General features: G+C 47.7%; 2 protein-coding genes across 3 annotated transcripts; one reads left to right on the forward strand and one right to left on the reverse strand.

Moving 5' to 3' along the window:
- The first annotated feature begins 5,236 nt into the window (after nt 1–5,236).
- On the forward strand, nt 5,237–25,842 carry SAV1 (salvador family WW domain containing protein 1). The gene is made up of 5 exons (XM_030451905.1): nt 5,237–5,533; nt 7,276–7,722; nt 16,070–16,340; nt 17,272–17,415; nt 24,531–25,842. The coding sequence occupies exons 1-5, from the start codon at nt 5,440–5,442 to the stop codon at nt 24,730–24,732; spliced, it is 1,158 nt and encodes a 385-aa protein (XP_030307765.1). The 5' UTR covers nt 5,237–5,439; the 3' UTR covers nt 24,733–25,842.
- ATL1 (atlastin GTPase 1) lies at nt 25,065–59,129 on the reverse strand. 2 transcript variants are annotated; one of them, XM_030451903.1, is made up of 14 exons: nt 58,937–59,129; nt 46,888–47,135; nt 46,407–46,541; nt 45,383–45,487; nt 44,598–44,648; nt 42,692–42,748; nt 37,463–37,555; nt 36,544–36,682; nt 34,549–34,676; nt 33,803–33,859; nt 32,845–32,916; nt 31,469–31,900; nt 28,931–28,945; nt 25,065–27,000 (listed from the first exon to the last, which is right to left on the reverse strand). In XM_030451903.1, the coding sequence occupies exons 1-14, from the start codon at nt 58,968–58,970 to the stop codon at nt 26,890–26,892; spliced, it is 1,677 nt and encodes a 558-aa protein (XP_030307763.1). In that variant the 5' UTR covers nt 58,971–59,129; the 3' UTR covers nt 25,065–26,889. The 2 variants fall into 2 exon arrangements, with proteins under 2 accessions (XP_030307763.1, XP_030307764.1); XM_030451904.1 differs by lacking the exon at nt 28,931–28,945 and having other exon boundaries at nt 26,061–27,000; nt 58,937–59,106.
- Nucleotides 59,130–67,930: the final 8,801 nt, after the last annotated feature.

Consider the following 67,930-nt stretch of genomic DNA (forward strand, 5'->3'; position numbering starts at 1 on the left):
AGTAACATATATAAAGGAAGAGTCACTAAACAGAAGTGTGTTTAGGTCATTTGGAGATTCAGTAAAGCAGTGGAGGTTGTTTAATAAACAACTGGCAGAGGAATGAAGAAGGGGGACTTGAGGAATTTCTTCAGTGAAATCCTGTCACACTTACTTGGAAACATGAACCTTTGCCATGAATGCAGTGTTCATCTTGACCTGAGGGGTAATTTTAGGAAGATCTGTCTTCTGGGGTAGGTCCTAGTAGAGAATATAAGTGTTTAATTAATTGGGAAGAAACATATTCAGTGGGAATATGAAGAACTCAGGGAATTCCAGCCTCAGTTAGCTTCCTTCCATGCTAAAAATGTGGATAATAATGTCAATAGGTGAAGATAAATGCAGGAAAAAGCAGAATAAACCAAATTGTATTGGGATGAGGGTTACCTGAGGGCTCCCAGACCAAGGTGTAGAAGTGTTGTGGTCACCAAGGTTTGTAAGGAGAGGCAACACCTCTCATTTTCTCAAGTGATGAGGCTGGGGAAATAATGTTTTTTGCAACACCTTCAAGACTGGGTTGGGTCTGAAGCAGCTGAGAAGGAGAGTACATGCTCAGATACCTGTGTAAAACTGATCACTGAGGATAGCCTAAACCCCTACAACTTCCTTAGCTCCATCTGAGCAGTAAAACACTTGTGAACTGTGTAAATAAAACTGGTGCAAGGGGGCACACTGGCAATACTTGAAACTGGACCTCTTGTCAGTATGCCCTGAGAATGCAGGGGAAGAGGGTGAGATGTTTTGTCTCTGAGACCACTAAGGAGGTGACAATTCTGACACCAGTTGTAATGAGCCAAAATTTGCCCAGAAACTGGGATAACACTGCCCACAATGAGCACTTGGCTGCAGGGAATCCTGTCCATATCCATGAGGTTACCTCCCAGGTGGAGGGTTGAGGGACTGACCAGGACACGCAGGGTATGTCCTCTCCTTCTCCTTCACCTTTCTCCTTCTCCTTTCTCCTTCTCCTTTCTCCTTCTCCTTTATCCTTCTCCTTTATCCTTCTCCTTTATCCTTCTCTCCTTCTCCTTCTCCTTCACCTTTCTCCTTCTCCTTTCTCCTTCTCCTTTATCCTTCTCTCCTTCTCCTTCTCCTTTCTCCTTCACCTTTCTCTTTCTCCTTTCTCCTTTCTCCTTTCTCTTTCTCTTTCTCCTTTCTCCTTCTCCTTTCTCCTTTCTCCTTTCTCCTTCTCCTTTCTCCTTCTCCTTCTTCTCCTCTGTGGCTTTATGCTGGCAATGTAGTGGAAACAAAAATCCAGTCATGGAAGAAAACCTCAGAATATCAACAAAGTCCTCAAAAATCCTGTGCCCCTCTGCTGGCTGTTTCTCTTAAGTCATCTCAAATGGAAGGGTTTGCATATCCTGTTTTTCCCAAGAGGCAAAAACTTCTTCACAGGTTTGAATGTTGTCCAATTGACAAAGTTTGGTAAATTGACCTAAACCTGCATTGACCTAAAATTGGAGCTTTCCTGTAAAAAAACTGAAGTAGGGAAATCTCCTGTCTTTCAGTGTTACTCAGTAAGTGGCATCAGTTATACCAAACCCAGGTGCCAGGGCTGCATGTTAGCAACATACCCTAAAACCTGTGCTAGAGAAATCAGCAAAATGCTTCCAGAAAATCATGTGTGTGAGGTTCAGAGCTGTAGTTTAGAAAAATATGAGTAGCTTGCAAGCTTTAACACTGCTTCATATCTTGGCCTAGGTTTAGTTTTAATGCTCACTCTGTGACCAAAGTCTGAACAGAGAACAGAGGGAATGAGCACTGAAACTATCATGGAATTAATGTTTTATTGTCCAGTTTTAGAGACTAAACTACTTAAGCAGTTCTTTTATTCTCCTGGTAGTCCCTAGGGTTTTATAAACCAAGCATTTCTAGGGCACAGTACTAAAAAGGGAGCTCAGATGTTGGAAAAGAAGGAAGAAAAGGGACTTGGCTTCTCCTTTTCTCACCCTATCCCACCTTTTCTATCACTGCACTTCAGAAACCTCAGCACAGGGGAGAGGAGGAGGAGAAGGAGGAAACTTTTCAGGCAAAACTTTGATTTCATCAGAATAATCGTATGAATTAATTCTCAGAAGTGCCTTTTATTAATTACATATTCTAGAGTGCACATTTTGTACTGTACTGTTCTCATTGCTACGGGACAATTCGGGATCAATCCCTTCCCAAAAAGGAGGGAACACAGAGAAGTGGTCACAAAACTGGCTCAGTGTTATAGCTCAGAAGACAAGCAGCTGGTTTTCCAAAGTCCAAGCTACTGAAAATAAGCATTAAAAGAGAGAAATGATGCAGCACGAGTGGCTGCTTGTGCATAAATGTTTCCTATGCAGTGCAGGCATTTTAAAGATACCAAAGTATTTAATGGCATTGCACCAGTCAAAAGCCACTGAATTTTTAGTCCTTGTTTGTACAACAGGGCTTGACAGGAAGATATTGACTACTTTATCACTAGAAGGTGGTGGAAATGGTTTAAACTTCTTAATGAACCACTGTGAAAATAAAGGCATATGGATACCTGGGGATGGGAGCTTTAGGAGAGACCCCGAGTAGAATTCATGTGTTCTAAAGTCACACTGTTGAAGTCCTACTTGTCAATACAGAATTATTTAAAAGGACATTTTGTCACACCAACTGCTACTTCAAGTCCAAGGAAAAATGAATTCTCTGCATTCTGATTAAAAAAAAAATTAAAGGATTGTAAGATAATTGATTTTAGCCAGATTATATGTAATGTAGAGCAGGGGACAGTCTGGATCAATCAAAAGTAAAATCTTTTGGTTTATTTTCAGCAAATGCCATTGCTGTCTCTCAGGTTTTCCTCAATTCACCTGTAAAAGTCTCCTGTTTGGTGTCAAATGCTGACATTTCATGACAAATTACTTCTGTATAAAGGAAAACAATTGTATATTTTTTTCTATCTAGTTTGTTTTGTTCTGGTGTAATATATATTGTCCTGACATCATGTAAAACTCAAAAAAGCTTACCTGTTATTTATAATGAATGTAAAAAAAGTTAAAAAAAATATTGTATGAGACATACTTGTAACTTTTTTTTTTTTAATTCAAGATTAATATATTTCAGCATCTTCCCATGGAAGTGTAGGCCCTTTAAGTAGTATCTGCAAAGTCATCAAATGCATACACAAAGCTATAGTAATAAAAAAGGATAGTTTGGCAGCAACTAAAAGTAGTTTTTTTCCATTATGCAAGTATAAAATTCATAAAAGTGTAAAAACCTGATGGGCAGTAACCACACCTCGTCTCTGAAGCACACGCTGTCCTCAGCTGAAGCTGCATAGAATCCTGGAATCATAGAATGGTTTGGGTTGGAAATGACCTTAAAGCTCCTTGCCACCCCCCTGCCATGCCCAGGGACACCTCCCACCAGCCCAGGTTGCTCCAAGCCCCATCCAACCTGGGCTGAGACACTGCCAGGGATGGGGCAGCCACAGCTTCTCTGGGAAACCTGGCACAGGGGCTCAGCACCCTCAAATTCAAGAATTTCCTCCTCATGTCCAACCTCAATCTCCCCTTTCCAAGTTTTAACCCATTTCCCTTGTCCTCTCCCCACCCCCATGTCCAAAGCCCTCCCCCAGCTTTCTTGTAGCCCCTTCAGGTATTGGAAGGTTGCTCTGAGCTCCCCTGGGAGCCTCCTCTTCTCCAGGCTGAACAACCCCAATCCCTCAGCCTGGCTTCCCAGGGATCTGCTCCAGCACTCCCAGCATTTCAGTGGCTCTGCTCTGGACACCTTCCAGGACCTCTGTGTCCTTCTGATGTTGGGGACTCCAGAACTGGACACAGAGCTCCAGGGGGGGTCTGACAGGAGCAGAGCAGAGGGGGAGAATCCCCTCCCTTGACCCACTGGTTCTGCTTCTGGTGATGCAGCCCAGGACACAGTTCTTCATATGTTGTTCAACATGGCTGAACAGGTTCTGCATACCTGTTCTTCACCTTTATATTGGAAATACTGAGTGCTTCTTGCACACCTTTCCTCTTTAATCTTCTAAAAGTAACTCTTGTGCTCTCTGGTGTGCAAGGCAGGGCAGTAGGTACCCACTGGCAGCCCCCACATCTGTCACCCACCGAGCTCCTGTGGGGTCTCAGCTTCCCTCCACCCTCTCCCCTCCCCAGAAATCAGAGGTGGGGTCCCCACTGCAGCTTTTCACAGAATCCCAGAATGTCAGGGGTTGGGAGGGAGCTGTGGAGCTGCTCCAGTGCCAGCCCTGCCCCAGCAGGATCCCCCAGGGCAGGACACACAGAACACATCCAGGGGGGGTTGGAAAGGCTCCAGAGAAGGAGACTCCACAACCTCTCTGGGCAGCCTGGGCCAGGGCTCCCTCAGCCTCCCAGCAGAGAAGTTTCTCCTCAGCTTCAGCTGGAACTTCCTCTCTTCTCCCTTCACCCCATTATTCCTTGTCCTACTCCTGGGCACCACTGAACAGAGATTGGCCCCTTCCTCTTGCCCCCCACCCCTCAGCTCTTGATGGACATTCAGAGATCCCCTCTCAGCCTTCTCTTCTCCAGGCTGAACACCCCCAGGGCTCTCAGTCTCTTTTCTCGGATACCTCTTAGGTTTGTTTGGGTTTTTTTGGTGTTTTTTTGTTTTTGTATTTTTGTTTGTTTGGTTGGTTGGTTGGTGTTTTTTTTGTTCTTTTTATTTTATTTTTATTTTCTGCCTGCCTGCGGAGGAAGAGGGAGAGAGGGAGGAAGAGGGAGAAGGGGAAGGGGAAGGAGAAGGAGAAAGGAGGAGAAGGAGAAAGAAGGAGAAAGAGGAGGGGAAGAGGAAGGAGAAGAAGGAAGGAAGAAGAAGGAAGGAGAAGGAAGGAGAAAGAAGGAGAAAGAAGGAGAAAGAAGAAGGAAGGAGAAGGAAGGAGAAGGAAGGAGAAAGAAGGAGAAAGAAGGAGAAAGGAGGAGAAAGGAGGAGAAAGGAGAAAGAAGGAGAAGGAAGGAGAAAGAAGGAGAAGGAAGCAGAAGGAAGCAGAAGGAAGGCTCGGTGTGTCCGTTCCTCAGAGCCGTTCCCGCCGTTCCCGCCGTTCCCGCCGTTCCCGCCGCTGCCCGCGCTCCCCCCCTCGCCCTCCCCTCCGCGCGGGGGCGCTGTCCCGGCGCACGCCCGCCCCCCCCCCCGCTCCCCTGCCCCGCGGCCCTTCCCTCAGGGCGGAGGCCGCTTTCCCAGAAGCCCCCGCGCGCCGGCCCCGCCGCCTCCTCTCAGCGCTCCCCCGCTCCCCTCACACCTCCCCTCACATCACGCACACCCCAACCCCCGCAACCCGCCCGCTGCGCGGCCATGCGGGAGCGGAGCAACCGCCGCGGAGCCTGAGGGGGTCGGGGCGGCCGGGGCCTGCCCTGCGGAGCGGGAAGGGGCGCCGGGTATGCGGGCGGTGGTAGCGGGCCGGGAGGTGGGATGCTGTCGCGGAAGAAGACGCGTACGGAGCTCTCCAAGCCGGGCGAGGTGCAGGGCAAGTATGTGAAGAAAGAGACCAGCCCTCTGCTTCGCAGTGAGTGTCGGGGAAAGGCTCGGGGGGCTGGGGAACGAGGGGGGGGGGAAGGTGGGCTCCGTCCTTTGTGTGCTGGGGCCGCGGTTCGGCGGGCCCTGAGGGCCTGCGCGGCTGAGGGGGTGAGGTCCCTCCTGAGGGGATGGGGGGGACCCCTCCTGAGGGCGGGATTCCTGAGGGGGGAGCTGAGGAGGGTTCCAAGTTAAACCTGGAAGGTTTAGATTTTAGGTAGATTTATACGTAACGTGAACGGAGCTCTAGAGAGAGTGTACCAGCAGAGGCTGACGGTAAGCAAAGTTGTGGTGTTTTATTTCATCTGCCTTGCTTGCTCCTTTTTTCAGTAGTTAGAGGTTAAGATATCTTTCAGATGAACGGCACGGGTCGTTTCTCTCCCATTCCAGAAAGCAGTGGTTATTTTACCCATCCTCGGCTGTGTGCGCTGAGCATGAGATAACTGCAGCCGAGAGCTGCCTAAAATCCCCCGAGTGCTTCTGTTCTGAACCCTAAATCGCCGTGAGGAGGTCACCGCTGTGCTCCTCGGATGCACTGATCTACATGTGATTAGCCTGAGGACACAGCCCCCGTCCTGGTTTTGCTGGGATTTTACAGTTCCCTGGCAAAATACTCATTGGAAGTGTGCTGGGGTTCCTTTTTTGTTAATCTTTGAAAACAACGTGAGAGTGAAATGCGTTGTGCTGTAATTCCAGGATTAGCTTGGCAATCACAACCAGAAACAACTGGTCTGCTGGCAGGAGCAGGCAAAGCTTTTCTGGTTTTTTTTGCTACATTAACAGCTGGCAAGATTATTTAGTAGTCTGATCACACTTTCTTAGTCCTTAAAAAGAGAAGAGAAGCAGCCAGAAACCCACTAAGATGCTATTTTTCTATATTAATCTGTAGGTGTGTCTGAGAGGTGTAAAATCTTGACACATTAATGCTGTTTGCCCTGATGTGGTGACCAGCTGCCTTGTAGTGCTGGTGGTAAATACACTGATTACACCTCGTGGCATGTTTACTCTGAGTTATAAGAGTGGATTAATAAAAACTGATTGATAATAGGCATAGCCACCAAAATGAAAGTCATAGTTTGCATTAGCTCACTGGAGGGGGACTAATTATTTTTATCACATAGTTATGGAGGGAGGGAGTGTAATTCTATGAATAGAATTACAGTCACCTCTTCAGGTAAAGGAGAAAGGGAAATAATCTGCATGAAAGAGAAGTTAAGGTGTGTAGAGTGACAGTGGAACTGTCTGAACGTTGTGATGAGAGGAGAAAGTATGAATTCTGACTCTGTCATGGATTCCTGTGGGCATTATCATCTGCAGTGATTCTGAGCTGGACAGGACAAGGGTCCTGGCAGTGTGGAAGCCAGGATACCTGGATTTTCTGGACCCTTCTCATAGGTCTGGAGCCTGGTTGATGTAGCCACAGTGCAGCGTGGATGGTTTTGGGGTTCTTTGTGTGTTTTTTGATGGGTTTGGGGGTTTTGTGTTTGTTGTACTGGCAAAACTGCCCTCTTTTGTCAGTGGTTTGTTACTGGTGGGACAGGATGATGGTTTCTGTTGCACCAGTTCAAACTGCAGCATTTCCAGTATAGTGGGATGTGCACTGGGGGTGCCTTAGAGGGGTTGTGGTGTTTGAGTTTCCTCTGTTCCTTGGTGGAAATCAGCGTTGTGGCTACCCAGGTGCTTGAGGCACGAGCACAGCCAAAGTTCTGACTTCTCTTTCATGCTGCACATCAGATCTGATGCCTTCATTTATCCGTCACGGTCCAACCATTCCAAGGAGAACTGATATCTGTCCTCCTGACTCAACTTCTTCTGCCTATGCTCCTGGTGGAGATGGAATTGTTTCCAGAAACCAGAGTTTCCTGCGAACTCCAGTGCAGAGGCCACCTCATGAGATAATGAGACGTGAAAGCAACAGACTCTCTGCTCCTTCCTATCTTGCCAGAAGTTTAGCTGATGTCCCCAGAGAATACGGCTCTTCCTCCCAGTCCTTTTTGACAGAAGCTAATTCTGGTTTGGAAAATGGAGATGCTGGAGCCCGTTGTTACTATTATGATCATTTCTATGATGCCCAGAGGAGACGTCAGCTGAACGATCGCCTGCATGAGGACTACAGGTATTATGAACACAACAGTGATATCTTCCAGAGGATGTCACAGAATCATGGGAGGCACACTTCAGGTAAGTATCAATCCTTGCTTCTCTGAACATACAGTTTTGGGAAGGGTTTAGGTGCAGGGGTGTCTCTGGATGGTTTGGGTTGTGGTTTTTTAGGAATTATGCTGTGTAGGAGAGAGCTTTTTTTTTTTTTTTTCTGTGATCTGAGTACACTGAGTATTCCCATTTCTTAGAATTGAGGATTTCATTGCATGTATCCAGAGAGGAAATATTTATACTGAAACCAGGGCTTATTTATTGAATAAGTGGGGTAAGGTCAAGCAAGTGTTTTTAATGCCAAGCATATATGCAGCTCCTCTGCACAAAGTTGACTCAATTTTTCCCTAGCAAGGAATTTCCTTCATTGGGGAACATCTACTGTTTGTAGGATATAGAGGGTAACCAGCAGTTCTAAATCATAACATTGCCATTGTGTTTTATTATTGCATTTTAACTCTCATTGTGTTATTATTTAACCTTACTCTGTTAATTTAACCTCAATAATTAAGATAATTTATTATAACTAGTTAAAGGAGGAATGACTGCATTGTGTAATTAGCAAACTGGCATATAGTTAGTGCTGCAATTGTTTTCCTAGTCCTTAACTCTTTTTTTTTTTTTTCTTTTAATTTGTAGTACTGTTTGTAAACATGCTTTCCTCCTCATTTTCACTGCAACTTTTCTGTTTTCTAATGTAAGAACAGCACAAGAAGGAAGAATCCATTAAGTATTGCTTTTTTTTTCACATATTTCATTCTCTGATGACACCAAAGGTTAATTCTTTTGGTGTAGTGTGCTGTTGTGAATCTCTTGGTGGAATAAAATCTCTGGGATTACAATATTGCCCACAGAAAATTTTGACCTCAAAAGTGTAGTAAATTTGACTGTATTCATGCACCATATACATTATAAAAACTGTGCAGGGAGCAGACTGGAACAAGCATTTCAAACCTGCAAATAATGTACCTTTAATACAAATTCTGCCTCTTCCTGCTGTCTGACAGTAAATGCTGAAATAATAATGTTTCAGACATGTTGCCTTAATCCTCTTTTATTCTGCTAAATGCTAATACACCTCAGCCACCCAGATATTGCATGAAATCCCTCATCTGTGTTGGCTGTCATGCAGCAGCAGTCACTAAACATTTACCTGGTCCAGGTAACCAGCACCTTGTGGTGTGTGCTGGGATGTGGTGGGGAGGAGGGGCTGGAGGTGGGAGGCTTTCCTAAAACAATCCATGAATTTAACATTCCAAGTGACTGTGGGAAGGAAAACTTTTAAAAATGGTGCTGTGTGGAGTTGAGATGATGTTAAGTGGAAATGGAGTTGGAAAGTTTAGTTTCCCTTAGTTTGAAAAGTGGAGCTTAATGTAGAAATACTTAAAACAAGCCAAGATTGGGTTAACAGCCATATTTTTCTCAATTGTAGCATCATGGATTTCTTTCTAAAAAGGCTTTTTTCCCCTCTTTTGTCTACATGCTCTCTTAGCCACTGGAAACCACAAAGGAGCTGCTGATATTTTGTTGGTCTTTGTCTTTCACTCTTGTTTTTATATGTAATAGTTTGAGCAAATTTTACATGTGCTTGGTAAAAAGTGAGTTTTCAACCTTACATGTTTATAGGAAGAGGCAAAAAAAAGGTGAACCTTTTGTCTGCCAAAGGGTTTCCCTTTTCTGCTGCTTTTTTTTTCCTTTTATCTCAGCATGGGATATGAACTCTTAAATTCCTCTTTTAAGTTTCACTGCAGTGAGAATATTAAGTGATGTCCTTAACTTCAGTACACATTTTCAGGAAGTTGCTGTTACTTTTTCTCAGTAGAAGTATGTGGTTCAAAATAAGAACACCTTAGGTTTTTCTTAGTTCTTTCATCTCACCATTAAGCTTCTTTTCATTTGAACCATCCTGTCTTCAAACCACCAGTGTTTTCCTTAAGCCACACTTAATCTTCCTGTAATTTCTAGTTCCTTTTTTTTCTGCATTTCCAGAATACCTTTTCCTTTCATTGTCTTGGTCTAAATTACTTTCTCCTTACACATCTCCATGGTGGTTTATAAGTGTTTCACCTAATCAAAACTCTTCATCAAGATAATTGATGACAAAATTGCTTAAAACAGTTTCAAGGCATAAGGTTAGAGTCTGTAAATGCTGCATTCTGTCCTTTTCCTCCTCCAACCCTCCCTCAGAAGATCCCTTCAGGCCATTCTGTTACCACTTTAGAGAAGTTGTCTGGATGTGAAGAGGTGCATGTGAATTTCAGCTTTCATTCCAAGTCAAGTTTCTCCTCTTTATAATTTGGAGGTAACTTGGAAACGTGTTCCCCTTGAGATCTTCATAATCACATTTCTCAGCAAAGTATTTAGGAAAGTCCCATGATTTTTCAGCAGTCTGTGTTGACAGCACTGATATGTTCTTTCACAGGCATTTCTCCTTGAGGTCGTTTTCTCTCAGTACAACTTAATTGTCCATGCCCTCCTCTCCTTATTCTCATTAGCTGGTTTTAATTAGCAATCTAGTGCTGCTGGTTTTCCTGAGAAAATGTCTTCAGTTGAGATGTTTCCTAGGTTTGTATGTTTAGCTACATCTGTGACATTCCTTGCTTTGTTTCTTCTCTTTTTGTGTGTGTGTCCATTTCAGACTTGATTCTAAGAGACTTTACCTGTCTTTCCTCGACATCTCTTTCCTCTCTTCTAGGTTAAAGGTTTGGGGAGGTCTGTGGTTGAAGTTATATCTACAGTATAGATTGGAACTAACTTGTAACCAAGACCTCAGAGTTATTTGTACCTGTTTGAGCGGTAAGCTGAAAAATTCTTCTGTGTATATTAAAATCAGAGTGTAAAGGGACTTTCTGATGAGGGATTGTAAGCTGGTGACTGTGATATCCAGAAGAGAACAACAATGAACAGAAAATCCAGTGTGCTTTAGTGAAAGTAGATTCATCTTGTGTTAAATTGTACCCCTTGAAAATTGCACACTAGTATTTGTGTGTATTGTAAGAGCAAAATAAATTAAATTAGTAGGGCTTTACTCTTTTAGGTATGTACTCTTCATGAGTTTCTAAACAAACTGCAGTTCCTGCCCTTTTCTGCTTTTGTGCTGATTCTGCAGTAATTTCTTTGTAGCATATTTTTTTAAGCTTTCAAAGTACTTCCTGTAATTTCCTCTTTGTGAATTTATGCTTGGAACACCCCATTCCCTCTGAGAAACGAGGTACTTGTGCTCAGGAGGTACCTTCAAGTGCTTTGGAAAGGGTTAGGAAGGCCTAGAACCTGCAGGCCTCTTATCAAAACTTCTTTTTGCTATTTTGTTATTACTTACTCCCTTAAAATTGAACAGTTTGTTCATCTTCCCTTCCTGCTCTTCATCCTGGTTTGATGAGGGGAAGGGAGAGGATTTTGGCATTGTGAAGAAAAGGCTCTGAAGACAATTGACCTAATTAAAGACAAATTGAAGGCCTTTTCTTTGGCTAGATTTGTTCTTCAGCACTGTGAAGTTTGCTTGAAGCTAGTTGTGGGGAGTTTGGAGGCTCTAAAACTTTTCTGCCTACATCAGCACTGTTAAACAAAGTGAGACTTTCTCTTGTCCCTTATACTGGGCTGCTTTGGTGATTTGATTTTTTTTTTTTCTCCTGTGTTTTCTACCAAGCAGACTGAAGGAAACTTTTCCTTCTAACTTCACTGTTAGAAGTTTCCTTCTAACTTCACACAGCTCCTTCACTGGGTTGTAAAAGCTCTCACAGTTTTCTTTGTTCCATACAAATGGAACAAGCCAAACAGGACTCCCTTGATTGAAGAAGATATCAGATATTTTTCCCAATTGTGACATTATCAGTTTAAGATGTTTTTAAGGGAAAAATCTTAAATGAAGGAACTCTTTGCATTGATACCTTGCAAATCACTGGAATGTGGTGCTTAAAGTTTGAGGTTTGGCATTAGAACCCCCTGTTATTGAAGATGTTGAAAATAAGACTGAATATAGGTCCTGGCCTTACAAAACTCTTGAGTATTTCAGATCTTGTTAATACTCTTACTAAGTGATTGGTATTTTCTTTGCACTTTCTTTTTTTGAAGTGTTGAGAACAGACACAGTGATGCTCCCAAGCAAGCAAACTGCTTTGAACAGGATTTTCCTCTGCTTTGGAACAGCATATAATGCCCCTTGGTCTGCTTGACAATTAATTCCTTTGAATTAAGGAATGTTGACAGCTCAGACCTTAAACAGAAAAGACTATTTTATAAGAGAAGGGAAAAGCAAAGCCACAAATAATATTCAGCATTGATGTCCCTTAAAAGCAACAGCCAAACCAAAAAACACCCCAAACATACACCACTAGGAAACAGAATTAAAAAGTAAGCCTGACAAGATCCAAAGAGGCATCCTGAAAAGGATGTACAGTTGCATAAATGTCAATTAATTGTTGCCCATTCTTGAGAGTTGATGGTGCCAGTGAGGGGAGTTTATAAACAGTGCTCCTCCTTAAGCAGAGGAGAGGAGACTCAAAATATTTGGAAAAAGCAGATAATTTCAACAGCTCTCTTCCTTGGGAAGGCAGGAAGAATGAGAATTTCTGTCCTGTTGTAGACAAAACAGTGTGTGAGCAAGAAAACCCTGAAGTGGTTTGACTTCTCTGGTTTTGCTTGTCCTCTAGTAGTCATCAAAGGAAAATCAAGAGGATTTTCCCTCAAGAGGAAAATGTCAAGTTTTACACTAGATGTTTTGATAAAAATGGTTCAAGTTGCAAGTTTGGGGTTTTTTTTTTCCTGTAGTTATTATGCATTGTTCTGTGTGAATCTGGCACCAAGCCATGATCTGGGGACTCTCCTTGGTGTAAAATCTGAAGTGGGCTGCTATGAAAATGCTTTAGGGCATTAATCTACCCCAAATCTAACCCAAAATTTAAATGCAGGGAGTATGATACTTGCTCACTGTGACCCAGGGAAGGTAGTACTCTCACAGAAGGGGATTTTAGGCTTTCTTGCAACTTCAGCTTATAAAGCGCATAGGAATTTATTCTTCTTAGTGTTGTTCAGTCTTATTATTGATACTTGTAGGCATGAAAGTCAATTTTCATCTTCAGAATCCTAGCAGGAGCTGTTTTTCTTATATGTGTATCCACTCAGCCTTGTAGGAATCATCTGCTGAGTAGTGTAAGGGAAACAAAGACACAATTTCATGTGATCTCTGGTAACTCCAGTGACATAAATAAACATCTAAATTGTACTGATTGCCCATTTGAGTGCCACAGTGGGTTGTAAGACACTGTGAATATTACCTGGTATCTTAAAACTTCTAGCAGGGAAAATATTCCAGTATGATCTGTGATTTTAAGGGGGAAAATGCACGTTAGGACTCTTCATGACAGTCTAGATCCTGAAGTATTTGCAACCCTCAATTTATCAATCAGGCCTTTGACTTCACAGTCAGAGCTTGCTGTTAGTTGCAGAGGCTTGAAGCTGTTCAGAACTGGGAACTTCTACAGCTGTGTGAGTTGATCTTAGTGGGATGGCTCTGCTTCTTCATACATGAAGTCAAAATGGCAAAAAAAAAAGGAATGTATGATCTATTTGTGGTCTTCTCTTGGGTTTGTTCTTTGTATCTTGGTAAAAAAAAAAAAGCTGGCATTGGAATGAGCTATATAGTTAGAATTAAATTATTACTCCAACACAGAACTGCCAGTGTTGCATTTCCAGTGGGGGAAGCTTTTTAGCCTCTTCTCTAGGTGCTTATGTCATCTAGATTTTTATTTTCTTCACTATTTAAGTCCATCTCCCAGTCTCCTCAGGCTTTTGTATGAAGAGATGTAGGTGTGGCAAGAGAACTTCTGGTCCAGAGCATGGCTTGGACAAATATAATACCAACTTCCAAATATTAGAAAGCATTAACCTTTATCCCAAAGAATAAAGATGTATTTGCTGCTGGAATCATGCTAGAATTCAAGTAGGAGGAACTGTAACAAAATTATGGGCATGGGCTGGTTTTAACAGTAAACAAAAATATTTATGCCTTTGGGAAAGCTCTTTCCCCTAGTCAGGTTTGTCTGTTCAGATCTTCTGGTAGTGGTGATTTAGTAGGCAGTGTTTATACATAGATGAAATTACAACACAGCTACTGGAGAAAATTCTGAGCTTGTTTATCTGAAGTGTTTTCAATAAGTTTAAAAGTCTGTGTGCTGTCACTGGAATGAAAACACCACCAGTGACATAAGTGTAGCTAGGCTCTGAAATAGTTTTCCCTGCCCGGGTGCTGCTAAAGGTCAGGAAGCCTTTAGGATTTTTCTTCTCACTGGAAGTAAAGGTCTGTGTTGCTTAATCCTCCTGGGAGATGGGAGGTAGCACAGAAACTCGGCCATCACCTTCCCTACAGAAAGCTAACAAGGTGGTGAGTGCTGTAACAAGAGGAAATAGCTTAAGGCTGAATAGTTCAGAACCTGACAAGGTTAGAAAAAGGTTTGTAGACAAGCACAAATGTTTTAAAGAACAGTCCTCAGGAGGAGGCTTGTCAGATTTTTCAAATTGATTTTTTTTTTATTATTTATTCAGTTACTTTGGAGCCTGAGAAACAGAAGTATTGCTGTTGTCTTTTTGAGTTAATGACCACACCTGAGACCTCTTTTGGGTAGTATGCTTTAGGTGAGGGAGGCTCTGCCTTTCCCCTTCACTCTCTCTAAAAGTAATCAGACAAAACCATTATTTCTGGAAAATAAAGAGAGGGTTGTATCCCTCTGTCAGAAAACCTGGTGCTTGTGATGGAGTCTCTGACTCCTAAGAAAGTGGGAAAAGTGGCTCCCATATCCCTTCTGCTGGCTGTGGGGAATAGTAACACAAAGTGATGAATGCTGTGATTGAATAGATGCATTTGCTTGTGGGATGAAAAGATAATTGGCTTTTTTTTTTTTTTTTTTTTTTTTTTTAACCCAAGATTTCCAAACTGTAAAACTGTGGGTAACTGAAGGTAACTAAAGAGGATTCTTGATTATGTCACTTGGGTTTGGTGGGGGGGTTTTGGTGGGTTTTCTTGTTTGGTTGTTTTCTTTTTTAGTTTAATTATTATTATGGCTTTTATTTCAGCTGGCTCCCTAAGTGTAGAGGGAAGGAAAAGATAAAATTGGAATTAGATTGCTGCAGTACATCTCTCAGCATGTTCATTCTTACAACATGAAACCATGTTTATGTTACAAGAAATCACATCTTAAAATGCCAGTGAACAGTCTCTTAAATCAGATGTTTAGTAGAGATAAATCCTAAATGTGCTGCATTTTTAGGGCAGAGGTAGGAACTTTAAATTGATACTGCTTTCTTTCAGCTCTGCTGCTACCCCAAGCACACCTGACCAGGCTTTGGTTCTCCTGCTGGAGAAGCCCTTCTCCCAGTGCATCCCACATCACCAAGAAAAGCTGGAAGTTACCTATTTTCACATGCCTCTTTAGCATTATGAAGTGTAGGTGCTCAGTTTTAGAGAAGAGGAAGGTGCAGAGAAGGTGATAGCCTTACTGGGCTGGGAAATGGGGGGTGAGGAAGAAGGGCAGGGAGAAGAGATGAGATTTTGTGACTGTCTCTGAGGAAAAGATCTCTACATCTTGTCAGGATTGCAGTGAGAAAGCCTGACTGTTCTGCCCAAAACTGCAGATAAACCAGGTGGCCTTAAGTGTGGGGAATTTTAGCAGAGCAGACACCAACTTCAGTGTGGAGAGGAGGGCTTGGGCAGGATCCTGTGTGGATCCAGCTTTTCCTTTTCCTCGTCTTCCTGATGACACTTTTTGTTCCTGGTGACACTTTGCACTTCAGTAATAACTGGCCTGCAGCACAGTGTTAACCTTACTTGTCCTCTCTTGGTTTATCTGTTCTTGTCTGGTTAATGTCAACACCTTTATTCAGTAATTATTTTTTTTTCAGTTGTAATTTCTGACTGCAGCTGGAAAAAAAGTAGCTGTGCCTTTGGTAGATCAAGGCCTTTGATGCAGCTGTAATGGCATTAACAGAAACTGTCATTAATGTCAAGCTTTGATATTTGTGATCTTGTGTCAGCTCTGCTCAGCAAGTTGAGACAGTACCAACAGCTTCACCTTTGCTGTGCACACTGCTGCCTGTCTCTAGGTGAAAAAGTGAAGAGGTTTAAGTGTTTCTGAATAAAACTTTCTAGTGAATCGAGCTGGAGGAGAGCAGAGCAAGTGAGACCTGGAAGGGAGTAGCTATTTTGACTTGGGTGGTCCTGTTTTTGTTTGTTTTTTTTAACTAACTCACCAGCACGTAGGTGGCATTGTTCAGAGCTCACAGAGTGCCTCAGGCATGGGGTGGGGGGGAGTTGACTGGTGAGTACCTGTCCTTAGTTCTGAGTGTTATCACTTCAGCTAAACATTGCTTTCCTTTTCTTTAGGCATCGGTAGAGTTGCTGCTACATCTCTAGGAAACTTAACAAATCATAGTTCTGAAGATTTACCTCTTCCTCCTGGCTGGTCAGTGGACTGGACTATTAGAGGAAGGAAATACTACATAGATCATAACACTAACACAACTCACTGGAGCCATCCACTGGAGCGTGAGGGGCTCCCTCCAGGATGGGAGAGAGTGGAGTCACCAGAATTTGGAGTGTATTATGTAGATCACATCAATAAAAGAGCTCAGTATAAACATCCTTGTGCTCCCAGGTAAGTCACTGGTTGTTTTTCCTAATCCAGTTAAGAAAGTGGAACTTGTTTTGTCTCCTGTGTAACCTGCCAAAAAAGTCTTTATTTTTAGAAGTCAGCCTTAATGGTTCTTGACTGAGTTTAACATGAGTAGTTGTAATTGTTAGGGGTTTGTTTTATCTGTTACTGTCTTAAGTGTACAACCAGGATATTGTTCCTAACTCACTTAAACAAAGCAGCTATTCTCTTCAACTGTAAATCAACAAAGTTGCTGAGAACAGAATGGAACTGTAGGCTGAAACAAAAGTTGACCTGATTTTCCAGGAGACTGTATGAACAAATATAAAATATCACCTGCAAGATGAATTAGGTCTTGGCTAGAATGAAAATTAGCATGTTAAGTGCTCAGAATTTAAAGGTTAAGTGAAGTTAGAATACACCAAATCTACCACTTAATTTCTGCTACTCAAATCTGGTTTGTAGTTACCCAGGAAGAAAAAGTTCTTTAACATGAGGCACAAAACAAACATGTGAGGATGCTCTTGTTTGTAAATGGAAAAACCTTCCTAACCACTGCCTGAAAACATTTGTTGTAACATATGAAGTGGGAGATTATTTGGTCAAATCAGTACTTGCCTTTTTAATGTTTTTAAAACAGGTGTAATTTTTTTGTTCTGTTTTATTATCCTAAATCTCTTCATATTTAGTAACAGGTACTGGGTGATTTTTACAGTGTGCTGACAGAGCAGCAACACTGAGAGCTCTGCCTGGAGCCAAGCACTAACCCAGCACCAGGAAGTTGCTCTCAGTGTAGTCCTGCTGAGGCAACATTCCAGCTGTGCTTACACCACCAAGCTTTGCACTTCTTACTGTGTGTCCAGATGTTAATAATTCCATGATACCAGGATATTCCTGCTTGGAAGTCATCAACTTTGCCTCTCTTCCTTTGCAGTGTCCCCAGGTATGATCAGCCTCCCCCAGTGAGTTACCAGCCCCAGCAAGCTGAGCACAGCCAGCCCCTCCTCGTCCCTGCAAACCCCTACCACACTGCAGAGATTCCAGACTGGCTGCAGGTCTATGCCAGGGCTCCTGTCAAGTGAGTTGTGGGCTTTCTGTCACTGCTTTTCATACCAGCTATAGCTTGGAAAGAAAACAAATCACAGAATCCCAGACTGCCAGGTGGGAAGGGCCCCCAAGGCCCCTCTGCTCCAGCCCTTCTCATCTTCTTGTTTCTCTGAGATGTCTCAGCACCCCCTGGAGCTGAGACTTCCAACTTTCCAGAGTGGGGGAATCCACCCCTTCCCCTGGGAGACCATTCCAAGCTCTGACTGTCCTCATGGGGAAACATTTTCCTCTGGTGTCCAATGGGAATCTGCCCAGGAGCAACTTGTGCCCATTGCCCCTTGTCTTGTCCATGGGACTCCTTGTCCATAGGGAGTCTCCAGCTGCTCTGGACCCCCCTTGAAGTCCTGGATCATGGGCAGGAGGTCTCCCCTCAGCCTTCTCCAGGCTGAACAGACCCAGTTTTCTCAGCAGGTGCTCCAGTCCTCTCATGACTCTTCTCTGGACCCTCTCCAGTCTGCCCACACCTTTTTTGTAGAGTGGGGACCAAACCTGAACGTGGTGTGATCTGACACACACTGAGTAGAGCAGGATGATGACTTCTTTATCTCTGCTGGTGATGCCCTTGTTGATGCACCCCACTATCCTGCTGCCTTTCTCTGCTGCTGCAGGACACTGTTCTCCTGTCTTGAGCCTGACAGGAGACCCCCAGACCCCAAGGAGATGCCAGGGACCCCCAGATCCCTTTTTACAAGGGTGCTCTGTCTCTAGCAACTCCAGTTGGGATCTTTGTCTCCATTGCCTAACAGCTATCACTGGCAGTGTGTGAAGAAGCTGTAGGAGCTGCTCATCAGTTTGCATTCTATTAGGCATTACTTAAAATCATCACAGTACTTCTTGTAGTTCACATGACTTTCAGAATTATGTGTGAGACTTGAGGATGTGATTTACCTTCAGTGTATTTGTGAGAAAGGTACCATGTGCTTATGAAATACTTCACATGTTTTGAGGGTGTTACATTTTGGATGCTTATCTTACTCTGTTTAAAAAAAGACATACATACACATTTTCCTTCATGGTTAAACGTTTTAAATAGAGACTGAAATCTATATTCCTGTTCAAGAATTTAAAAAAAACCTAAGTGGTAGCAAAAAGTCATTGTTTCCAAATGAGCAAGACTTAAGGAACAGCAAATCTCCAAGAAAGTATTTGAGTCAGCACAATGAAACAAGTTACTCTTTCTAATGGGTACAGCTCTGCAGAAAAGTAACTCTAAATAGAAAACCAATAAAAAAATCAAGATATGTTTTAGTAGTTACAAAATCATGTGCTTTCTTCATGAGGCAAATATGGAAAGGGAAGTTTTACAGCAGTGAGCAAGTCAGTCAAAATCAGGCTGTAGAATGCTCGGTGACTTCCAGATAAAAAAAATCCTCTTTAGCTGCTTCTAGTAACTCATTTTAATGAGTTTTATTACTTCTTGTGGCTTATGGGCTTGCCAGAAGCCTGTAAAGTCTTAAATTGGCCTAAAATCCACCAGAACAGTTCTGCATCAGGGACATGCTGAGTTCCTGTAACCTATGAGGGGACTGGTTTCCTAGAAACACTTTTAGGTTTTGGCTGCAGCTGCATTTCTTTATTTAGGCTTTTGGCACATTTAGACTACATAGTTTTAAATATTTCAGCCTGTTTTACATGGACTCTTGGTACTTCTGGAAACTTGAGAAACAAATTTAAGGGAACTTAAACAATATAAGGTTATCAGGAATTTCTTTGTGTCTTGTAGGCTGAGACAAATTTAAAAAGCAAAACAGAAAACCCACATTTAATTAATTTGCTCCATTATTTCATAATTCTCAAACATTTCTGTACAGAAATAAAGTCTGGTGTGTGCTACTATTGTATTAGAAAAGTGAGGAGGAGTGGTAGCAGCTGGCTGAGTGTCACCTCATCTTGAGACTTTATTGATAAATAATTTTCAGATACAGAAATCAAGATTTACTTCATCAGTTTTCAGTGTAATAATGAACCTCTTCAGTGTTTCCAAAGCAACTGGCTTAAAGCTTGGGTGAGCAAAACAGGTAGTAGTAGTGCTACTACTAGTAGTAGTAGAGGGGTACCTTCTGCAGTCTGCTACTTGAAGTTTACTGTGAAAAATCTGCACTGAAATCATTGTGGGATATTCAATTACTGCACCTGACTGTGATAGCTTGATTCAGCTGGCTAAAGGCCAGTTGTTTTTGTTGAGAAAAGTAGATAGTGATAGCAAAAATAAGTAATGTTAGCTTTATTTTCAACAAGTTTCTCTAAAGGAGAAGAATTTGGGCCACTGGAGAAGGCTAGAGGAGAGGTCAGGGGAGGTTCATTGTAATGCTTCCCTTTTTTAAAGGGAAATTGTCAGCTCTTAAGGTAAAGAAGATACTTGGCTCACCAGACAGCAAAGAGGCTTCAGTGTCAAGTTACAACCAGGTCATGATTTCCAGTATCAAGGTGGCTTTGATACCTTGAGGTGTCCTTTTTCCCTTTTCCCTGGCACCTCTCAGGGTTTGTTTTGAGTGCTGCAGCTCTCAGAATCTTAGCACAGTGGAGCCAAGACTCCTGGCTCACATTTAACTCTTTTTTTAGGCTCTGAATTGGAATGTTTCTCCACCACCCAGATGAGATATGCAGGCTGGGAGGTGTTCCCACTGCATGTGTGGAACTGTGAGGGTGAGGAGACCAAAAATGTTTCTCTTGTATGAGACATCTTGGTTCAGATTCTTCCCTCAACTCTCTGGAGCAAAGATCTGAACCCAGGACTTTGTTCTGCCCACCCTAACCAGTAGACTATAAATATTCAGGATCTTTGATGTTGAAAGTGTTTTATTTTGTATTAAACATTTATCAACAACTGAGCAAAGCCCTGGAGACACTGGAAATTCTGGCTTGCATGTTCCATCTGCTAAGCTCTGGCTTTCTGAGGAGGAAAGGCTTTGTGCTCTGCAGGAATTCTGTACTAAAGTGCTTTCTCCCCTGGATTTCTGCCTCTGTGACTGGTTGCCCTTCTGAAATTTGCCCTTGAGGGTCTAGGGCAGGTACTGGTGCTCTGTGCCCTGTTCCTCCTGGCATCTCCTTGGGGGGCATCCATAGACTTGGCATCTCCTGGGGACTGGAATGACCCTTTTGCCATTAAGGCACTGCTGGTGGCTTAATCATTAATGTGACCTCTTCCTCTGTTCAACACATGAAATCAAAAGAAAGTTCTGATTGAAAAACAATCCTGAGGCACTGGTTTTCTAGTGTAACTTTTAGCAGCTTCCACAAACTAAAGAACCACCAAGGGTTTAGCAGTCTGTGATGATGCTTTAAAAAAAAAAAAAAGAGGTGGAGAAGGGGGTCCCAAAAACCCTACAGACACCACTGCAGGGTCTAGCAGTGCAGCAGTCAGATAACTTAAATATAGAGGTTGTTGTTTAGTGAGTTTATAGAAGCTGTGGTTACCTAAATTCTTTAAATTCCTCAAGAGCTCCTTTTGGTAGTCACCTGCTGGTAGTCACTGCCTTCTTTGGTAGCCTTGCTGTTTTCTGATGCACTCCAAATATCTTTTCACTATTTAATGTAGTCCATTTGCATAAATTTACTGATATTTTGGCTTCAGCCTCCACTCAAGTGAATATATTTTCTCATGCAGCTCAGTCAGATCAAATAACTCCATTTATTCCTTGAATTTCTCCTGTTCTTTTAATAACTATAGTAGTCAGCTGTCTGCTTTTCAAGTTAAGAAAATGAGATTGCAAATGAATTGAAGTACTAGATAAGAGCAGGGCATGAAGGGCATTGCTGTGGTGATGTACCCACCTCAAGGCTTTTCTCCAAATTAAATCATTAAAATGCTTATTGCAGAGCAAGGTGAAATCAAGATGAAAACTGGGTTGGGAATTTGCTCTTTCCTCACCTTGCTTAGGAAATTCTGCAGCCAGAGGTAGCCAGGACACTCCATGCAACTCAGGTCCCTGTTGTAGGGAATCCCTACTCATTTTGGGGTGATATTCCTGATGTTCTCTCCAGGTTGGGGCAGACCCAGCTCAACCCAGCTGTCCCCACAAGTTGGGTCACACCTCACCTTAGTGTCTCTCTGAACCCTTTGAAGTGCTTTTGGCCCCAAACCCAGCAGGTCCTTGGCTCATGTCACCCTGCCAGGCTTCTCCTGTCATCACCCTGAGGTGGAAGGAGTCCCTCAAAGAGAACAGCCTCTTTATTTTAAGTTTTGGGATCTCTCAAGCTGTCTGGAGTCACTTGATGTGAGCATCTGTGTGGGTGAGGCTGTCCAGGAGCTGTTAACATGTTGGGTGACACCAGCCAGAGCCCAGCCAGTGATTGTTTTGGATCCTCAAGTGTTGTGTTCTAAGGTGCTCACCAAAACAGTTGGTTTGCTTTTGGCTTCATGTCTTGGGTTTTTCCTGAAGCATTTCACTTACTGACTCCTCAGGGAACATCCTGAATGCCAGTGCCTCCTGCTAAACATCATCCTGCAGCTCTTCCTGCAGGGCATGTGGTGGTAGCACTGAGTCTTTCTGTAAAATTAACATGATTCTATTGAAAATTTTTGCTAGAAATACTGTTTTTCTGTCTCTTGAAAACTTTCCCCTCTTGCTGGCACAAAAAAAGGTCCTTTAAAAGAAAATAATGACGAAAAATGCTTGGTTTTCTTGTTTATAAAGGTAAATGTTACGAATGCTGAACCACACATTTGGGACAAATCTTGTCAGCACTTAAAGGGTTTGTGGCATGAAAGGAAGTCAAATGATTGAACAAACCTCTGCTCTGAAACTGGACCTCATGTGACCCAGCTGTCTGGTTCTTTTGCAGACCTTAAAAGCAGCAGTTCTGATTGTGGAAAATTCCTTGCAGGAGAAAGAGCATTGAGAAGTCACATGGGTGGTTTGGCACTCAGGACCTAAACTGCAGCCTTCAGGAAACTTGTTGGGCTCTGCTGGTGAGACAGGAGAGGCTTGAGGAGGAGACTCATGTTGTACCTCCCCAGAAGTCTGAACATCAGGGCATGTTTGCATTCATTTTGGAATTAGAGAAGAAGTGTGAGGTGTAGAAACAGAAACTGAGAATTGCTCCATACTAAAAAGTAAAATATCAAAACCCCAGCACTGCAGCTTTGGTCAGAAGGGCAGTGCTGCCTGTTGAGCAGGAGACCTGCAGGAAGGTGAGATGGTTTTTGCCAGCAGCTCTTCAGCCCAGGAGGCTCTGCAGTGGTCAGTGAGGCCTCCAGCAGCTTTCTTGCACGTTGTTTTCCCACATTTTGGGTGGATGTTGTGCTTCTGGTTTTCTTTGCAGCTTCCCATCTTCCACTCTCCCATCAGACAGAGCAGTGAGCAGCTGAGGATGAGCATGGCCTCCAACAAAGCCACTTCTGGTGTTTTCTCTGTGAGCTTTCACCTCCTGCTCTGTTGACCTCCTCCAGGAAACAGGGTGACAGTGTGGCTGGTGCTTTGGTGACTCAGGCTGCTGTGCTCTGCCTTGCTCAACCAACAGCTCCTCCTAACTGGGAGCAGTGGGAAGAACCACACCAGTAATTGGTTGATTTCACAGCTGAGCTTGTTTCCAGCTCAGGCAGGGAGCTGGCTCAGATGTGCCTGAAGGAGGAGCTGGGGGTGGCACTGCTGTGTTTCAGGCCCTGGGGATGTCCCCAGCAGTTTGGGTTTTTTCCAGTGAGGGGAACATGCAGGTTTTTAGTGCTTGCATTGCTCCCTGGACACCCACCCCACAGGCTGCTGATAGCCAGGAGTGGTCAGGATGTCCCCTGCTGCTGCCAGCACTTGCAGCTGATCAGATCAGATCCCCTCATCAGATTCCCCACTCCTGCAGTCCTCACTGCTGCTGATTCCCCCCATCCATGGTCCTGTGGGGTTCAGGACCCACAGTTTGAGTCACACTGAGCTGGGTTCTTGCTGCTCCTGAACCAAGGTGATGGGGACTCTCCAGGAGTGGTTGTGAAGGCTGAACAGGAGCACTTTGGAAACAAAAGGGTGTGTGAGGGAAGGCTCGCAGCGTTCTGCCTCCCAGGAGGTACCTGCTGGGGAGTGGTTAGCTCTGGAAATAATTCATCTTATTTTTTTTCTGAGTTTCTTGAATTCTGAAAGATGCTTTACTACTAAATAATCCTCAAGGCTTGTTGGATGGGATTGCTGGGTTAGTGCTACCAAAATGCATTTCCTCCATGGGTTTGCTGTAATCATAGAATGGTTTGGGTTGGAAGGGACTTCAAAGATCATCAAGATCCAATACCCCTGCCATGGTCAGGGACACCTCCCACCAGCCCAGGTTGCTCCAAGCCCCATCCAACCTGGGCTGAGACACTGCCAGGGATGGGGCAGCCACAGCTTCTCTGGGAAACCTGGCACAGGGGCTCAGCACCCTCACAACAAACTATTTCCTCCTCATGTCCAACCTCAATCTCCCCTCTCTCTCCAAGTTTTAACCCATTTCCCTTCTCCTCTCCCTACCCCCCCATGTCCAAAGCCCTCCCCCAGCTTTCTTGTAGCCCCTTCAGATATTGGAAGGTTGCTCTGAGCTCCCCTGGGAGCCTCCTCTTCTCCAGGCTGAACAACCCCAATCCCTCAGCCTGGCTTCCCAGGGAGCTGCTCCAGCACTCTTCAATTCCTTGTTCAAGGAGCTCTTGGTCCTTCTGGGACTCCAGAATCAGTTAATAGGATGTTCTATATAAATATCAGGAAGAATTCTTTTCCCTGTTAGGGTGAGGGAGCACAGACTGCCCAGAGAGGTTGTGGAGTCTCCTTCTCTGGAGCCTTTCCAACCCCCCCTGGATGTGTTCTGTGTGTCCTGCCCTGGGGGATCCTGCTGGGGCAGGGCTGGCACTGGAGCAGCTCCACAGCTCCCTCCCAACCAATCTCACTTGCTGTGATCCTGTGTTCAGCAGTGCTGTTTGTTACCAGTGGTTCTTCCTCTGCCTTGCTCAGACACAGCTCCCAGCTCTTTGCTCTTCATGCCCTTATTTCCCCACACCCTGCAGCCAGCTGGAAGTCCCGATGTTGCTGTGCAGCCCCGGGGGGTGAAAGTTCTTCCTCAGAACACCTCAGGGGGGCAGTGGCCGAGCTCACTCACAGCTTTTTCTTTTTTTTTTTTTCCCCCGAGCAGATACGATCACATCCTGAAGTGGGAGCTCTTCCAGCTGGCAGACCTGGACACCTACCAGGGGATGCTGAAGCTGCTCTTCATGAAAGAACTGGAACGGATTGTGAAGCTGTACGAAGCCTACAGGCAGGCGCTGCTCACCGAGCTGGAGCACCGCAAGCAGCGCCAGCAGTGGTATGCCCAGCAGCACACCAAGAATTATTAAGCTATAACAACTTTATTTTTTGGTTTTTTGGTTTTTTTTTTTTTCCTTCAATAGACTCTTTCTGAGGACACTTAAAAGCTTTAAAAAGGTTTTCACACTTCAAACTATGAAAAAAGTGCTTTTGTTGAAAAGGCAGCTTATTTTTTTGTGTTGATGTTGCACCTTTTTTTTTTTTTTTTGTTATTATCCTCTTGAATATTTTTCTACATGTATTATGTCTTGTTTATAAGAACGAAAAACGTTTGATAATCTTTTTTTTCCTTACAAGAACGAGTTTATTATTCTCAAAGCCAGCGTGGAGTTTAATCAGAGACTTGATTCTGGTATCTTTATTTTTTTTTTTCCTAGCAGTCAGCTGCAGTATTAAGCTGACTGCACTTTCAAAGGGCAATAGATGCAACTTAAATGAAATGTCCCAGATACAAAACACTTGTTAAAATCCAAATTAATGTTCCCTTGTATTTCCCTCGGGACTTCTTTTATCCCTCTCTCTCTCAAGAGAGGTCTGCTCTGTGTTTACAGCTTTACTGTGCAGAACACTGATGCTTTTCCTCTTCAGTGACACCCAGGGCTAGGACCAGACTGAAGTGGGTGATGCCACCACCATCTTAAACCAAATTGCTTCACCAACTGAAGCCCAAGTTGCCTTATTTTCTACTTTAACTTGTTACTACTTTAAATTCACCACTCCTTTTCACAGGAATTAGTCAAAAATACTTTCTCAAAGACCAAGCAAACTTTTCACAGGTTTTTTTTTAAAATGCTGGGTAAACTACATTTCAGAGAACATGACCTCATCACCTGGGAAGGCAGTGGCATTGTCTGACCAGCTCACCAACCAGCTGTACCAACCGTGGAAGAAATCAGGGATGTAACAAAACTTGCTTCTTTTTTTAACAAGCTTTTGTCTTGTATTCAAGCTTCCTGCCTTGGGGAGAGTTTTTTAATTGTACAGTTACCCTCTCCAATACTTTCATTTGGTTCATTGATTGTCCTGAAATGTTATTTATGGATTCTTTTTAGTGCAATAAGCATTGTTCCAGACAAAAAAAAAAAAATACATTTCTTGTAAATCCTATTAATTCAATAAAAATCATTTTGTTTAATGCATGGATGTCCAATTGATTATATTTTTTTGCCATTGTAGATTGTAAAAAAAATTCTTCTACCATTCTAATAACCATTAATAAGATGTGAGGGGTGTGGTGAGCATCAGGAGCTTGTGTTCTCTGACCCATGAGGGCTGGGGACCTTGCTTTGATGAAGATGTTTTTCCACCCCTGGTAAAAGCTGGAGAATTTAGTGAGACTTTATCTTACTGAGCCTTTATTTTGTCTGAGCCTTGAGAAACCTGGTTTAACCTCCTTAGTGACAGAAGCACCCCCAGAAGTCGTTTGGAAAACTCTGATTGTCAAGAGGGAAAGAAGAGAAGGCAAAAAACCAGAAAAACCACAAGGAGAAGCTCTGCCTGGCTTAACCAATAACTGTGCCTTGCATCAACAACTTCTTAGGAACTGAAAGGAAACTTTAATAGTTCTGACAATAAAAGAATAGAACTGTTGGACACACTTTCCAGGAGCTGTGATAATTATGTACAGAAATACAGTGAAACTTCCTCCAGTACATCAACAAAGTGAAACTTTGTGCATGGGTTACAAACAGACACACACTGTCCCTAGGGGATCATCCACAGACCACAGCAGAAGTGCCCTTACAGTTTCTGAGAAAGCAAGTTAATATGGTTTTTGTTAATTATGTAATTAAACAGTTAATTGAAGGAGAAAAATAAAAAAGCAAACCTGCTTTACATGGTATAACTTGTTCAAGTATCTGAAGTAAGTTGGGGTTTGAATAATGCTGAAGTCTGGAAGGTTTTTAGTTGCAGTATCATGGAAATTAGAATTTCTTCAGTGAGTTTGTAACTAATTAAGAAGGGGAAAATAAGGCTCCATAAATTAGCAGGGGCAGGAGGTTGGCTCTTAGATTCAAAGCACTTGCTCACGGCTGCAGTTCCATATGTACATATTAACAACAAAAACCCCTCCCCACAGCATCCCCTGGAACAAACCCCCACAACCAGTGACTTCTCCCCCCCCTCCCAGGGCAGGAGCTTTGGGCTGGGGTGAGGATGAGGGGTGTGGAACCACGGGGTTGGATTTACAGCTTCTTCCTCTCCGAGCCCTCCGCTGGTTCCGCTTTCTGGGCCGGGAAGGCGTGGTGGTACAAATGTCTGTGAGTGGCTGCTGCACTGTACAGCTTGTACAAAGCCTGGGGGGAGAGAAAAAGAAAAAAAAAAAAGAAAAAAAAAAAAGGGGGTTACAGCCCCAGGGTTGTGTTTGGGTGTCCATGCTGCAGGTCCAAACCCCTTGGTTGGTGGCACCAACACCCGAGGGTGCTGGGAGGGAGGAGAAGGAAGAACCCCAGGGTTGCTGGTTGAGGAGCTGCTGGGGATGCTCAGGGGGTACCTGGGGTGTCAGTAAGGGGCTCAGGGGGGGTTTGGGTTTCTCTGCAGCTTTCACCACTCACAGATTCTGGATTTTGGCCTCCTCAGTGGTTTGTTTCACAAACCAGGCAGATCCAGATCACATCAGCTGGAGGCTTTACCCAGTTCCTCTGGGTCATCTTTCTGCAGATAATTGTGGATTTTTTTTTTTTGTTTTTCCTCCTAATTTTACCACTTTTCCATTGACATTTTCCTGCAGACAGGACAGCAGCAGCACAGCCTGACCACTATACCCCTCTTCCTGCAGCCTTCAGAAGGTTCCTCACCAGGGGTTTCAGAGGACAAGAGCTGAACACCCAGCTCAACGCAAGCAGGAGCAGTTGTGGTACCAGCACCAGCACCAGCACCAGTCAGTGTGGACCTGGGCTGTGGTTCCTGTACAGAACAAACCTTCCAGCAGCCATGGGACCCAAACCAGGCTCTGATCCTGAGCACTGCTCCAGGTGCTGTCTGCACACAGGCAAGGTCTGGTTGCAGAGGACTTGGTGAGAGCAACTGGCAGGGCTCTGGGGTTTCCATTTCAAATTAATTTGTTTTGGGCAAAATGGGGGCTGGAGGGGGAAACAACCAAACCCCCCTGTCTGCCACAGGGGGGAAACTTGTGGAATTTAACAGGGGACCTGGAAACTTGGTGAGCCCAGAGTGGGTGAGGATGGGGTGGGAAGGGGCAGGGGGAGGGCAGGACAGGTGCTGGGTTCCTGGTGTGTGGGGAGGGCTCTGAGGACTGAAGCAAAGGAGGCTGAAGCAGCAAGTAAGAAGGGAAGAAAATTCCCAGGGTGTTGATGCTGACCTGACCCAACCCAGAGGAAACAAGAGCTCTGAGGGTGTTTCAGGAGTGTTTGGGGGGGTGTTGAGCTGCTGGAGGAGCCTTCATGGAGCTTCTCTGGGTTGCTTTCTTGAAAATACACCTTCAAGTCCTACACCAGCAACCTTGTGGCATTTTGTGCTATTTTGGGCTTTTTGTTTGTTTTTTCCATGCCAAACCACTCTGGCAGAGCTGACTTTGCCTTGATCAGGTTGCTTCAGGAGCTCATCAGTAGCAACCCCCCTGTTCTGCCCCAAGCCAGAGCCCAGGGACTCAGCACTCAGGGAGCTTTCAGCTGCTCAGCACTTGGGCACAGCAAGGTCCCAGCCCAGCCAGCCTGGGGCTGGGGGAAAGAATGGGTTGATTTTTAACTCCCTATTTTTTTAATGGCCTTCTGGACCTCTAAGAGCTGCTCCAACTTTTTGTTTTGTTTTGTTTTGTTTTTTTAACACAACCCAGCCTGGGGTGGTTTTGCCCCAAAATACAACCCGTGGGACTAGGAGAGACCTCACCAATATGGGGGCTGCAGGGTGGGAGCCCTGCCTGCCCCACGCCTACACGACTGGGGCTACAAAACAAACCAATGCTTCAGATGGACCTCTCAGCCCAGCAGGAAAAATCCCCAAACAGATGTGATGGGTGACAGATGAAAATCCCCATCCCAACAAACGTGCTCCCCACCCAAAGCTCTCCCCTACTTGGCTTCCAGTGCTTCTTGGAATGCAGGACCCACATTTAAACCCCCCCCAATTCCCTCCCCTGGCATCTGGATCAGAGGGAACAACCAGAACCCAATTGCCAGCAAGTGCCCTGGTGCAGGGCTGGGATGCCACCTGAGGGTGCAGCAGGGTCCCCAGAGGTGTCACATGCAGAGAACAAGAGCCACTTACCTCGTTTGTGCTTCCCTAGGGAGAGGCATTGGGAAGAAAAAGGGAAAGAAAGAAAAAAAAAAAAAAAGCATCTCTGTGTATTGGGAGCACACAGAGCTCACCCCTCTGGCCAGAGCAACATCCTGGTGCCAACACAGCCCTGGATTCCCAGGGGATCCCCCCCTCTACCCCTCCCCAAACCTGCTGCCCCTTGTGCAGGACCCCCCATGGCTCTGTTCACCCCATGTCCTGCCAGCAAGGGACATGAGGAGCTGGCATGGGACAGAGCCAGGAGGGCTGTGACCCCCCCTGAGCCACCCATGGGCAGAGTCCCTCTGCCTGTAGCTTGGGACAATCTGCACAGCTCCTTCTTGGGACTTTTCCTTCCTTTGGAAAGCCACAGAGCCCACAGGGGCAGCAGCTGCAGCCACTTGAACCTCTTGATTTTTCCCCAGCTGGGCAGGCTGCAAGCTGGCTGAATCTCTGCCTTCCAGCTGCCTGAGTCCTCATCTTGCTCAAACCCTTTGCTGGTTCCTGCACAGGGATGGGCAAACAGGGGATGCTTCAACCCCCCCAGCATCTCCCAAATCCACCTGGGAATTGTCCCTCAGGAAAGAACCATGGCCCCAGCACTGACTGCACTGCAGCAGGGTTTGGTTTGCTCAGGACAGGGCAGGCAGGAGAAACCCAGGGGCCTGGAGAGCTCTTCCTCTCCATCCATTTTATTTCAGCTGAGGAACCAGCTGCTGCCCAGCTCTGAGGTGAAGGAACTGGAAAGACTTGGGGGTATTCAGGCTGGAGAAGAGAAGGCTGCAATGGGGAGACCTTAGAGCACCTTCCAGTGCCTGAAGGGGCTCCAGGAAAGCTGGGGAGGGACTGGGGACAAGGGCAGGGAGGGATGGGATGAGGGGGAAGGGTTTCCAGATGGAAGAGAGGAGATTTAGGTTGGACATAAGGAAGGAATTGTTTGTTGTGAGGGTGCTGAGCCCCTGTGCCAGGTTTCCCAGAGAAGCTGTGGCTGCCCCATCCCTGGCAGTGTCTCAGCCCAGGTTGGATGGGGCTTGGAGCAACCTGGGCTGGTGGGAGGTGTCCCTGACCATGGCAGGGGGTGGCAATGGAGGAGCTTTAAGGTCCCTCCCAACCCAGCGCGGGATTCTATGAACTTTATAATTGCTGCTTCATTTTCTTCCCCAGAGTTGCACATTTACCTCTCTGCACCACACTGGGGAGCAAACACGTGTGGTCACTCCTGACCAATAACTCACTGGTGGACAAAAAAAGCAGGGAAAGAGCAGGAAAAGCTGTTGGGAAGAGCTCCTTCCCCCTGGGAGCACTACGGGAATGAAAGCCCCGAGGCTGAACAGAGCAGGAGCTCCCCTGGGGGGGCTGCAGGGAGAGCAGGAGCCACGGCCAGGCTGGGAATGGTGTCTGGGACAGGGGAGTCTGCAGGGTCTGGAGCTTCCCCTGGGGATGCTGCAAGGGGAGAGAAGAGGGCTGGAGCTGGAGGGGAGCTGGGAAGGATGGAGAGTTAAAAACAGAGGCCATGGGCTTGGAGATAACCCTTGTAAAGCAGGGAGAGCAGCACTGGGGGGTGAGTTCGTGTCTCACCGTGACCATTTTTAAGGTTTTCGAGGTGTTCCTGTTTGACATGGGGGCCCAACCAATGTTGTTTAGGGAAAAAAAAAAAAAAAGAAATCCTAAAAAGAGCAGGTGAAATCAGCTGAGCCATCCCAGCTGCAACCATCCCAGGCCCAGAACCAAGCCAGGCAGAGCCCAGAGCTGGCTCAGGACATGGGGAGGTCCAAAATCCCTGCCCTGCAGCAGGAGGGGAGATGGGAGCATTTCTTTTTGACATCCCCAGACATGCACACAAGAGACACACACACAGAGAGAGGCTCTGAGAACACCTCCCTGGTGGGACCCCAGGCAATGCTGCCCCATTCCAGCAAGGGCTGAGGCTCCACAAACCAGTGCTTGGTGTGGGTATGACATGAAGGAAATTTAAAAACAAAGCAGAACAGAACAGCTTGCTGTGAGTTTTCTCATCCCCAGCCTGGATCTACACAGCTTGACTTCCACACTGGGCAGGGTTCAGGGGCTGGAACAGGGGAAGGGGTGGGTTGGTAACACAGCTCCAGCCTTGCTCCTGCTCTCCAACCCATCTCCTGTGTGCTATATCCATAGGGCAGACCCCTCTCCAGTCCCTAAAATGTCTCCCCTTACCCTCAGCTCCATGAACTGATCTGAAACCACTTTTTCATTCCTTGCTTTCCCCATCTAGAAAGTCTTAATGGATTAAAACTCCTTGTCCAGCTGCCTGCAGAAGGCAAGGACACAGTCCTCCTTCCCTCACACATCACTTCACAACCAGCTCAAGCAGCTGGACCTGCCCAGGCAGATCTAAGGACCCTAAACACGAATCCCAAAGCCAGTCCAAAAACCCCAGGAAACTCAACCCTTAAGAACTAAGAGGGGTTTGGGGTTTTTTGGGGTTTTTTGGGTTTTTTTTTTGTTTTGTTTTGTTTGGTTGTTTTGAAATCAAAAGCTCTTTTATCCTACCTGGTCCCACAAGGCTGCAGCCACTTGGTCTATTACTGCTCCCAGTTCTCTGTACTCCCCAGAGTATCTGATATATGCCCAGGTACACAGTGTGATAAGTGTCAAGCCCATGATCATGTTGCACAGACTGGCTATGATGTCCAAGCCAATGAAGCTGGTGACTCCAGCCAGCACATAAGTGATGAAGATGACCACGAAGAGGGTGGCAGGGGTACGGGCAGCATGGAAGATGTTTTTGCTGTCGTTGTGTTTGATGTACTGGATGTAGAGCTCATCAATCTCATTCTCCAGCTGCTGGAGGTAGCGGCGGCTGAACTCCTCCCCACCCATCTTCTTCACCCCCCGGAACAGCTTCACAGCCTCCTCCTTCAGCTCCATGTGTTTGGTCTGGAGGTCACTGGGTGCCAGGAAGGGTTTGTCCCCCCCACAAACCTGCGTGGGAAACAGAGAATCACAGACTCACAGGTTGGAAGGGACCCCAAGGATCATCTGCTCCCTTCTGTCCCGTCGCTCCAGCAAGCTCAGCACCCACAGCTTGTGTGCTCTGCCGTGGACTCTTCTTTGGCCACCAGATCCTGCAGGAATGCCTTCTAGCTGTGCTGAACATCTGGGACAGCTCTGCTAGGTGCAGGGTTAACAGGGCAGAGATGTCTGTTGTGTCCCAAACCTCCCCTATTCAATTGGCTCACAGCCCAAAGCCAGGAACTTGGGCAACATCAATAGCTGAGCCCCAGTATTTCCCAGTAAATACTCCAAAGTATTTCTCTTCTGCTTCAGAGCACAGACACATATTAAAGTCCAGAGAAGTCCACTCAGTTCCAGCTGCAATCTCCCATACTGACAAACCAAACTGGGTGCTGGAAGCAACTGGAGACAGGCTGGGGGCTGAGCTTCAGCTCAGAATTCCCAAACACCCCTCACAAGAGCTGAGAGATGGGATGACAGGGCAGGACTCAGGCAAAAAGCCAATTATAATGACTTTATCCTCTAATTAGCACCAACCTAGCACAGGTTGCATTGTCACACAAAGCTGTCACCTCACTACATCCAATTTTTGGTTGTGTTTACCCACGGTGGGGAAGGTTTGGGAAGAAGATGTGAAGTCAGCAGAGGCCACGTGGTCTGCAAAAAGCCACTGCCAGGTGAAACAGAGACCATTTGTCACCCCCCTCCTGCCATGGCATCCTGACACTGCTCTCCTCCTCCCTGTGAAAAAGCTCCTTTTCCACCACAGACATAGGAAGGACCCTGAACATGCAGCCAAGCCCATGGAGGACATTTCCTACCAGGAAGCCAAGCAGGGAGGTTTCCCCATGAGGACAGGAGAGCTGGGAGACAAGACAAGAGTGCTGTGAAAGATGCTCAGCACCACTCACCTCTTCCATCCTCCTGCTGTAGGTGTCTTTGGCAGTGGCAACTGCTGCTAAATTGTTGGCTTCTGCTGTGGCCTACAAGGAAGGCAAAAGGGGTAGAAAGTTGAGCTGCAGAAAAGACAGGGTTAAGGATCACAGAACCATCCCAGCTGGAAAAGTCCTTCAAGGTCATCGAGTCCAACCACAACATCAATCCCCCAACCATTAACCAACTTGCCCAAGTTCAGTGGTTTAACCACGTTCCAAGCACCACACCTATGTGTCTTTTAAACCCCTCCAGGGATGGATGTGTCATGGCTGAAAGCAGCAGCCTCTGGCCACACATCTCCATGGCCAGGACACGTGCACAGTGCCCTGGTTCTCTCTCACAGAATTAAACAACTCCCTTGTCTTGGCCAACTGTGGTCTCCCCACCTTATGACCAATCCAAAGAAGATCACCCTGTATTCACACCTCCAGTTTCCTCAGTTCCTCCAGGCAAAAGCCTGCGTGAAGAGAGGATTTTAAAGCAAGGAAAACTTTGGCTTTGGCTGTGGGAAACAGCAAGGAAAGAGATAAAAGGCTCAGCCCTATGTAAACAGCTCCAGCTGCAGCCTCCTGCAAAGCCCTCTGGCTCAGGGAGCAGAGCTGCAGCCCTGGGGGGGTCAGGAGGGACCAAGTCACCTCTGTGTGTGGCCCCACCACAGCTGAAGATGCTGCTGCTTACCTGCCCTGGGGGGGGGAGAAGCATTTCAGTAAGGTGGGTGACACTGCATGCCCAGAGAATGTGTCCCCATAGCCTGGCAGTGAGCCCACCTCAGACTGGTGACTGCCAAATATCCCCCCAAGGGCTGCTTCTGGGGTTGTTACACCAAGGAATGGGAAATAAAACCCCCAGAGACTCAGTGAGCTGCTGCAGCTCTGGCAATGAACTGGAAAGGAGTGGTAAGGACAGTGCCTGGATGCCCAGCACCTCACCCACCTGCAGCATGGACTTGGGGTGTGGCAACTCTTCCCCTTGGTAGATCTTTATGTATGCCTGCAAAACAGTGCAGAGAAAATGAAATCACATTGAAAACAGCATTCAGGAGCAACAGGCAAACACTCCCCACCCAGTTCCAGGGACAGCTTTAACAGGATATTAATAGCACAGAAGGGGAGGAGGTTCCCAGCATCCCAGATGGGGATGCTCTGGCAGAAGATGCAGCAGAGCCTGGCTTGAGGAAAACTCCTTGGCTTACACTAAATATTCCTACCATCAGATTTGCACCTACCTCTGTCCTTCAGTGAAGGAGAAGGATATAGAGTCAGGTAGCCCTGGAGAGTAGGCAGTGAGAATTACTCACTGATGTCTTGCATTAAAATGTCCCAGTAGTCATGACAACAAAAATCAGCTTTTTCCAACAGCAACAGCAGGAATCTGTCCCTCAGCCTGCCTCCCCCTGCTCTCCAGTGCTCCAGGGGAAGGAAACAGCCCTGTCCCCTCCTTGGGCTTACTGCATGGTCAAATGCATGACCAGGAGGTGTTTGCTTCCTGCAGGACTTTTAGCTAGACCAGGAAAATTTCCTCCATCCATCAGGTGGAGCAGATGATCCTTGAGGTCTCTTCCAACCTGATGTTCTCTGATTCTAGGAAGTGCTGGACTCTCTGCTGCTGCTTTCCCCTTTAATTACAACACAAGTGCTCCCCAGCTGAATAAACCCTCTTTTTCTTAAATAAACCAATACCTTAAAATACTCCACAAGGCCTCTGCAGGTGATTTGGTTTCCATTGATCTCCTTCACATCCAGACTCTCAGGACTTAGAAGCCAAGGGATCAAAATCTTCAAGTTCTTGATGAACTCATCATCTATTTCTGGAAATAAAACCCAGTGTCATCAGTCCAAGCCTGATGTTTCAGTGTGCACTCCCATGAAACAAGAGCAGGAGAGTCATGCCAGAGACCCCAACACTGCCATTTAGTGAGGAGCCCTCGGAAACCATCATGGTCCCAGTTGAGGTGTTACTGAACCCCCCAACAGAATATACACCTGTGCATATGTCCAGAAACCAGTTTTACAGGCTCAAAAATAGCTGTGCCAACACAAAAGGGGAAAAAACTGCTTCTGGTGACAACCCTGCTAATGTGCACACAGCTCTGGTAGCCAGAGAGCAGCATCCTCTGTCCCAGAGGCTCTGTAAATCATGGCTTTTAATGCACAGGACATGGACATGTGCTGTGCCTTCCCTTTCCTCTGCCCATGGAGGAAATCATCAGCCAGGGCTTAAACTCTCAGGTTCTCCTCCTTGCCACCTCCTGGCAGCAGGTAACATTTTTTGTGCCAAGTTCTTGGTGCCCCCCAAATTTGAGGGGGTCCATGGGCTGCTTGTGTCACTACAGCAGAGGCAGAGTCATCTCCTAGCAGGAATTCATCTGGATGGCTTCACAGTGCCTGACATCCATTTAAACTGATCTGTAGATGGCTGGAGACAGAAAAAGCAAAGCAACTTCCCAGAATATGGAAGGAGAGAGGGGAATTTTCCCCACATTTCTTCCATCAAATGGCAGAAAGCTGAGTACAGCTCTGAGGGAACAAGCAAAACAGTTCCAAGGAGCTGCTGCCAGCTCCTGTGCCCACACCATTTGTTCAATACTACCCAGCACCTGAACTTCAGGGGGGAATTAACAGAGATCAGCTCAGTTTTCACCAGCACACCTTCCCTGCCTCACTCTCCTGCTCACTGCTGAGCCTGGAATCTTCCAGCAGAACAACTCTGATCACCAGCCTGACAAAACAAGAGAGGGAGTGATGTCTTTCTGTCTGCTAATTTATTTTCAGGGACTAACAGGCCACTTTCTCCATTGCTAAACTCACAAGCAGGGGGTTACCAGTGATGCTGGGAAGCAGCTGGTTCACACCAAACAAGGTAAAAAATCCACAGCACGTGAGGGTGAAGTCTTAACCTGTTCTGGTTTTTTTTCCTTCTCTTGATTCCTACCTGTTGAACTAAATCTGACCTGTAGGGAAACCACTGATCAGATAAGTCAGGGAGATTAAATATTCCTTGGAAAGCATTTCAGAGGGAAACAACCTTCCCTGGAGAGCACGTGGAACCAGCCTTCCACCTTCTGCAAGCACCAACCTGCCTTCCAGCAACCAGAAGCCACCACTCCACATCTGTGCCTCATCACAACCCAGGCATCATTAGTAAATCACAGGCTTAACACTGTGTCCATAAACTTCTTCTCTCAGCCCTGCCCTTCCCCTATTTCCTGTCAGCCACCTCTCCTAACACTGCCAGAGGCTTTGAGACCTTCCCAGCCTCCCACACCTTTTTGACCCTCACCTCTGCTTTAGGTTAAAAGCACTTGGCAAGGAAAAGGCAGATGCTGGCCTTGGAAGAATGAGCTGAGCATGTGGATGTTGTTGGGAGGAGGATGCAACTCCTCTCCAGGAAGGTTTTTCATGGAAAACACTTACAGAGGTTCCAGGAACCAGTAGGACAGTCTGCCAGGGCATCTAGAGGAAGATACTGGAACAGGTTTCCTAGCAGGTTCTTGATGCTCCTTCCCTGGCAGTGTCTCAGCCCAGGTTGGATGGGGCTTGGAGCAACCTGGGCTGGTGGGAGGTGTCCCTGACCATGGCAGGGGGTTGGAAATAAATGATCCTTAAGGTTCCTCCCAACCCAAACCATTCCATGATTCTATGATTCTCTTAAACACCAGACCTGTGGCCTCATACCTTTCAGTTTGCCATCAAAATTGGGGTTGGTGGCGACTTTCAGGCCTGGGTGAGGTAAGAGGAAGCAGGAGATTTTGGTGAAGCAGGAATGGATGTGCTTTCTGACATTCTGCAGCTCTTCGTGCTGATTTCCTGAGACCTGTGAGAGAGCAGTTTGGGATGAGGGGCACAGGGGTCACATTGGGGGGCTGCCAGGAGCACGGGGTGATCCACACTGTGGGAAAAGCAACCCAGAAGGACATCCCGTAGGGGTGTGACACAACAGGACAAAGGGAAGAGTCCTCCAGCCACTGAGGAACTTGCCTGACTCTGAACACATGCCCCTGGGCATGGGAATATTGTCTGGAAAATGTGCGTGGCTGTGACAGGAATACAAAACCATTTGGGGATTTCTCACTAGGGTGTTTTATGTCTCTCCTTTAGTGAGGGCTCTCCACTACCAAATCCCCAATGCATTCCCTGATGAACCCCAATGGAGCTGTCACCCTTTGCTTTGCTGTACAACCACCTATTCCTGAAGCATGGTTCCTGGTCCCTAGGGAGTCTGCTGATTCCCATCTCTGATGCCTCTCCCAGCCCCAGGGATCCTGGGCTTGGCCAGAAGGGGCCTCAGCCCTCCACTGAATGTAGCAAGGAAATCCAGCCTCCTAAAACACCTCTTCTGTCATTTTAGAAGGAACTGGGGAAAAGTCACTGCAACCAACACCTCCAGGCTGCAGTACACATCTAACACGACCCCATTCCCTGCTCCCTGCCCAGGTTACACTCCCAGATCCAGGTGTCAACCAGGGATGGGCACCCTGCATCCAGGCAGGAGATGGCAGTGGATCATCTCAGACTGCTCACAAGGCAGATTTCCCTCTTCCTCCTCCCCAGGCTGGCAGGGTTGGTTGAGCCAGCCCAGGTGACAACAACTCACCTTCAGCCTCTTCTCCAAAAACTTTGCTCCTCCATCAGATCCATAGGAAAACTCATATGGGAAGCTCCAGTCACGAACAAGGAATATAAGGGACTAGAAGATGGAAAACAGAAACACAGTGGGGTCAGTTGCTACTGAGCCAAAGATACCAACTGCCCCAGCTCAGAAAAACTCCATCCTTCCAGGGTGTTGCTCAATTGTTTGTGATCAAAAAGGAGTTCAGGGCCTCCTTCCTCACCACCACCACTTCCAGCAGATCCCAGAGCTCCCAAACTCCCACCCTTGTGCTGCAGCAAGACCTGGCCCTGAATCTCTGCACAGCTCCAGAATCATGGAATTGTCACACTTGGAAAAGACCTCTAAAGACCCCACATGGAGCTCTGTGTCCAGTTCTGGAGTCCCCAACATAAGAAGGACACAGAGCTCCTGGGAGGTGTCCAGAGCAGAGCCACTGAAATGCTGGGAGTGCTGGAGCAGCTCCCTGGGAAGCCAGGCTGAGGGATTGGGGTTGTTCAGCCTGGAGAAGAGGAGGCTCCCAGGTGAGCTCAGAGCAACCTTCCAATATCTGAAGGGGCTCCAAGAAAGCTGGGGGAGGGCTTTGGACATGGGGGGGTAGGGAGAGGACAAGGGAAATGGGTTAAAACTTGGAGAGGGGAGATTGAGGTTGGACATGGGGAAATTGAGAGAGTTGGTGGTGTTGAGGCTGGAGAAGAGAAGGCTGCAATGGGGAGACCTTAGAGCACCTTCCAGTGCCTGAAGGGGCTCCAGGAAAGCTGGGGAGGGACTGGGGACAAGGGCAGGGAGGGATGGGATGAGGGGGAAGGGTTTCCAGATGGAAGAGAGATGAGATGTGGGGGAGAAATTGGTGTGAGGGTGCTGAGCCCCTGTGCCAGGTTTCCCAGAGAAGCTGTGGCTGCCCCATCCCTGGCAGTGTCTCAGCCCAGGTTGGATGGGGCTTGGAGCAACCTGGGCTGGTGGGAGGTGGCAATGGAGGCAGGGGGTGGCAATGGAGGAGCTTTAAGGTCCCTCCCAACTCAACCATTCTATGATTCTGTGACACCAATATCTGTATTCCCACCAGAGCATGTCCTGAAGTGCCTCATCTATGGGGGTTTTGAATCCCTGCGGGGATGGTGACTCCATCACCTCCTGGACAGCCCTTTCCAATGTCTGACTGCTCTCTCAGTAGGTGGTCCTGCTCTGGCAGGGGGGGTTGGACTAGATGATCTTTCGAGGTCCCTTCCAACCCCTAGGATTCTGTGTGATTCTGTGATTCTGTGAAATTCTCCCTCAGATTGAGTCTAAACTCAACATCAGGATCTTTTCTCTGGTCCTATCACTGTTCACTTGGAAGAAGAGCCCAGCACCCACCTCCCTACACCCTCCTCTCAGGGAGCTGTAGAGAGCAGCAAGGTCTCCTCTCATCCTCCTCTTCTCCAGAACCACCTCACCCCTTTCCTGGTGGGAACACCCTCTGTGCAGGATCATCCCAGCATGGTGCTGAGACCCTGCAGACTCACTGCATGCGTGGCTGTGTCCTACAAGGGAAAACTCAGGAAAGGAGGGAGCCAACCCCACATGGGATTGATGGGTTTATTCCAGCTTAATTCCCTGGCATGAAGGCCATGGCCAAACATTGGGACTGCAAAGCAAGGAGGAGATTTTTTTGCTAACGAGGACAAAAGGCAACGAGTTCCCTAATTCCAGCCACATTTAGTTCCATCCTATGGGAATTTTACAGGCTCATTTTTTCAGCCTTTTTTCACTGGGCAGCCTTCCAGACAGACTTTTAATGAGAAGCAGATGCAGGATAACAAGGGTGAAGAAGAATTCACTGCCTTTTGTAATCTTTATGGAGGCACTCAAAGCTCCTATGCAATAAATAAGTAAATAGCAGCAAGGTCAGCTTTTTATCTTTTAAAAATAAAAATTAAAAAAATTTCTTCTGTTTTCAGAAGAATTCATGTCTCCAAAGTCTCATCTGTGCACAGGACACATATTCCATGTAACAAACACAGTTTGGAGGGGGAAGCCCTGAACACTTCAAGGCCTGGCAGGGGTGCCAGGGTTTTCTCCTGCACATGAATAAGCAGATCAGCAAGTGGAAGATATTTCATTGGAATTTCCCTAAAAAATGTCTGTCTTTAGAACAAAGATTTAAGAGGGGGGAGGGGGAAACATTGCCCCTCCTTATTTTTCTTCTGTAAAACATCAGGAATGTTAAAAAAGAGAAAGAACAGTGAGCTGGCCATTCCTAACTGCATGGCAAGCCACAGAACTGCCCTCAGTGAGCTCTTAGAGCACACACTGTTCTTTCTGAGGTCATGAGATCCTCAGCCCATCTTTAGGGCTTCTCCACAAACACATAATGTGTTCCTTGCACTGTTTAACTCAGGATTTTTTTTTTTAAAAGCAAAATTATTCTAGGCCTGCTGTCTTTACCATGCTCCATGGGCATCCTCACCCCTTCCAGCCCAGCAAACCACCAGGCAGCAGGCAGAGGACCAGGATGGGTGACTGGTGAGGGAGCAAGGGCTGGGAACCAAAGGGAAATGTGGATTTTCCACTGCCAACTATTACTTCCCTTCTAGCAGGTTTTATATTTCCCTTCTGGCCCAGGTTTCCCAGAGAAGCTGTGGCTGCCCCATCCCTGGCAGTGTCTCAGCCCAGGTTGGATGGGGCTTGGAGCAACCTGGGCTGGTGGGAGGTGTCCCTGACCATGGCAGGGGGGTGGAAATAAATGATCCTTAAGGTCCCTCCCAACCCAAACCAGTCTGGGATAGGATCAATACAATTCCCTCACTATTGATATTTTCTCTGCTTGGCAGTGGTTTCCTACAGGACTCTGTTTTCCAAAGCTTCCTTTCCAGATGTGTATATTTTAAGGACAAAAGGGATTCTGCTTGGTTGATGTACAAGCCTGGCACCTCACCCAAGAAACTCAAGCTGTAGCCTCCCTTCTGCAGACAGAGCTGCCTCAGTTTAAAGCCTGCAGCCACCCAAGAAGCCCCAGCATCTCTCATTAAGCCACCCCAACCATTAAATTGTCCCCTCATTAACCTCCTCCTTGCTGGTCTGACTGTCCAGCCCCAGCTTGCACTCTGCCTCATCCTCCCTGATGGGAAAGCAGTTGATTTCCCATCCTGCTCCCTATAACCACATGCTTTGCAGGAATGAGCCCACTTTGCTGGGTGGACAGCAGATCTCCATCTCCATCAAGCTTTCTACCCAATTTTCTCCCCCTCACAAGGGTTACCACCAAGCCTTTGATGTTTTCCCCCAGATCATTAATGAAGATGACAGTGAATCAGAGAGACCCTGGGGGGAGCCCCCAGGAAACACTTCTGAAGGATGATGATTTCCTATTAAAATTAGTTCAGCCTGCTCTGTCATCTCTCAGTTAATGAGTTTTTAATCCATTTACAATGGATTAAACCAGACAATGCTGACTTGGTGTGCTGTTCACTTGCTTTTAATCAGCATGGTAGGGAGATAAGGCTTACAGAAGGAAATATATCATGGTGAGAGTTACCATTATCAACCCAACTCCTGGTCTTTTAAAAACTGATAATAGGATTGTCTGACAAGACCTGCTATCCACAAAACTCTGTGACTTTGCAGCAATTATGGTCTTTGGTAAAATCAGAGCCAATTATCCAGTCCTAATGACTTAAGAGCATTTAAAAATTTCCCCTCACAGTTTCTTTTCTTTACTGATGGAGTAAGAAGTGTTTCACTCTCACTGAAATATTTGGCCACGTTATCCTGATGGCTTTTAAATAAGGAACAGGAACATTTAGTTAATTTCTGGCTCTTTTCTCTACCATACTGCAATTTTCTCCTAGCTTTTCCTACTACAAGTCATATATTTTTACTGGTAGCTGTCAGACTGTTTATCAGTCATCTCCCCATGCCAATAATCCAAAATTACCCTCAAAGCTCCCCATTTGTTGTAATTTTTAACCTTTTAACTTTATTTCCACTTCCTGACCACAGCCACCCTATAAACACCTCAGGCCTTCCAGGATGGTGGTGAAGAAAGCAATTCCCTTTTTCTGTTGGGAGGCAGAAGTAAAATAATTGTAACCCTTTCCCAACTGCTATTTGCATTTTTACAGCTCCCTGCTGTTTTCAACCTTGGGAAGCTCACAGAACCCCCTGCCAGCTACCACTGGGGATGCCAGCTGGAAGGTGAAGCTATTGGGACAGCTCAAGAGCACCTGGTTAGAGGAACAGCTTGTACAGAGCCCCACAGAATGGGTTTTCCCTCTATTTCCCACCCTGACCATGCAATGAGCCCTGAAGCTGGGTGAGGACCCCCCAGCACAGCTCCCTCCATCCCTTCAGGCCCCAATCCCTGCCTCATGCCTGCTCTCACAGACCCCTGAAAGCTTCAAAACCTTTTCCAGCACCTCCCCAGCCTCCCAGGAGCCCAGGATTTGGTGCAGCCACAAAAATCAAAGCCATACAAAATCACTTCTTGATCTGTTAAAGGAGAAGAGGTTCAGTGAGCTGCCACGTGTCGTGGGTTCCTTCTGCCCCTTTACCTTCTGCTTTGTCTCTTTTTGTTCATATTCACATTCCTACTGGAAGGGGCTGCCAGAGGCCACCACCCTCTCAGTTGGTCCCAGCTTTGGTGTCCAGAGCAAGCTCTCATCTGGCCAACACTCTCCCTTTTTTCTGAACACCAGCTTTTCACTGGTTGGGAAGCAGGAGGATGAGCAGATGTCTCTGATTTGAAGTTCAAACCCCACTTAAACCAAGCTTCCCCACAGCTCTGCTGTCACTGGCAAGAGCTCTGAGTTAATCCTTGTCCTTTGATTTTTGCCAGGAGCTGGGATTCCCAGGGCAGATGGGTTCAAACCTCTCAGAGCAAAAGCTGGGCAGAGCCTCTGGGTAGAGAAACCTGCCACAAAACCTGATTGCTTCCCAAGCCCAGCAGGACAGGACAGAGCTCTAAGGGTGGCAAAGGCTCAGAGAGGAAATTAGGAGGGATGCTGGATGGATCTGGAAGCCTTTTTGGCAGCAAGAAGCACAAAACCTTTGCTGAGCCAGTCCCCAGGCATCCCCATCTCCTCCTGCAAACTGCAGTGACACCTCGTGGTGAAGCCAACCAGCTTGAAGCCAAACCACCTCCAAGCCAAGCCACCTCCAAGCCAAGCCACCTCCAAGCCAAGCCACCTCTGTCTGGCAGAGGGAACATGTGCTGGCCAGGACCCTCAGACTCACCTGGAAAGGTTTCAGGAATGTCTCCTCCATGGCCAGCCGACCGTACTCGGTGAAAAGCTGGAAAAGAGAACCAGGAGCTGTCAGATTGTCATTCTGCATGGCTGGACAGATGGCCATGGGACACTGGCACAGCAGCAAGGGGCAGTTGTTGACTTGGGGACCAGCAGCACCATTTGCAGGGCTGGAAAAATCACCATCTGGCTGGGTGGGTTTGGTTGATATCTGAGAGGCAGAGGGAGCTGCTGCAATCACCGTGCTGAGCCCTCACGTGAAAGGGCTCAGCTTGGAATTTTTTGGCTGCCAAATCTGTGAAAAGTGGCTCAAAATCAGCTGCTTGCTGTTGCTTTCATATCAAGCAGGAACTTCACGTGCTGCAGGGGACTTGCTGGAACCTTGCTCTCTTTAAATACTCCACAAAGAAGCAGAAATTAATTCAGAAATAAGTAGTTTCCCTGCAAACCCCCACTGTGCAGATTGCAAGCTCAGCCTCCCAGCAATATTTGAAGGGTCTCCAGTCTCTCTGGACTGTAATTTCTAACTAAAAGCACAATAATGGATTTCACAGATGCCTAAAAATGGGTCAGCATGTTAAACAAAAACCTGTCTTAAAATCCAAATGAAAGATCAGAGTTGCAGTGGGCAAGTTCAGTGTTAAAAAGGCATTATTTAAAAAAATATTTACTGACTGAAACAATAAATTCTTCAAATGCTGATTTTTCCAGACAGAGTTTTGCTTTTTTTTTCCTTCTCTTAAGCTCCTGGAAAAGCCTTCCTAACCAATCAACTAACCACCTACACAAAAGAGAAAGCTGAAGGTAACACCAGGAAACAGACAGGACCCAGGTGCCACAAAAATCCAATTAGCTGCTTGTCTCCAAGAGTCAGGGCTGTAATTACCCAGAGGAGTCACCTGCACTGAGCCAGTTCCAGATGTCAATGTCCAGGTTGATAAACAGATTCCCAGTTTCTTTGGGCTTCTCCTAACAATCCAAAGGTCCCATCATAGAGCAAGAACAGTGCAATCTCTACCTCGAGGTAGAGACTTAGGGTATGACTTAGGGCACAGGAGCACAGCCAGGACATGGTTAACTACCCTGATCCCTTCCTCCTGGAGTCCCTTTAGCCCCTTGCTGCAAGTCACTGAGTGTTTCCAGCCCCCTGGGTCAGTCCTGGCCTCTGATGGGTCACTGCTCCCTGAGGAACCCCAGTGTCACCTTATGGAAGGACACAGAGGTGACAGAGTGAGCTCTATCCAAACAGCTGGAGCTGTGATGGATGCTCCACACCAAGGTGGGCTGGGGTGGGCTGTGCAGTCTGTTGGATTCTCCTCTAACTTCACCATTAGAAAGTCAACTTCACTTTCTCTGGCTGCAGCACCATCCATGAGCACTGGTCCTGTGCACTGGGGACACAAGTAGTGACACTGGTCCTGTGCACTGGGGACACAAGTAGTGACACTGCCCTCCACTTTGCAGCTGCCTCCTACACGACCATCACCACCTCCTCTCTTGACCACTTTTGTCTTGACTTAACAGCCTTGGTTTTTTCAGCCTCCCCAGGCCCTCCAAGATGAAGCACAGCCATGGGCCATTTCCAGCTAAGCAGATGATCAGCCCTGAGGCAGGATGATCCATCCAAGAGACAGGAATAGTCCCTCCTGCTGAGCATCCAACTGACTGCCCCACCAAAGGACCCAAGAAGCCACGCTGTGAGGGCACAGGCAAAAGAGGTTTCAACCCAAGTGACTGTTCCTCAACACCCAGAAACCAGTATGAGAGTTGGGAAACTGAAAAAACCCTTTTGTGGCTCCAAATGTGAAAATGTGTTTCCAGAACAACACAGTTGGCAAAAACAGAGGATAAGCCAGGCACACCAGTGCTGGGGAACAGAGGGACAAGGGGCTCACCTGCAAGTGCTGCAGATCATCCTCCTGCACGTTCTGGGACAAGTTATAAACCTGCATCGGAAAACAAACACTTCAGAGCACTCAGAATGGGAATGTCCTTCAGGTCACCCTGTGGCTTGGTGTGCTGAAAGCCTGGGACACAGCCAAAGGCCCAGCTGGCCCCTGGTGCTGGTACAAGACTGACCCCCTCAGGAGGGTACAGTCTGTCTGTACTGGGGGACAGACCCACTGACAGTCAGACAGACAGACAGACAGACAGACAGACAGACACTGCTGCTCCCTGTGCAGCAAAACACCCCAGCACAGGAGCACTGGGAGCTGTCATGCTCCAGCCTGTCAGGTCCAGCTCATGTTCCTTCTTCATTTTTATGATGTGCTGAGCTCTGCACCAAGACACAGCTTCCATCCCATCCACACAGAGCAAGGGCCCATGGTAGGATGGGAAGCTCCAATGGGAATTTTCTGTGCTCACTGTAGAACCCTCCAGCCCAGAGGTTTCTCCAGCAGCACTGAGACAAAAAGCACATCTCCTGAAGTCATCTCCTCTCTGGCAGCAGGAAGCAAAGGGGTGCATCTGCTGCTGGCCCTGCTCTTTGGGTGAGATGAGACTCCCCTGTGTGATGATGGAGTCACTTGTGAATCCTGCACTCAATGCAGCCAATTTGATGGCATTTGGCTCTCCCACCAAAGCTCCTGGCTAGCTCTGGTGTTGGGCTGGTGCCAAGCTACTGGGCTTTTGCCACCACCTTTTAGGAAATGATTCCAGGAGGCTCCCCCCTTCTTACCTGTATGGAGCTGATCATTGTGCTAAGAGCAAACACAGTGGCTGAATCCCTCAGGGTGGACTGACTGTCAAAGGTCCCCTGTGTGTCCATCAGCAACACTGCAACCTGAGAGGCAGAAAGCTCCACATCAGCTTGGATGCACCCAGTTAGCATCTGCACCCAAGTAAAATCACTCTCAAACACCAAAGGGCCTGGGGGGTGAATATCAGCTGTGGTGGTGTGCTGGGAATCTCACTGCTTCTGCCCTCAGTCTTGTAACTGGTGGAGGACAATGGAAGGGAGCAGTTCAGTGGAGAGCACAATGACAGGGGTGCACCAGGAAACGTGTCCAGAAGATCTAGGAAAACTCTCCTTCCACTCTACTCTGCCCTGGTGAGACCACACCTAGAATACTGCATCCAGTTTTGGGATCCCCCAATTCAAGAGAGACAGGGATCTGCTGGAGAGAGTCCAAAGGAGAGCTCTGAGGATGCTGAAGGGACTTGAGCATCTCTGCTGGGGAGAAAGAGTGAGAGCCCTGGGGCTGTTCAGCCTGGAGAAGAGAAGGCTGAGAGGGGATCTCTGAATGTCCATCAAGAGCTGAGGGGTGGGGGGCAAGAGGAAGGGGCCAATCTCTGTTCAGTGGTGCCCAGGAGTAGGACAAGGAATAATGGGGTGAAGGGAGAAGAGAGGAAGTTCCAGCTGAAGCTGAGGAGAAACTTCTCTGCTGGGAGGGTGAGGGAGCCCTGGCCCAGGCTGCCCAGAGAGGTTGTGGAGTCTCCTTCTCTGGAGCCTTTCCAACCCCCCCTGGATGTGTTCTGTGTGTCCTGCCCTGGGGGATCCTGCTGGGACTGGACTCCAGAGCTCCCTTCCAACCTCATTACACTCATTACACTCATTAATGCTAAATTAAAGAAATGCTAAATTAAAGAAATGCTATAGAAGATCTTCTCTAAACTTGCACAGGCCACCTAAGACAAGGCAGGAGAGTCTTTAAAATGTTGGAAGAGAGAAATGAGCTCAGCAGCAACCCAGAAGCACACACCTTTTTGCCATCAGGCTTGTCCACCAGGAAAACCTCACTCCATATCTGGATGCCAGTGGTCTCCCGCTCAGAGCCTCCCCTCCAGGAGAACCCAGTCAGAGGCTCATTGTAATCTCCAACCCAGTCCACAGCTTCCTGCAGGTAGGGACAGAAGAAGTTGTTAAGAGTTCTCATCTCACTTTGGTTTTACACTTTTCCCTTGTGCTGTCTCCACCCCAGCACTGGAAGGGGGCACCCCTATAAGAGAGGTTTCCTCAAGGGCAGAAATGTGAACATCTCTGCTCCAAACTCAGGAGTCCACAAGAAACTGTCTGGTGCAGAAGGCTGTGGAAGGATCTGCTCTATTTTATTTTGCCAAGTCACTGCTAATGAGAGGTTTGAGCATTCCTGGAACACCAAGTCTGTCCAGCTCCTCCCTGGGCAGTCCAAGGAGCAGCAGCATCACAGCCCAGGGAAAAACCACCTAAGCTGGAGTGGTTACCTTATTGTACATGTACCGCAGCATGAAGTCCATCAGGAACGATTTCCCTTTCCTAAAAGCTCCAGCAACAGACACAGCCACGACCTCTTTGTCTCTGACAGCCTCTGAGAGGAGGATGCGGTTCAGTGCAGCTTCATCCAGCTCAAAGGAATGGTCATCCTTGACAATGAGGACCTGCACAGGTCCTGCCTTCCTCACAGACTCCTCCTCCTCAGAGCTCCACTCGTAGGTCTTCTCTGCAAAACTACCTGCAGGAGGAGGTAAAACAAGAGCTGTCAGGTTCCTCCTGCTGCACACTGCAATCACACAGGGCTGGGGAGGGTGGTAACAGGGCAGCTGCCCCAAATATTCATCCCAAACCAGCACTGTTCAGAGGAGATGTCTGCTGGACCTGTCCTCAGACATCCCAAGGGACACTCCATGCCACTCTGGGGCCATCTGTGCTTCCTGCTGGCAGGGACATTCCTGCTGGGATCTCCCTTGGCAAAACACACCCGTCACTTCTTGTCCTGCAAGAGCTGACCTGGAGAACAGATCCCCCTCCTCTTCCCTGCACCAAGTTCTTAAACACAGAAAGACTGCCAAAACACCTCCCTTGGCTTTCACTCCGCTGGAAAAGTCCAAATTCCTGATCACTCATTGCCATCCCACCATCCAGGGATCTGACTGCTTTCCCCTGGATGCTCCCCACCAGCTCCTTTCTCAGAAATGGAAGCAGCATTCAGGCTGAGGTGTCAGAGAACCTCATGCCCCAGGCCACCAAGACAAATGCCCACCCAATAAAAGCCACTTCTTCACTCCCAAGTGGAAAGCATGTGCAATGCACAAGCACTGCTCACTTTCACACTTGGTTCCCTGTGGAATGGCTCCCTGGCACAGAGGTGAGGGCTGTCCAGGCTCTGCAGCACCCATCCAGCCTTACAAGAAGCTCTCACCTCCCCACTGGGACAGGGGAGAAGTGACAAACATGATGCTGCAGCAGGAACCTTAGGATGGGATGGGCAAACACAGGGTTTGGTCACTGCATACCAAGGCACTCACCAGTGCCAGGGTGCCCACATGATACCAGAATCATTTAGGTTGGAAAGGAGCTCTGAGATCCTCAAGTCCAACCCTTGATCCACTCCCCCCGTGGTTCCCAGCCCATGGCACTCAGTGCCACATTCAGTCTCTTCTTCAAAACCTCCAGGGATGGAGAATCCACTCCCTCTCTGGGCAGCCCATTCCAGTGTCTGATCACCCTCTCTGCAAAGAATTTCTTCCTAATCTCCAACCTAACCCTCCCCTGGCAGAGCTGAAGCCCATGGCCTCTTGTCCTGGGAGCAGAGCCCAACCCCCCCCTGGCTCCAACCTCCTTTCAGGGAGTTGTAGAGAGTGATGAGGTCTCCCCTGAGCCTCCTCCTCTCCCTCCAGGCCATCACAGCTGAGATGATGAGAGCTTTTCACAGCCTCATGGTCCCTTCACAGAATCATTAAGGTTGGGAAAGTTCTCTCTAAGACCATCAAGTCCAACCATCAACCCAACACCACCCTGCCCACTGAACATGTCCCATAGTGCCACATCTAACACATTTTTTGAAGACCTCCAGGGATTCTGACTCCACCACTGTCCTGTTCCAGTGCTTCACCACTCTTTCAGTAAAGATTTTTTTTTCCTAATATCCAATCTAAAATCTTCAGGCTTCTTTGTGTAGCTGCCACAACACAGGAGACAGACGAATTTCAGGACCTGCCACCCACAGACACCACAGCCCTGGGGTTTGCCAGAAGAAGGCCAGATCCAGGAATTTTCTTTTCAGTGCCTCCAAACTTCCCAGCACAGGAAAGAGATGGTAAAGTTGATTAATGATGCCCATCAGCTCACCTACAGCCACATGAAATCTCTTCACCAGCAGGGAAAGGATGGGAAGTTTTCCTCCCCTCCCTGTATTTCTACAAAAACTTCCCAGGTCCTTGGCTCAGGTTGCAACTTTCCAAGGGTGGTGGCCTCAACTTAAACTTCCTCAGTCTTTGTTTCAGACCTTGACCTTAGGGACCCAGTTTTCAGCCAGTCCCAGCTGCTCCAAAGCACAGGGATGATAAGTGCACGTGCTAAAAGCAAGCTATAAATACCAAGAGGAACAGGGTTTGCCCATTCTGGGCCTCTTTATGAAGCAGCCTCCAGCAGCAACTTTATATTTTAAATAATAACAGCAGTGCTTTTGTAGGAGTTTCTGATTTCCTATGATCCTGCAGTGAAAGATCAGGATCATTAAGCCTGGTTGCTAGGGGATTCCTGGTGGCTCTTGGACATATACTACAAGCTTTCTTTGCTCACAGTTGGAAAACAAAGATCTTTTCTTCCTGGTGCTTGGAGGTTTGTGGTTTGGTTTTTTTTTTTTTCCTCCCTGCAAAACAAAAGTCCCAAATGCTCTGAAAATGCTTTGCTCACCAGACTGCAGCATCCAGGGGCCAGCAGCACCAAACTCCCTTCAAGCACCAGCCCTGTCCCCCTGCTTAGGGACCTCTAGGCAGGGAAAAAAAAAATAAAATAAAAATTCCCATTTCAAATCCATGGATCCAGGCACACATCACCCAATCACTGGAAAAATGAAAGCCTCAGAGTCAATCCTCTTGCTGCACACACCAAACACCATTCCCAGGATCAAGACCTTCCCAACACATCCATGTGGACAGGTGCCAAGGGGCCACAGGCTCATGTGCTCCTTTTAAGCACTTCCATGCTAAAAGTACCATCCAAAGTCTACCATAGGAAACACCTCCCCCTCCTGCAATGCTTTCCAACACCCTGCTCAGCTAACCCAGTCCAACTTCTAATTTTTTTTTTCCTTTTTACAGCTGCAGAGAAAGGGCAGTGGAGGGATTCTTGTATAGGATGTGACTCATGGCAGAGGCAGGAAAAAGAAAAATCGTAAATAGAATGAAATCCAAACATTTCTGACCCCAGCCAAGCCAGCAAGTATGAAATAGCTGTGCCACCTCACAGGCAAGAAATCAACATTTCACCCATCCCACAGGAGCACAGCACCCAGCTGGGGACCACCAGGGGCACCAATCCTGCTGTCTGGGGGCTTCCAGCACAGGGGCCCCCAGCTCAGACACCTGAAGGTACTGCCTGGCCTCATAAAGGATTTGGGATCCATCCATGGACCTGAGGGAGTGGGTCCAGGGGAGGGCTGGAAAAATGATCAGGGGGCTGGAACACCTCTGCTATGGAACCAGGCTGAGGAATTGGGGGTGTGCAGCCTGGAGACCTCACAGTGACCTTCCAGTATCTGAGGGGCTGCAGGGAGGATGGAGAGGGATTGTGTGCAAGGGGCTGGAGGGATGGGATGAGGGAAAATGGGTTTAAATTAGAGAAAAATAGATTTAGATTGGATGTGAGGAACAAGTTGTGTCCCCCTGAGGGCAGTGGCACAATGGCACAGGGTGCCCAGGGAGGGGGTTGAGGTCTCATCCCTGGAGATATTCAAGGTAAGGCTTGAGGAGGCTCTGAGCAACCTGATCTAGGTGAGGGTGTCCCTGATACTGCAGGGGGGTTGGGCTGGGGGACCTGCAGAGGGACCTGACAACCCCAATTATTCCATGATTCTATGATCTGAGCACCATGACACTGGGACTGAGGACAGTCCCATCCTGCACCAGAGGCACAGCTGGTACCAGTTTCCTGCTGCTTACTGGTCCTCCCACTATTTTGTCTCCTGGTTCAACTGCTGGAAAGAGCAACAACCAGAGGAGAAGAGACATCAGAATATGAGTGCATCTTTTTTTTTTAGCAGGTATTGACTGATTTGGGGAGAATGTTATGGACACATGTAACACTCCCAAGTAAATGTGGTCTCCTAGGGGGCATCCTTGCTTCCACCACCTGGACACCAGGAAAACCAAGCTGCTTGCACCACATAGGGGCTAAATAGAAAGTATTATGATCAGGATTCGTTGACTTCCCAGATCATTGGAGGCATCCCAGTTAATTGGAGACAGCAGGAGAAAAGGCATTAGATGAAGCAGCTCCCTGAACTAATTTCAGTCCTGTTCTCTCTGCTTCTTTTATGCATGCAGCCTGCAGACAAAACTCTATATATCATACCCATGGCCATGTGATGAAACTTCCATGTTCTTTTTATTAGATTATCTGCCATACTGAAGAGCCAGAAATCACTTTACAAGATGGCTGCATCTTACTGGAAATCAATCATTTTTATTGTCCTTTCTGGCATACATTAGCTGCTTTTTCAGGAAGTCATACCTGGCAATGGCAAAACAACATCTGCCAAAAAAAAAAAAAAGGAAGGAGAGTTAAGCTCTCCTAAATGCACTTTTGTTTTCACTCCTTTCCTAACCTGACTCCTCCTTTCTGTCGGCTCCATCCCGGCGCCTTGCAACTACATCAATTCTCAAGCTGCTCATCCTGCCATCTCTAGGACACAGCTCCTTTTTCCCCCATTTCCTAACAGCTCATTGCCATGGCTCTGAAGTGGGGTGGAAGCCACGTTTCTTTTCCATATGGTGATCCAAAGGAGAAAAGGTGAAGGAGACCAGGATCTGCATTTCTAGACAGCAGCGAGGAAACAGCCCAATAATAAAGGACATACAAACCACTTTATCTGACTTTAAGGGAAAAAAACACACTTGTAGGTTTTGTTTCTTTGTTTGTTTGTTATTAAAATTAAATAAATTAAACCAGCATTTTGACTGGACTGACAGCTGAATTCTAATGTACTTAAGCTCCTCCAGAAGTATAATTTAGACGCACTACCTGTCACTAATGATGCAATGTACCTTTGGGGAGTGCTTGCTTAAGCCTGTCCTTTCTTAGCTATGGAAGAACAGGTCACAGAAATGCTGATTGCTTTCTACAGACTGACTAATAAAGTCAGCTTGTTCCTTAAATGAGGTTGCACAATAAATAGATTTCATTCCAGAGAACAAAACGCAGCCGTGACCCAGGTGTGCAAACACAGGCTCTGAGAAAGCCAATTTGCCAGCCCTGCTCTTGTGCTCACCTGGATCCCAGGACCTTTACTGCCTGGGCACTGATTTCCCCTCTAAAATATAGAGATGTCACAGGGTGCTGCTGTTCTGAGAGTATCTGACTCAAGTTACTGCATGGAAAACCAGAAACTACCAAGAAGGTAAAGCTGAGGTTTGATGGGAAGCTACAACTTCTTGTTATTTCCCTGGAATGGAGCATCCCTGTTATCGACCAGCTTAGGTTGCTATCAGCAGCCCTCTAGGGATTAATTTGATCAGCAGCAGCAAAATAGCTGTGTGGATCCTTTTTGAAGCTGTGTTCCCAGCTGTTTATATTCCAAACATATCACAGTGTCACGGACCACACCGTGAGCCAAGTCCTGAACAGACCTTACAGTCAGGCTTGATCCCTCTGCACGTTCTCCAGGGAGCTTCAGCTTCCAGGAAGCTTATCAGCCCTCTGCAAACAGCATGGGCAAAGAAAGACATCTCTCTCCAGGCTGCTGTCTCCCTTGCACTTATCACATCCAGTGTGGCTGCTCCTGTGACATGAGTGCTGCTCACTGGGTTCATGCTCAGCCACCTCCACCCCACCACAACCCCTGAGCATCATCAGCAAGGCTCTGGGGAGCATGCTCCAGACACCCTCTCCCCTCTCTCCTGGACAGGCAGAGCTCTGCACCTTATCCAGCTAATGAGGGGAAAATGAGAAACCAAGAATGGAAGCAAAGAATGCACAGAGCAGGGCAGGGGGAAGGTTGTAGACCAAAAACCTGTATGGATCTTGCATAAGGGATGCAGAGCAGGGCACAGCTGCAGCCTGAAGTGCTGAGACTGCCAGGGGAGCCTGGTCTGGAAAGCTGTGAGTTAAGGAATTCCCTCACCATGGGGATGCTCTAAGGTGTCTAGACTGAGGTGCTCCTGGAAGGCAATGTCTTGGAGAGGACAAAGCCAGGCTGGGTAAAGCCCTCTCTGCAGTTTTGCCTGTGCCATGCTCTCAGAGGGTTCCCAACCAGCAGGTCAGGAAGCTTCCTGAGCTGGGTTTCCTTCCCCTTTCTACATCCTGCTTGCATCTCCTGCATCCAGGACACAGCTGACCACACAGCCAGGCAAACCCTCTCCATCATGCTCACACCTCTGCTGGGATTTGTAGCACCCCTATGGAGTCAGAGTACTCCAGGACCCAGGGAGGGGACATCCCTAGTGACAGCACCCACTGACCAGAGACACCAAGCCCCCCTCAAGTGGCACAGGGACACATGGACCTCCCTCCCTCCCTCCCTGCCTTGTTCACTGCCACCTTACATGTGAGGTTTGGGAAACAAGAGAAAATGGGTAGGCAGAGCCTGAGTGGGAAATGACCTTCACCTCCCCAAAATGGATGTATAGATGCAATCAAAATCATGTCAGGAACTAAGGTGCAAAGCAGGCTCTCCATTCCTGTGGAAATATTGGGTAAATGACACAGCCCACAATGAAGATCTTCACCAGGGAGGAAAACTCATGTCAAAAATGAGCCCAGTCCTTTGGCAGGTAAAAGAATCATAGAAGCACAGAATCCCAGAATCATTTGGGTTGGGAAGGATCTCTGAGATCCTCAAGTCCAACCCTTGATCCACTCCCCCTGTGGTTCCCAGCCCATGGCACTCAGTGCCACATTCAGTCTCTTCTTAAAAACCTCCAGGGATGGAGAATCCACCCCCTCCCTGGGCAGCCCATTCCAATGCCTCAGCACCCTCTCTATAAAGAATTTCTTCCTAATCTCCAACCTAACCTCCCCTGGCAGAGCTGGAGCCCATGGCCTCTTGTCCTGGGAAAAGAGCCCAACCCCCCCCTGGCTCCAACCTCCTTTCAGGGAGTTGCAGAGAGTGATGAGGTCTCCCCTGAGCCTCCTCTTCTCCAGACTGAAGGAGGCCACACTTGGTAGTCACTTGGGCTCCTGTTTTCAGATCCCTCTTTGTAGCTGGGGTGAACTCTTACACCCTGGCAGCACGAACACCTCTGCCCAAAGCACTCTGCACTTCCAGGAGCTCCTGAGGAGCACTTTGCACCCCAGGGTGCTCCCATCAGGGAGCTGAGCAGTGGGGCTGCTGCTGCCAGGCTTGGGACTCATCCTTGGCTTTTTTTGGAGTGGTGGTGAGACACAGAGTGCACCCTTCTTCCTGCCAGCCCTGCCTGAGCCATCCAGCTGGCAGCACAGCAGCTTCAGCATGGCCAACTCAGCCCCTTTTTCCCTTTGGCAGTAGAAACAAGGAGATGACTGATAAGGCTGATAAGAGGAGTGGACGGGGACCTTCCTGCCCAGCAGACAACAAGAGCTTGGGTGATTACTGGCCCCCAAACCTGTGGGTTACAACAGACACACCTCAAATACCAAAAGCCAACCCCAAACTTTAAAAAGATGAGAGCTGCTACCGCTCTGATGAAGGCAAAGTGGTTCTGAAACAGCTCTGTGAAGTTCCCAGGCTGAGTTCATCACTAGCATGCTGCAGAGACACAGGCACCCAACCACCCTGGGGAGGAAGCAGATTAGACAGAGGCTTTTCTAGGGAGTTTTCCAGGGAGTTTGAAGTCATGTTAAGACAGTTGGGTGGCTATGTCCCCACCATGATGTGCCATCCCAGGTTGGTTGAAAGGCAAGGTGGCAATGCTCAGAGGAACCCTTATTGCCACCTGTGTTTATAAAAATACTTCAGAAAGTATTCAGAAAGTACTTCACCTACATCTAAGGCCAGCCAGACTCAAGCATGACATGATGGCTGAAACACATCTTTGCATTAATATATCTCCAAAACTCTCTCTTCAGACCCAGCACAAGTTTTCTGCATGCTCCTTCATCTGCTCTGCCTCCCTCCACCACCAGTACTGGGTTTAGGTATTTCTGACATGAAATTATTCTTACCCTTTTGCTGTTACAATTGCCTGAAAATAAAGTTTGATAAATGTGCCAAGAAATCCCAGGACAGAGCATAAAAGGCAGTTTCACACCAAAGAAAATGCTTATGAATACAGAGCACTTTTTGTTTCACTGGCTTGACAGAGTTCAAGACCTTCTCTGGAGCTTCTACCTCATTTGGGAAAAGTTTTGTTCAGTTACTTTATGGCTGTAACACTTTACCTTCCTTCAACTGGTAGCAAACATGAGTGTTTCTGGCAGGAACAAAGGAGCTGGGGATCTCTCTAGATTGAAATGTGTTTTGGAGGTGATCCACAGGACATCCTCTGCCTTCCAGAGAACGATGACACCTACACCAGATGCACCTCCTGGATGGAGAAGCTTCCTGTCAAGGGTGCAGAGAAGTTACTTCAAGCCCCAAATCCTATTAGCACCACTTAGGCCCTACACAATATTTCTGGGTGCTGCTTCTCACCCATGGGCTTAGCAGGGAAAATGCAGCAAGATCCACCTAGTGCCAGACACTGCTTCCCCCTCCATCAGTCAGGCAGGAAACCTCCTCCAAAGCCTCTCAGGACATGGACATGACACGAAGGATGCTTCAGGCATCTCAGCTCATCCCCCAAAAAGGGAAAGGCAGGCTGATCCTGCTCATCTTGTCATGGATCAGACCCATGCTACTCAAACTCCCTGTACAACGCTGCTGCTGCTTCAAAAAACCAAAGGCAGAAAGATTAAGAACCATGTTTAGTGAGTTGGGTCTCTAGCTTGCAGTGTTGTCTCTTCTTGCAAGTCCAAACACTTCATTTTCTTCTCTCGTTTGCATGCCAGTCATTTGGTTGTGAATCTCCTTTTGTGCAGATTTTTGTGTAAGAGCTCACCTGTGTGAAACATCTCAGTTTTCACTTTTCAGGAGGTTCCCAGCATTCAGAGACAAAAAGGAATGCCAGGAACTGGAATCTGAAAATCCACCACAAAAAGGCAGAGACCAGACAACAGAACAGAAAGGAGGTTAGAATGGCTCATTAAAAAAAAAAAAAAACCAAACAAAAAAGTCAAACAATTACAAAAATCATCCAGTTGAACTCTTTGGTGGGGATTACAATTCTTTCCAGTTGAACTCCTTGGTGGGAAGTCTGAAAGTGTGGAACTGATGATCTTGACCTGGTCTGTGATGGGGAGTCCTTTCTCCCCAAAATATTTCCTCACCCATTCCTGGACATCAGGCTTCTTTAGGGGATCTCATGAATCTCACATCCAGCTAAAATCCTGACCAAGATATACACACAAGCTCTGTAATCCCTTTTATAGTTTTGAAATTGAATTCTTGACTCATTCAGTCAGGTCATTCTGATTACAACCCAGGCCTTGATGGGAAACATGAGAGATTTCACACAGTTTGTTCTAGCCTGTGCTGTTTAAATGATCCTTGAGGTCCCTCCCAACTTGACATCCTGTGCCTGGGAGCAGAGGTCTCTAATGGATTTACTGTAATGGGGGAGCAGACTGCTGAGCACCTGCAACTGCCAAGCTCAAAGAATTTCAGGAGAAAAAGGAGGTAACTTACCACAAGCCTTCACTGAGCTGGCTGGACTTCACTGTGCCAAGCAGGTTTTGGACAAACAATCCTTATTTTTGAAATAGGAGGGTCCTCTACTCTTCCCCCCAAAATTACATGTGAGTTTTTCATCTGCTGCTCCCTCAGCCACTCATCCAGCAGAGATGAATGATTCAGTTAACACGCTCAGTGAGAGCCTTAAATGAGGAGTAGCCTTATGCTGACCTTCTGCCCAGGGCTAAATCCTAAGCCTGGTGCATTACCCATCCCTACATCAGCTTCTGGGGATGTAGGGATGTGACAGTAACCCAGCTCTGACAGCTGAGCAGAGGCAATGCCTTCTGGCTGCTGTACACTCACTCATCCTAATTTGCTCTCTGATCTTTAAAAAAAAAAAGCAAATTATTTTCATGAAACAAAAGAGACAGGTTGCACTAAGCAGTTGCAGAGAGTAACTAGGACGAAGTTTGGTCCGTTTCAAAATAGCATAGTATTTTTAATGACCCATAAGCCCATTTTCAGAGCACAGCAAGGACTTTCTGCCTTAGTTTGAGAGCTCGGATGGTAAAAGCCCGAGACTTCTCCTTTGCCAGCTGGGCTGAAAAACGTAGTATGGGAAGAGTCACCCCCCAGACTGATGTCACCAGACAATGCTGCAGTCACTGGGTGTAAACACATCTTTCAGGGCAAGAAGGCTCTGCATATAAATGCACACTTTTATTAGAAGAGGTTGGTTTTGTCTGGGCATTTTTTTTTCCTAGTGAAAAATACAGGCGTTTGGCTCTTTAATTTATTACAGGCAAGGTCAAGCAGCCTGGCAAAGTGCCAGGAAATTATCCTAGGAATATGGACAACTATGTAGAAGACAAGAGTATGACTTTGACCTGTGGATGGGTTGCAGCAGGAGGTGGCTGATGGCAGAGAGATCCCCTTGGATCCACGGATGGCTCCAGGTTCTTGTGAAACTTACAGAGAATCCAAGGAAGAGTTCACCAAATCACCAACATCACATTTCACCCAGGCTCAGCAGCAAGTTTTGGATGAGGGATGTGCCTAATTGTCTCGCTGGACCATGGCTATGCTTCCCAAGATGTTTTTTCTCCATTTATATCCGTTTTGGCAGCATTTGCATTTTCTTCTCAGGCAACCAAGATGTGACAGGAAAGCACCAGTGCCTGTACGTGTGTGCAATACTCAGCACCCAGAGAGACGGGGCTGACAGCTCCGTCAGACAAAGCTGAGAATGTCAGCACATTCCCTGGGAAGTTTTCCCTCTGCTTCACCCAAGGGTTTCACAACCTCCATCAAGAATCAGGATTTAAAATTGCTCATTTTTTCCTCCTCACCTCCTTGCAGGAAGACCACCACCACCACCACCCCATCTCCTCCTCACACCACACATTCCCTTCCTCCAAATGCTTCTGCAAACGTGTTCCTGACCTGCTCATCACCCTCACGGGAAACACTGCTCCCATCCATGCAAACCAGAACCTCATTTGTGTACCCAAACATCACTGCTCTGCCTGATGAGCCAGGATACCACCAGCACTGACGACTGAGGTTTCATGGAAGCCAATTTGAGGGAAATGACAAATCAGACTCCTCAGCAGCCTCCAAACAACGGCGCATGGCTGTGGAAACCCTGGTTTTCTGCAGCATCTCGGTGGAAGTCGGTGAAGTGATCCCTGGCTGTGCACAGGAGGTGAAAGGCTCGGACACAGCTCTGGTAAAAGGCAACCGGAGCCCCTTGGCTTGCTGGCTACTAGCCCACCTGTGGGACCTGCTCTGGCTCCAGAGAGCTGCTGCTGGAGCTCTGGAGGGCCTGGCAAAGAGCTGCAGAACCCAGCTCTGCTCCTCGGCGATGCTGCTACCAGCTCCCCCGGGGCTCAGGCGAGGTTTGTAAAGAAACGGACTTCAAATGGCCCTTTTCCAGAGGGTCTGACACACCAACAAAGCCCGACAGAAATGGCAAAAACCTTCTGTAGGAGCGTCCAGCCGGGGAAGGCCGGGGGGGCTGCCTAAGGGCGAAGGTGCTGCGGGGCAGAGCCGGGGCGGTGGCTGGGGTGACACCCGCCCCGTCTGCCCTGAGCAGACCCAGGGCAGGGGCTGTTGGGGACAGCGGTGACAGGGAGACAGGGCAGGCCGGGCAGAGCCGGGGTGGCCCCAGGGCTCCCCGGGGAGGTCCCCGCCCCGCCTTGGCCGCAGGGCCCCGGCCACGCCAGGCCGAGGGCGGTGGCAACCGCGGAGCCCCCGAGCGGGGCCACCCCCAGCCCAACCCCCCCCCGGCCCTCCCCATCCCGGGAAAGGGCAGCCGGGCTGCGGGGGCTGCAGACCCCCGGGAGGGTTTAGCGGGGGATGAGGGATAAGATGCGTCCCCAGGCAGCGGGGGCGGCCCTCTCGCCGGGCCCTCAACCCCTTCCCGGGGCAGCCTCCCCCCTTCCCTTCCCGGGGTAGCTCCGCCGCCCCGCCCCGGCAGCCCCGGGCCCAGGCGGGGCCAGACGCGCCCCCAGCCCCGCGGTGGAGCAGGGAACGGGCCGCAGGCCCCGCATTGTTCGCGGCTGTATCCGGGCACACCCGCCCCGCCCGGGCCGGCCCTCCCTCCCCTCGCCCCCGCCGCCTACCCCAGCTGCTCCTCTCCCGGCGGTTCCGGGCCATGGCGGGGAGCGGGGCTGCCCGGGCCGCGGCGGCTGCGGGAGGCTCCGTTCGCGCTCCGAGCCGCGCTGCGTCTGGCGTGGCTGCGGCGGCGGCGGGGTGGAGCGGGGGGAGCCGGCGGCAGCAGCAGCAGCAGCAGCATCCCCGCCCGCCGCTACGGCGTGGCACGGCCCCGGGGGCACCCGCCCACGCCCCACCCGCCCATGGGTGTCCGTGCGTGGGGACATCGGGCAGCGGTACCCGTGGGTGAGGGGACGGGAAGATCCACCCACGGCCAAGGGTGCCCCTGCACCTCGGGCACTGAGCACCCTACCCACCCACGGGGTGCGGGGGGATGTGCCGGGGGACAGGCAGGAGGTGCCCATATCCAGGTCATTCCCACCCGGGCGCTGAGCTCGTGGGGGTGCCCGCATGGGGGGCATCCACACCTGGAGGCACCCGGCACCCACATGGGTACCCACAGCCTGGGGACATCCCCACCAGGGTGATCAGGGACAGACAGGCACCCACAGCTTGGGGACATCCCTACCAGGTTAATTAAGGAAACCAGCACCCCATGGGCACCCACAGCTTGGGGACATCCCTACCAGGGTGATCAGGGGAACCAGCACCCCATGAACACCCACAGCTTGGGGGCATCCCTACCAGGGTGATCAGGGGAACCAGCACCCCATGGGCACCCACAGCTTGAGGGCATCCCTACCAGGGTGATTAGGGGCAGACAGCATCCCATAGGCACCCACAGCCTGGGTGCATCACCACCTGGAGCATCAGGCTCATTTGTGGCACTTGGCACTCATGGCCTAAGACCATCCCTGCCTGGGGCAGCAGGGTCATTGGAGGCACCCCACACCCCCCATGGGCACCCATAGGTTGGAGGCATCCCTGCCTAGGGGACCAGACTTATCTGAGGTGCTGGACACCCCCATGTGCAAAAAACTAGAGCACACACACACCACGGCTCATGAAACGGTTTGAAGAGGCTGCCTGCCCTTTCTGGAGCACATGGTGAGTGTGGTGCTGGTACAGCAGGTACATGTGGGCTGAGAAATAACCGAAGGGACCCTGTCCTGGGGTCAGCCAGCTCCTGCTCCCCCTATTCTGCCCGCTCCTGTCAGTGGGAGGTGCACACTGTGCATGTGCAGATGCAGTATGAAAAATCCTGGCTCAAGGACCCAGACTTGGACACCCCTGGGGAAGGTTTGTAGCATGTACTTTCCCTCCATGCTTCCCTCCTAAGAGCAAACACTTGCCCCTTCATGTTTGAGGTTAAGTGAGACCGTGACTCAGCCCACACTCACGGGAACGCCCTGGTGCAAACTTCATCGGAGGAACAGCAACCCCAGCCCTGTGCCCAGGCTGCCCTGAGTTGCCCCTGGAGCTCTGAGCCAAAATATTCCACCTGGAGGGACATACAGAGCATTATTTTTTTTCCTCATTTCTTTTTCTTTGCATTCCAGAGCTCCCTTGCCAGCTGCAGCCACCCAAGAACTGCATTTATGGTGCAAACCCAGGGAAAATGTTGAAGCCCACGCAGTTCTGGAGAGCTCACCCACTCCCACACCACAGCTTGCCAAGCTGGTGAGTGTTCTTGTCCCCAGCGTGCCAAGCTTCTCCATACTTTTGATGCCAAGAAGCTGCTGGTCAGCTCATCCGAAGCTGCATCCCTGAGCTGCTCTTTGGAAGAAGCACAACACAGCTCGAGGTGTGAGCTCTGACCCATGGAGAGGAGGTTTTAGGAGCATGCTGCTCATTTCCACACCCTGTCCTGTGCTGGAAGGGGAAAGCCAGTGGCCATCCAGTTTGTTGGATGGGTCAAGATCTTCTATTTATTTTTGCAAGGAGGAAAACCGTTCAAAACTGAACTGATTTCTCTGTTCCAGGTGGCTCATCCCCACCAAAGCCACGCATCGTTGCGCTCCAAGGGATACGCTGATACTTAAGTTATTAGAAGTGCCTTCTCCAATGCTCTGCAACTCCCTCCCCTTGGCTTCCTCCCAGTATTCACAGCATCAGAGAGAAACATATCATTTCAGTTCACTGAAGTGCTGGCTCTCACGTGGCAGGCAGCTGAATCTTCCTCCCTGTGGCTGCTGGGCACTGAGACCATGAGGAGGAGCTCAGTCACTCACGGCCTCATCAGAAGCTCCCATATGATTTTTATAAATAATCCTGGGAGTTGCAAGTGCCTGTTGCTTCTTTGAAGTGGTAGAGAAATGATGGGTGTTGTGAGAGGGGATTTCTTACCCTGGAGACCGTCAGAGGGGTTCAAATGGGAAATGAAAAGTAAAGCAGCTGAGAAATGGAGAGGAAAACCAAAAGGAGGATGGAAAAGGAGATCTGTTAATCTGAAAGTCTAATTAAACTCAGGTGGGCTCAGGTCCTGTTCTTCTACTTTACTGTGAGATATTGGTGCTTGGGTCAAGCTTGTACTGCCCTATTTACTGGCATTTTTTCCCTTTATTTTTCCATTTTGGCATGTGGTATCAAAACAAAAGAGTGGATAGATTTGTTCCTGTGCTGGGATGATGTCCCAAGGCCTTTTGCTGCATTATTTCCTATGATCCCAAGTTAGGGGGGGGTTCAGATTATTTCATTTCCAGGGAGTAACTCAGAATTTGTTCATTTTCACTCACCAGCTATTCCTTTCCTCCACCTTCCTTTATTTTTCCAGTTGCAAACAGCCCTTCCTTGGAAGGATCTTGACGTTCTTGCTGCCCAAACTGCCAGATCACAAAAAATCTATTTTCACAGAAGACGTGCTGGAAAGATTCTTGAGGGGAAAATGATGCTAAATGGGAGAAAGGCAAAAAGAGCAAATACCCTGCAGGGATAGACAGCAGTTGGGGGTCCCCAGGCTGATGTGCCAGGAGATACAGCTCTGCAAAGCCCCCAGAACTGAGGAGAGAACCTGGATTTCAATCCATGGCCTGTCCCACTCACAGACATCTTGCAGCAGTTTCATAATTCACCTTGATTTGTCTGGCCCACTTACCCAGGCAGCATTTACAGTTGCTTTTCATATCCCCAGCCCTTGGCAAACAGAAATCATTGTGCAATTCTTATGTAAGGGGTGGGAAGGAGACACTGCAGAAGCTCTGCTCTATCTCAGGTGCCACCAAGTACTTGCTGGTGAGGGAAACCAAGCCTTCCCCACGAGTTTTCTTTGCCATGGCACAGAAAAGGCACTGTCCTAACCCCGAGTGACAGATCTGTTCTTACAGTGGTTTTAAGAGGTTCTTGAAGATGTTCTCTTCTTCCCCACAGTTATTATTATCACTTCTGCCTTCTCAGTCCTCACTCTTTCACTTCTTCTGCTTGATTGCCTGGGGAAGTAAAAAGATTCTAGGTCTCAACACTGAAGAGCATTGCAGGGGGACTTCTCCCCAGCAGTTACACTCTGTGGTGAAGATTTGCCCTCTCTGTTTTAGTTTCTGCACCCTTATTTTGGGGGTAAAAGAACAGTCCTAGCAAATATCAAAAAGCAATAAAACAGAGTCAGCTTCTTCTGCACTCTTCTTGAAAGCTGAAGCCTTCCTAACGTCTTCTTGTATTTTTTTTTCCTTACTGAAATATTTTTAAGTGAAGCAGATCTTTGTTGCTTAGGAAATCCTTCTGCTGCTGTTCCTGTTTCTCACCCCAACTCGTGTTAGGGCCACCTACATTTACATGGGGTTTGCAGGCAGAGGAATTATCTTTGCTTCTTCTGTAAACATGACTGCACACCGTGGCTCTAACAGAGCCATCAGATCTCACTCCTAGAGGAGGCAGAATTTCAGTGGTTAATCAAATAACGTGTTTAATCAGTTTGTACAAAGGTCCTTCCCTCTGGAACATGCTCTGTAAACTGAAGGAACTACTTAAGAATGCAAAAAGCTGTGTAGATAAAGAGACAGCAGCCCCAAATGTGAACCAAATCAGGCCCAGAATGTGTTCAGAGTTAGGTCTGGTTTTTACTTTGGGGGCTGCCTTTGTGCCCCCTGGGTCTGGTCAGTGCTGGTCACAGAAACACTGAGAAATTCCAGAGGTCCAGCAACAAATAAACACAACTTTTCTAACCTAAATTAGACTATCAGACTGGTTTCCAATAGGTTCCTCACCCCAAACAGCACCCTCAGGACTCTTGCAAGGCTTTGCTGGATTTGAATGAAGTATCCCACCCCCAGCTGTGGGTTCAGATACTATTGCAGACCTGTCTGCACATCCTTGCTGCTGTATCTGGAGCCTCACTGCCTTGCAGCCCTGGGTTATTCCTTTCTGTCACAGATACTAAGACACAACAGCACTTGCAGAACTAACTACAAAATTTCTCTCCCTTCTCTCCCTTTCTCTCCCTTTCTCTTATTTCTCTTTAAAGGCATAGATCTCCCCTAGGCCTAACTTGCCATCTATTTCCAATATTGTTTTTAATCTGTTGTCTCTCCTGCATTGACAGGCGGATGGATGCTGTACTCAAAACATCCTTCCTTGCTAGTCTCTTTTTTTTTTCTTTTTTTTTTTTTTTTTGCAGTGTGGCTTTAGTGAAGCCCAAGCCAAAATCTGTATGTGCCAAGTTTGTTTCTAGGATTTCCCCCTGTAGATACACCTCGTCCAGGGAAAGGGTTCCAGCTCCTCTTGGCAGAAACAACCAACTCTACCTGCCTGCATGAGTCAGCAAGATATCCACAATCTGTTCCAGCCAGGTTTGAGTACCTGGAAAACAGGGGGAGCAGCCAGGTTTCCAGACAGTGTTCTGAAGTCCCCTGGTTAATGCTGCTTTTAACTGAGATGTCCCATTTTTCTGTCCCTGGCAGCAGAGCTGCCTGCTTCACCTCTGCCCTCCTGCACGTGGGAGGAAAGGGCATCCAGATGGTTTCCTTCCTTCAAACAGAAACAGCACAATCAGCTGCAAAGTCTCCTGAGATACATCTACGTAAATAGGGTGACACAAAAATAATGTATAGCTGCTAGCACTCCTCTTCCTTCCGTGAAAAACAAATCCTTGCATGAGGGCCTCAGTTAGAGCTGGCGTGGAGCTCTGAGCTATGTTTTATTCAATTCTTCTGCTCCTGCAAGGGATAGAAGCCTCCTGACAGCCTGAAAAGCCTTTGCTCTCCCTCGGTGTCTTTTCTCTCTTCCCAACAGCAGCAACCCCCAGAGAGTTCCTCATTCTGAGGGAGACTGATGCTTTCCTGAGCCAGTGAATTCTCACACTGGACTGAAGCAGCTTCCATCAGGCCTAGATGCCATCTCCTCCTTCTTCTCTTGCCTAAAGCTGCTCCCTTGGCTGTGTACCTTGCATCTGCCTTGCTATGACCTCTCCCAGTTTCTGTTCCTGTGACAGAAAGACCATATTCCCTTCAAAGCCCTCTAACCCAAGCTTTTTTCTTTTTTTTGCCAGGTATCTTTTGTAGTGGCCATAATGTGCCCACAGAGGCTGCCATCCCAGCTGTCCTCAAGGGCCATTCCAGCAGGGAGAGACCTTTAGAGATCCTGCAAAACCTGCCCTTGTCCTTCTTACTCTGGGTCCCAGGAGCAGAGCTCAGTGGGCAGGTAAAGCAGCAACAAGTGAGAGCTGCCAAGAAGCTTTAGGAGGTTCAGCATCCTGCCTGTCACAGGCAGAACTAGACCTGGTGGTGGGAAGGTGCCCATGGAGAGCCTGGAAATAGTTCCTCCATGGGGCCCTCACTCATGGAGATGGGGTGCAGCAATGGGATGTGTTTCACTGGTGAGGAAAATCAGCCTGAAAAAACCCACAAACTCAGGAAAAAAAAAAACAAGCTGCATTTCAAATCATAGGGAAGATGTTAGAGCATTTCTTGAGAGCATACTCTGTCTTTTCAGCAGTGAAGTTTGATGTAAAATACAGGATGTTGCAAGAAGCAATGGGCAGGAAAAGCCACAGGCTCTCAAATGGATTCATGAGTCTGCAGCCTGGGCATTGCCACGCAGCTGATCTATTTTATTATTCAAACACCCCACAAAACCTGAAGCAATCCTGCAGAATAGTTTTCCCTGTGACTGGGCTGTGTGAAAGTAAAGATGTTTTAGCAGTCTGATGAAAAGTACTCTGAAGTATTTGGGGCCTACAAGAAAGCTAGGGTAGGGCTTTTGAGATGGGTGTGTAGTGAGAGGACAAGGGGAAATGGTTTAAAACTTGAAGAGGGGAGATTTAGGGTGGACATGAGGAAGGAATTGTTTGGTGTGAGGGTGCTGAGCCCCTGTGCCAGGTTTCCCAGAGCATCTGTGGCTGCCCCATCCCTGGCAGTGTCTCAGCCCAGGTTGGATGGGGCTTGGAGCAACCTGGGCTGGTGGGAGGTGTCCCTGACCATGGCAGGGGGTGGCAATGGAGGAGCTTTAAGGTCCCTCCCAACCCAAACCATTCTATGATTCATGCTGCTCTTTCATAGCTCAAGAGTTTCTGACTTGACAGTGAATACACATTCCCACACGTGGCATATTCTGCTGCTTATAAAACCACCTTTATTCAGCTAGAAATCTCTATAGTTTTGGTCCTACCGTTACCATCTTCAATATCTCATTAAAATAACCTTGGCTGTTCTTCCTCTTAAGACTACAATGCAAACAGATCACATTCTCTAATCCTACGTAATGCCTTATGTAAAACCACTTAACATTCCTTTTAGGGCTGGGACCCATCCAGACGAAAGATGCTGCATAAAAGCACGTTCCTTAATGCTCCTGACCAGGAAAGCAATGTGGGCTGGGGTGAAAAATGCAGAGTGGGAATGGGTGTTTGCTCAAGAGCCACATGCCTGGCAGTGGGCAGTGCCCAGCCATGCCTTGCACGTCCACTTCCATTTTTCTAACAGGGAAATGGCAACAGTCATGCAGTCCTGGTGCTGTTATTACTTATGTACACTTTCCAGCAGCTTTTCCAGCTTGGATCATGAAGCAAGCTCTGAGAGCTCCCTCTTCACCCCTGGCAGGATGGGATGGGAAACTATGCTTCTAGGTGGGAAGGGAAACTTCACCCAGCAAGGACAAAATAATGGTGGGTACAGGAGCTTTTGTATTAAATTGCAGTCATCGGATGGGCCTTGGATCTGTACGATGATGTTGGAGGCCAAATCTTCCTGCACCATCTGCTACTGGAAAATGAAATGGCCTTTTTCCTGTGCTGTCACCTGATGGCTTGGGAAGAACAGAGAAGAAGAAGAGAAAAACACACAAACAAGTTGCTATCAGGAGTGCAGGAAGCTAATTTATGGGGGAAGAGGTAATTGTTTTGTTGAAAATCACTTGAGGAAATACAGCTCCCTAAAGGGTAAATAAATAGTTTCTTCTTTATTTGCTGGGTGTTCAGGAAAACTTACGTATTTATGTTGGAGAGAATCTACAGGATGTAGACAGCTTTAAGAGTACAAGGGGAAATTAAACACAAATCTCTTTACGTTAGCAGTCCAGTGCTCCCCTGTCTCTCTGGAAGCAGGGCAGTTTATATTTTGGAGCCTGCTTCTGACACACAGCATTTCAAATGAGCCCATAAATAAAACCCCAATAAAATCAAATGCCACCATGCAATTCCCAAGAGCCTGCGTGTGTTGTCTTTGAGTTTAACCTGAAGCAATTCCCTAATCTTAATGAGCCTTGCTACAGAGCCTGTGTTTGGAAGGGAAGCTTATGCAATCAGCAGCTCTGTTCCAGGTACTTCCATGTGTGGGATTTCTAAATTATGCTGGAGTAAGTTTATACCCCAGACTGCATTTTAAACCAAGAATCAGTACCCAGCTACTTTGCTGATAAACTATATTGGCCCTGTGTGGGCTGTCTGCGTGCCAAAACAGCAGAATCTCCTCTTCAATCACCAATCCAGTGTCCTGAACACCAAAAAGACTTGTACATCTGGCATCCATTTAATATTTTTTTTCTCTACTTAACTTCTGCCAATGTATTTCCTGCACTGAGCATGTGGTATTTGCTGCACTGAGAAAAATCACACCTCCTTTTAGGCCTGAATGATCTGATGTGCAGCCAATAATACTGCTAACACCAGCATTCCTCTACTCCCTGTCCCCACCTTAGGGCTTATTAAATTGTTTAGCACTCATTTGATGAGACCATAGGTGGGTTTTGCTTGGAATTTCAGCTGCCTCGATGAAAATAATTGTTCTCCAGAGCCAAAGACAGAAACAGAATCCCATCTTGAAGTTTCACAGAAGCTTTTTTGACTTCAGGAGGCCAAGGAGACAAGTTTCAACAGGTCCCAGTTAGTTCTTGCATGACTGTCATTGCCTTGGTTGCCCTCAAAGCTAACTACTGTGGTGCTTGATTAGCCCACGAAAAGGATTATTACGTGTTGTGGCTGTGAGGTGGCAACCCAGATTGCAAGGATGGGACTCAGTGGGCCAGGAAGTTCTAAGCAGTTGTGTCCCTGTTCCTCCCAGCTCAAATCTCCTCCTCCTCCTCCTTTCACCCCTCAGAGCTCTTCATGGAGCAGCTCTCAGCTCGAAGCAGGACTTTGTCACTGTGATAAGCCCTACCAGGGTGTAGGTGAAGAAACAGCTCTGGTGTCAAGAGATGGAAAGGTCAACCTGGTATTTGGCAGAAGCATGAGTATGGAATTAAATATAAGCTGCTGGCTTTTCTCTTGCCCCAAAGCAAAGGGCACAGTCCAAAAGTCATGCCGGCCCCCACGCTTGTCTCTCCACAGCCAAGACACGGAGCTGTTGGGTCCAGAGCAGGCCATGAAAATTATCAGACAGCTGTAACGCCTCTGAGTGAAAGGGCTGGGGCTGTTCAGCCTGGAGAAGGCTCCAGGGAGAACTTGTTGTGGCTTTTCAGTACTTAAAGGGGGTTTGAAAGAAAGATGGGGACAGACCTAACAGAACCTGCTGTGATATGATGAGGGGTGATGGTTTTATAATAAAAGAGATGGACTCAGATTAGATCTTAAGAAGAAATTTATTTATGAGGGTGATGAAGCCCTGGCCCAGGTTGCCCCGAAGAAGATGGCAGCTGCC

Source organism: Calypte anna, chromosome 5A (assembly GCF_003957555.1).
Source record: "Calypte anna isolate BGI_N300 chromosome 5A, bCalAnn1_v1.p, whole genome shotgun sequence".
In the NCBI taxonomy this organism is placed as follows: domain Eukaryota; kingdom Metazoa; phylum Chordata; class Aves; order Apodiformes; family Trochilidae; genus Calypte; species Calypte anna.

What these genes read in the sequence shown, in the direction of transcription:
- SAV1 (XM_030451905.1), top strand. Translation starts at nt 5,440, where the DNA reads ATGCTGTCGCGGAAGAAGACGCGTACGGAGCTCTCCAAGCCGGGCGAG. An exon ending in GACCAGCCCTCTGCTTCGCA is followed by an intron (nt 5,534 to 7,275) that starts GTGAGTGTCGGG and finishes GCTGCACATCAG; the next exon opens with ATCTGATGCCTTCATTTATC. An exon ending in TCATGGGAGGCACACTTCAG is followed by an intron (nt 7,723 to 16,069) that starts GTAAGTATCAAT and finishes CCTTTTCTTTAG; the next exon opens with GCATCGGTAGAGTTGCTGCT.
- ATL1 (XM_030451903.1), bottom strand. Translation starts at nt 58,970, where the DNA reads ATGGCCCGGAACCGCCGGGAGAGGAGCAGCTGGG. An exon ending in ATGATCTGCAGCACTTGCAG is followed by an intron (nt 42,749 to 44,597) that starts GTGAGCCCCTTG and finishes TCTCTTTTCCAG; the next exon opens with CTTTTCACCGAGTACGGTCG. An exon ending in CATTCCTGAAACCTTTCCAG is followed by an intron (nt 37,556 to 42,691) that starts GTGAGTCTGAGG and finishes TCCATCTTCTAG; the next exon opens with TCCCTTATATTCCTTGTTCG.